A 72,089-nucleotide genomic window follows, 5' to 3' on the forward strand; every position below is an offset into this window, starting at 1 on the left:
ATAATAATGAATAAAGTAACATGGAAATGTGGTAGCTTAAATCATTCTTATAAGATACAAAATAATTGCATTTTTTATTCCTTTTATTTGCATGTTTTTTCCCCCCTCCTTGTAGCTGTTCCTTGCTTCAAGAATAGCTACAACTCAGGACAAATAACATTAGGTCATGGGGACAGTTTTTACCCAGTTAAGCCATATGGTTTGTGTTCTGTGTCCTGGTTTGCTGGGAGTGCAGTTTCTTGGGTCTTCTGCTCCTCAGCATGGCTTCTCACCATGACTTTGCCATTGTGTATCCCAGTTTCTTTGGCTCCCGACTGGTCCTTCCTGTACTTCCAAAGTCTTCAGGCCATGATCTTGTAGATTCAGGGTTCAACAGATCCCTTTTTAGGGCTCTGTGCTTGGTCCTTATTCATCCTGGCTGGAAAATTCTTTTGGAAGGTCCAGTGTTTTTTCCAAAGATATCTCACATCTACGGCCTGGACTGATTATTGTCCTGTTCTATTTTTTCAAATGGATCCTGGATTTCCCTTTGCATTAGGCTGGGAGGGGCCTTTCACAAAGCATGGCTGGGAGCTGTGATTTGGTGATAAAATCAGGATGTGTCTCAGGTACATGGTCACAGGAGCAGAGTGAAACTGCACTTTACATCCCCTTTGTGAAGGAGGTAGGACTTGATGCTTGTCAAAGCTCTTAATAGGTAAATGTAGTAATCTAAAGTATTTCTCTGTCTCTCTGCACAAATGAGAGACTTTTAATCTGTTGATTTTAAGCAGCTGTTCCAAGGTCCAACATAGAAGCTTAGCTAGTTTTCCTAATGCCTTTCCCCCACCTCTAGAATAATAATATTTTGCTTGTACTACCTTCCTCTTTCTTACTAACTTTTTCAAGTATTTCTTTCTCTGTAATTTGTCTTTCTTTTGGTCATATAAAGGGACAATTGCATCCATATAATATACAACCTGCACTTTAAAAGGTATTTTTATTATGCCGTCTCTGAAAGAATTCACTTATTCAAAAGTCTGTGTGTTTTCATGGCAACCTGGCAATTTTTTTTTATTTATTAAGCATAACAAAAGATTTAGTTATTTTGCATTCATTATTTAAAAGATTACTCATAGTCAGTTTAAGAATTAAAAAGTAAAAGCCACAGAACACAAATTTTTAGTTTGAGTCTTAAAAGCAGAAGTACAGTATTTGTCCAAAATTACATTACTTCTAAGGCAATGGTGACAAATATATTTTTATACTTGGAAAAATTAGTATGTCTTACATATACTCTGCAATGACTGGGTTAGTCTGGCATACGTTTTTCCAGAGCTGTTGAGGGATTTATTTAGCCCAATAGGATTTGTATTGATTTCTGTTTCACTTTTTTTTTTTTTTGGTGATCTTTATTCTTGGGTTTTTTTCTTATATTGATTCTGAAAGCTTTAGCCATTTGGGTTATTACAAATGTTGCTATATTTATGCTGTAATTCTACTACAGTAGAATTCAAGAAGTCAGACTTTCATGCACACACCCCCAACATAAAAAATGCACACAGACGAAACTAAACTTTCAACTGGTTTGCTGGAATCTGAAGTCTCTGAAAGGAGCTTACCATATTTTTTTTCCACAGGTATATTTTTTCAGGTGAAACAGGTACATTATTCTATAGTATTAATTGGTAGGTATTGGATGCTATTGCTTATTCCTCTTAGACCAAAATTTCAAATACATATTTCAGGTAAGCCAGTGAGTTCTGGTTTATGGTCTATCTTTAATCTATATGAACCAAAGAGCTGTATAAATATGAGACCATTTCAAAAGAAATTCAATTGTAAATAAAAGCAACTAGAAGTAGACAAACAAAGTTTAAAAAGAATGCTTTCCTTGTTGACTGCCAAATACACTTAACCTAACAAGAGGTTAGGTTCCTAACAAGCAAGTTCTCTTAAATTAATAAAATTATCAAGATAAATTCAGCCATTCTAGCAAATCCCAGATTTATGTTTCATCAATTAAACTCTGAATTAGCCCTGCTTTAGCTGACTGTAGATGTTTTGATATGTAACTATTATTTTGGATTTGATCAAAACCCACAAGCAGCAGTTGCCTAACTTTAAAAATCAGATGGTCCCATAGAAGTTTATGGGGCTAAGTTGTTTAAAATCAAGCAATCCTTAGAGGATCTCTTGGAGAAGAGGGGGAAAAAAAAAGTCTTATAAGGATGTCAGCTCCAATAACACTGGTTATTAAGAATGACAATTCCAACCACTTGGAATTATGCTAGCTAGCCCAGTGGATCAGAAGACTCTTTGATACCAGTCCTGCAGATCAAACCTTGCCAAACTTCAAACTGCAGCTGTGTCCCAAGAGCAAAAACTTTCTCCATCTAAGGCAGAATTTGGTCAGCTTCCAAAAGTGATTTATTCCTTCCCTTCTTAATAAAACATCTTCTGCAGCTTTATGTGTGACCGATTCTCACTGTAGCTTGGAGGGTTCAGGGTGTAGAAAAACCGGGGAAGAGCAATTATCCATCCCACACCCAGGCACGAAGTGTGGAGAAATATTTGCACATGCAGTAAGATATGATGAGACCATGGCCACAGAGTGGATTGAGGCAGAGCAGAGTGAATGCTCTTCCATGGTTTTACTGTAAGCAGCTGAATGATAAAGTCAGTTCCCACTGCAGGGCTGGGAGCTGTCGCTTCAGTTATATATCCTTTGTGCTGGAGTGAATAGGGATTCTGATTCAACCAGAATTCTGCACCAGTACTCTAGAAATGTAGACTTTTTATGTAGCATAAGCTTTTATATTTGCTTTCAAGTGCTGAAGATAGCACCCACTGTTTTGTGGGTTGTGGGAGAGGGAGAGGAGGGTTTTTTTGTGTGTGTTATCAGAAGGCAAGTGCTAAGTAACAGACTGGCTTACCACTACTGGAGGCACCTAGAGCTCAGTAGATTTGCAGACTTTTCTGGACTGTCAAGCTGTGCTGCTGGATCTGAGCTATTTCAGGGAGTTCATTACAGAAATGCATTGTTAAGGAATAAATGAAATGGTCACAGGTCCTGTTAGGAGTTATTGATGGTAATAGCGGTCTTCCTCTCAAATAAGACCATGTCACTACCTTTAAAAATAGGAGACCATTCATTTGAAAAATAGTACATAAAGAATAGAGCTAGTAATGTAGGAACTGAGCCTTGTGTGTAGTTACCAGGTGCTGTGATCCATGGGCCACAAAGATGAACCTACAGAGACAGGGACAGCTATTGAATGTGAAGATAAAACACAAACCTCCCCTCAGTTAAAAATAATCAAATTTTATTTTGGTGAAAAGTAAAGGCAGATACAAACTGTCAATTAATCAAACAGAAAATAGAAGCAAATCTGATAGAACTTGAGCAAAACGATTAAAAAATTCTCCGACTGGCTTCTATGACATTCCAGATTACATGCTACATACTATTCACTTCCCTGAAGACTTCTTTTGTGATAAATTCTGGAAAAGAGAATGGAATTGTATAAAATTAAATATTAAGAGTATAGTTTTGTGGTTTTTTTCCAGATAAAGTTTTTAAGCATTGACCTGTTTTGTTTTTTTTTTTTTCTGAAAAAAAATACCAAAAACCCAAAGTATAAGTAAGTCACATTACTTCAACAGAAACTTGAAACTGATTATGAGAGTGAGTAATGCAAATTTCTCAGGACTGTCATTCTGCTTGATGGTAGTGGCAGCTGTGTCTTCATACAGCTCAATTAGGGGCTCTAAAATGAACCTTTAAAACCTCTTTGTTTCCCAAAAGGGACTTCAAAATATTTTTTCTCTTTGTGTTGTGACACAGTCTGTATTGTGACAAAGAAATTTGAAGTTAGGATTGACATTTAGGGAAAAACATGTTTTAGTAAGTTTTTGTAAGGAATTTGTGAGTGGACAAAACAAAATTCTAGATGAAAGGATGTTATTATCGTCTTATTTCTCCATACTCCCATCTTCTATTTAACTGGCAGCTGGAGGCAAAGGTTAATTTAGCTCCTAAATTCACAATATTTTGCAGCTTTCAATAAACTAACGTTTATATAAGTCCCCTCAGCACATCTTTCTTGTGCTAAAAGCATATCTTTAATTCCTTTGTTGTACTTTCCTTTTCTGTAGAAAGAATTATATTCTACTATATTCCTGGACATTTGGAAATAAGATGAAACACATGAATATTGGAGTGTGTCTGCAACAAGAGCATGTTTAAGCATGTGCATAGTATAAAAAACTGCTTATCTAAAACCACTATTAGTCATCCTAACGGACACCTAAAAACTAAAATTATCAAACACTTAAAATATAGAAAATGGCATACCATTTGCAGAATTTCAATTTCAGTTCGAAGAGTCTCACAGAGGCTTTCCCAATTATCATCTCTGCATTTTTCCAATTCTTTCTTAAGTCTGTGTCCAAAAACAAATAAATGTTCAGGTCAGAGAACTGTTTCTGGGTAACTATTCTTTCAGCTTTGGTCCCAGTTCTCAATTTGACTTGTGTGAGAAAAGCCTCATTGATCTCTTTTCCTGGTCAGGGTTTAAGTTTGCTACTTAGACAAATTTCTGTACTTTGCTGTTTACATAAACTGTGAAAGATATATGGCCTCATTAGTCATCATTTTCCTTATTTAAACATGTGAATTGGAATGGTGAAACTTAGAAAGTACCATATGTTACTGTTCTTATCTTTGTTGGGTATCTTCTTGTAGCCTCTGCTGGAGACAGAATGCTGGATGAGGTGGGTGCTCTGCCTGCCCCTGTGCCAGCATTGCTCCATACCTTTCCACAGGCTCCACAGCTTTTGTTCCTCTTCTCTCCCCACTGCTCCCACTGTTCCTCAGCACTTACTGTTTCCCAATGCTCTCGGCCAGGAGTTATTCAACTTTTTTACAATAAGGATTTACTTTAATAGAGATATTCAAAAGATCCTGCTTAGTCCTGCTAAAAGGAGATACCTCAACTCTGCACATCAGTGACTGTAGTGGTTTAAATTAATACTTGGTAGGCCCAGAGAAATCTATGGCAGAACTTTCAGTAGTCTCATAAATACAAGGTGATGAGATTATACTGGGTCTTTTCATGGCTGTCAGAAGAAAAGCATAATGACAAAGATAAAGTTGTTTACCCTTAATACAGTTTCAGGAAACAATTTGAATGTTCTGGAACATGCAAACAGACTGAAAATATTCTGTTTGTCATTAAATAGCTAAACCAATGTATTAAAGCAGGACCTTGTTTCTTTTGAAGTTGAAACAGAAGGTAGCAACTCCTTTTGCTTTTATATGCTATAATAGGCAAAAAATTATTTGACCTTATTATAGAGTGCTGTACCTCTTTAGCTGTCCTAGTGCAAAGACAGTTGTTTTTCTACACAGAAAATGGCCTTATTAAAAGGTATATGTTTAAATAGAGAATATCCTAGTCACTGTGCAGCTTTAGAATAACAGACTAAGGCTGAACTGGAAATTAATTTTGTTGTTCCTGTGGAAAACACAAATATCTTACCATCAGTATGGAAAAAGGATAAGCTCTATGTGCTTGCATTATAAAGGGGCAAATGTCCCTTTTTCAGAAATATCTCTCATAATGCTTACAAAAAATGGACAAGGGAATTTTGAACTACGTTGCAAGACATGAATTTTTCACTGCACTATAGTACATGGTTAGTTTTCAGTCCATTTCATTGAGAGAAGTTCACCTCAAGGTCTAGGATCAGCCTGTGATCTTGATTAAATCTGCTTAACTTCGTTGCTTTGTCTCTGCATTTTTTTCTCTCTGTGTTTTCTGCTAGCGTGGTATCAGAACCTTAATTTGCTTGAGACAAACAAAAGCACTACTTTGTTTAATTTACTCTAGGAAAAGACAGAGTCTGTTGGTCTCAGTGAAAATGCTCTCCCATTGTGTTTCACACTTTAAAACTGATGCACAGCCTTTTTGCTATATCTTGGCTAAGAATGATACCAGTCCATGCTAGGTTTACTTTAGGGGTAGAACAAGGAGAAGATAAGCAGTAGGAGTTGCTTATTTGTGTCTTGGGATTGTGAATTAATTTCTGTTGATGTCGTGCTTTGAAACTAAAATTTTGTGTGTGAATTTTAAAATTTTATTTCAGATATTTTATAAAACTTTTAAATGTAGTGACAGCACAATTCCTTACATAGCATCAGGTAGTGGTGATACAAGACATTCATTCAAATGTGGTGTTTAATTCTTACATTAATCAATTGATTCTGCTTTCAGGTCTTCCTTCTTTCTTATTTAGAAGCTAGATAATTACAGTATGTGCCAGGAATATTATACTCACAAAACAAGAGCTGTCTGTTAGGTTACAGACTACAAAATTAATGCATTGGAGACGCCTGAGTTACTGAATAAATGATGAAGTTCTACCAGAAGGAATGTGAGACAATGGAACTATTAAAAAAAGAAATGTTTAACCTGAAAGCAGATTTAGTTTTTTCATTTTACATTTAAGATAAGCAGGATATTCATATTCATCTTTCCACTATCAGATTGAATGTGCAAACCAATTATTCATGAAGCTATACTGTCTAGATGGAAGGCAGGTTTTCTGTCACCTTTGAAAATGGAAAAAGATGTAACTTTTGCTAGAACAAGGATTAATTTGACAATTATACCCTTTTTAGGACTACGAAAAAAGGCAGATCTCTTAGGAAAAATAATCTGAAAAATTATATTACCATTTGGCTCCCCATGTCCTTTGGCTTTGTTTTATTTTTAGCATTTTGTTCTCCTTGCTGACAATAAAATATGGCTTTAAAATAAATCTATGCACTGGACTAACAGTGTCTTGGCAAGTTACAGTATCACAGGCTCTTATGAACAGCTGGAGCTGAAATGCCATATTTGCAATAGCAAAACCTAGTCTTAAATCATGTAGGTGGGACAACAGCATCTGCATTTTTGGATGCTATCTTGTCCTAGACTGAACTCTGCTATCAATGGCCCATTTTCCATTAGTCTTGGATGTTAGAAGTGACAGAGATGAAGAAGGAGATCACTGAAGATGATCGATTTTGCAGCTCTGAAATGAGCCCAGCTATTAAACGTCAATGGCATTTGTGGTTGATACACATTCTTCTTGAATTTCAGCTCTATATGCACATGGCAAAGAGGAAAAATAATTTGAAATCAATACATGCTGGTATTATAAATTGAACTATGAAGAAAATGATGTTATTTTCAAACAGGCCTCTCTGCAAATCATCCACAGATTCAACTTACTGGATCAAGACTTTAGTATCCAAAACTTGCATTCCAAGAACAACTTTAATTAAAGAGGTCCTGAAGGAGAAATCATTTTTGTAGAAGGTAGGGTTAATACGTAATTTTAGAGTGTGTTTTTTAATTATTTTTTTTTTCTAGTGAGGCTGAAAGACCCTACCTAATTGTTGGAGTTGCAGGAGAAGCAGACTATCTCTTAGTTATGTTTTGCTGACAGTAGTACAAATTTTTTTCTGTGTTCTCCTTTTTGTCTCGGCCTTGTTTATGACCACCAATTCATTCTTTAATCATAAATTTGAGGGAAAACATTGTGGTATTTTATAAAACAGAATTCCTTGACATTGATATTCAGGGCATAGAATTCATGGTACAAAATGAAATTCCTTAAGAGGTTATATATAACTTGAGAGTACATATCTTGTTATTCTGGGATTTCATCATGAACATCAGGTGATACATTTATCAGTGTTTTAAGACTTTACCGAGACTGAAGAAAAGTATTGAATACTTTAGTCTATTGTCTCAAGCTCAAGTAGAGGTAAGACACTGAGGTAATTCTCTGTCAGTTCAACACTGGGATTAAATTAATGTGTATGTTTCTACAGTGAGAGCAAGATTTTGGTGGTATTTACAATTTGCTGACACTACTAAACAGAATATGCTATTGACACAGTTGAAGAAGTCAATAAATTTCAGACTATTATCAATTGATTGAGGAAGAGGGAAAACAAGTCCTAAATGGAATTCAGTATCCCAAAATATAAAGTCAAGTATTTGAGTTACACAATTAAATAAAAAGTGGAGCAGAAGGATAATAAAATTAAGCAAGTAATCTAATACTAATAATAAAATCTAGCAAGAAGATGAAAGATGAACACAAAGAAGGTGCTAGACAACATAACAATGGAAATTAAATGTAAATTAAAATAAATTGATCTACCTTTGGTAAAATAAGAATTTTTCTGCTTTTGCTGTCCTGGATAAAATGTTAAATGTAAAATACATAGTTATCATTGATTAAAGCTTGCATTTTGTGAATGCTGTTAAGGCAACTATTGATAAGAACAGTTAGAGGTGTTGAAAAGTGTGGTGGTATTTTCCAAATACATGAAACATCACGAGACGTATTTAAGGAACATATAATAACATGTGAATAAACATGGAAAGTTAAGGGACACTAAATTAAACTGCACATCTAGGATAAGATTTCCTTTTGTGGACTATTTTTCCTTGGAGCTGTAAGAATTGGCTACATAGGAAAGAAAAAATACATAAGCATGTATGTGAGATGTGAAATGAAATGTCTTTCTAGGGGTCAATAAGATTCCTCTTGAAAGGCAGGGGAAGTAAATAGCGGTCTAATGGTTCTTCCAGGTCAATTATCTTGATTTTTCTATTGGACAGAGAAAATTAGATCTTAATCTGGGAATATTAATATGGTTACTCTATTGCTGAAATTAGTATCTCCATTATGTACTGCTTTCTTCATGTGTATAATATACTCAGAGATAAAAAGGATTTAGAATTGTTCTTCTTTCATTCTGCTTTATGGGCTCTCCATGCTCTGCTCATCTTCCACACTGAATGAATCTTTTTTGACAAGTAGGTGAGATATTTGTGCAAAGTATTCTTACACCCTTCTGGTATTTTTATGGAAATAACTCTTTCTTTTATCTTGTCCACAGCTATATTTTCTTTTGATATTTATATCTGTATTTTGTGCGCATAGCATGCACACACCTCTCTGCTTCCAGGTACCTTTTATTGAAGTCTCTAATTATGTACATGTAGATAAACTTACACTGTATATAATTCTATTCCTCCTCGTTTTAGTGATTCTTCTACAAGGTGTAGAGTTTAAGATAATTTTGTCTTGAAATACCTTCTATTCTAAAGTCATTAATTAAAACATTAAGCCAGACCGACTGTGACTGTTGTTACCCTCGAGTCCCAGAATTTTAAATTGCAGACCTATGACTGTTGTTACATTACTAATTTCTTTACTTACTTTTTAAAATATCTCTTCCCTAGGTTAACTGGTAGTTTTCCATGTGGGATAACATCAAATGCTTTATTAATGTATAGATAGATGGCACTGGAATTTTCTTTGTCTAACCTATCTGTTGTCTTATCAAAGAAAGGCATCATTAGTCAGATTTGATCTACTTTTTGTAAATCTATACTGCAATTCATAATGGAAAGCTATTTTAACATAATTCAACCTATAATAGCTCCACTAGGCACTGCTATTAAAAAGAAAAGCTCAAAAAATCAATGAGGAGATTGCCATTGAAAAAGTCATTTTGAACCACATATATTACTCCAGAGACTGATATTTTCTGATTATAAAATTTAACATCAAATTAAATTGTAAAAAAAGGTTTAACCCACCAGAAGCATGCACGGGGCTTAGGCAGTTTGTTGTTTGCATGAACAATTTGTTGAGCTCTAAGGAATATATTTCCTGTATAATTTGTATGAAAGAAAAAAATTGCCTTTTCCTTCCCCATTTTGATAATGGAGTTTGTTTTTTTCCTGGATTATGAAGAATAGGAAGGAATACTGTATTTTTTAGGATTAGACCCTTTTACAAAGCTGTGAACTATTTACAAAATAAGCAGATTTCATGCATTTCCTTTCTGCTACTTCTTTTCTGAAGTAGAAGAGAAATTCAGGTTCCAAAGAAACGTTTTATCCTTATTATACCTTTTAAATAGGTTGAAAAATATCTATTTTTGGGAAGAAATGCTCTGGTTTCAGTCTAAAGGAACCTAAACTAAAATCTTTTCTAGGCTGTTTTACTTAAGGCAATACAAAAATTTAAAATTAAAATGTGAAATATGATAAATAATTAATATAGTAATTACAATGAATATAACTGAAATGCCATAGCTAGGAATTTACTGGTATCAGTTAGTCTCTGTTTGACTCCTGCATTGTTCCACTTAAGTGATGTTACTTGCTACCTGCCAGGGAAATAGGACTCCAGAGAGCTGATGCCAAAGTTCTTTCCTGCTATTTTGTGCTTGAGGATGGCATTGGCAGAACAGATGATTAAAACAAGGCTTTTGATCTTAATTGCAGCTCTCTTTGGGGGGAAAAGGCAAAAAAATTACCCAAAACAATAACAACAACAACAAACAAAAAACCCCCAAACAAACAAACAAAAAACACCAAAAAAATCCCCACCAGAACCCCCCCCCACCCCTTTCTTAAAAATTTCTCAGAATTATGCACCTGTATCATGAGACTTGAATTTTTCAAGGTGCCTGCTAACTGCATCTGTGCTTAACATCTCAATTCTGGTTGGCTTTTTTCTGCCTCCAGTGTGTATCAGGGCAAGCCTCTATCAGCAGCCCCAACAGCTGCTGGAATTACTGGTGTGTGCTTCTCACGACCCTTTGCAATTCTTTGATGGATTTGAGAGAAATTTTATGAAACTGCAGACGTGGTATGGGGCATTTTTCTCAGATCAAAGATGAATTGCTGTAATTTGAATTAGCTGGCTACGCTCTTCAGCTGAAACGCAATTTAGTTTTAGATATATACTTAATTGCAATGAAGATTCTTGCCTTGCCAGCTACTTTTGATATTGATTTTTAAACTGGGACTAGGGATGTGATACAGTAACAGACTTGCAGGGTGATCTGGGAGCAACATATATCAGGTTATTGATGCTGACTGTCTCATGTTTGTTCTAAGGAAGCATCAAAATAAAATGTATTTTTGCCACTTAGAGTGGTGTGGTTTCCAGCTCTGTAAAAAATAAAATCAGATTTTGTGATTATTTCATAGAAAAAAGTATGTATTTCTGACCCACATCACGTGTGTCAAAATATTATCATCTTTATGTGTCATAAAAATTATTTCCAGTGAAAATTAGAATTCTATTATTGCAATAAACTCTGTATGAGGATAAAAAAAATGGATCTTGTTAGGCTAAAAAGGGTTATTTCTTAGACATAGAAGGTTCAATCACATGGATTTTAACATGACCAAAATTGACTGCTGTTAAGATACACTCATATACTTGTGTATATGAGAATCTTCAAGGATGAAAACTATGCAAGCTCAGAGATGCTCCTCATAATGCTTTTTCCTTAAATTCACTCTAAATCCTCTTATTTCAACTTCTGCTTTTTGCCTTTTGTTTTCTTACTGTGCAGCACTGTGCAGATCCTGGCTCTATCCTCTTGATGATACAGAGGTACCAGAAAGTGATCAGACACCTTCCAGGGGACTATTTTTTATATGCTGCACTATTTACAGTGTAATACTTTGAATCCCCTTTCATTCTCTTAATTCAATAACCCAAACCAAGAAGTGATGAGTAAGCTTTGCTAAATCGAGAAAAACTCAAACAACTGCTGGAGTTGTATGAGTCTGGTAAAGTTTGGGGTGGTTCTAAAGAGCCCAGCAGTGACATGGAGGAGGTAGACAAAGGAGGACTGTCTCCTTGGTTCCACTGAAAAGCAGAATCTATTAGTGCTGACATGGAAATACAGTAGCACAGCTCTGTTGCTTCTGGCATCTGAGTTAACTTTTCCAGGGCTATCTCTCTCTGTGAAGCATTGAGTTTTCTGATCAAAAGCAAGTGCAAGATAAAAATATGATTTAGGCAAATTTGTTCTAAATTTTTTTCCAGTATCTGAAATGAAAAAAAAGTTTCAATTTTAAGAAAATGTATTCAGTATATTACTAGACTTCAAGAAGGGCTTGCATTTTGTGATAGTGGTAATAGCATAGGAGCACTTTATATTTTGCACTACATGAAATTATCAAATAAAGTTAGCTTATCTTGACCATAAAAGGAAGCATTTCATGAAATAAGAAAATCTCATCATCCTTCTTGCTTTGGTTGTAAATGACACTTGGCAATTTAGCAGTTAATAGAATTTAGTGTGTTTTATCCAGTTTTCCACCCAGAGAAAACCAAAGTGCTGATCTGCAGAGCTGTGGGTTAATTTCACTGCGTAGAAAGTCACACACACACGGATTTGATTGATCCCCAGGATCTCAGTGGCAGAGCTGGGGATTAAAAATATGATAATGTTGACTACTTCTGTACCTTCCACGTAGGCAACCTATTACAGAAAACTAATTACACAAATTTGGGTATTCAGTAGCATCATGGCAGTAAACTATTCCAAGGGAAGTATGTTAGTTGGAAGGAAGCTGGCAGCCTCATGTATCACCAACCCCAATATATCATGATTGAATGAATAATGTAAAGAAGTGAATTATAACGTGCTGTCCTGGAGAATCGTTACTGTTATTATTATTTACACTGTGTCTTCTATGTATGTGTTGAATGCAAATTTTTTGCTACTGTATGCAGGATTGTGAGCTAATTAATTTTTATGCTGAGGGGATTTTGGCCATGTCTCAACACCATGCAAAAGTTGAAGAGAGTTAGTAATAGGGCTGATATATCATTTTCTTTCAAAAACTGATATTCAGCAAAATATGGGTCATTACCAAACCATCTTTCAGAAAAGTGCTCAGGGTTCTCTGCAAAGTTATAACTTTCCATTGAAAGTTTTCAGTTTTAAAAAAAATCCCCACGATATTTATTTATTTTTGTCAAAAGCTTAGGGATATATAGGAAAAAAACCCTGTGATGGCAATATAAGTTGTGTTTTCCTTAATTTCTGTTAGAGAATCTTTTGGGCTAGCTTCATAAGGAGGAGTTCCTTTGCACTGTCTATTAAATATTTCTAAATATTCATAGGCACTTTCATCTGGACCATCATAAAATAGGAAAAAGGCAGTCAGTTCTGTGAGATGAGGCTTTCAGCATTTAGAGATTTTTTAAAAAAAAATTACATTATTTTCTGTGAAGTGAAAACCTGATGTTTCACTTAAGAAATGAATTGTTACCACTTGGTTCCTGAGAAGAAATTTTCTCTGTTAAGGTCTTCTGTCTTGGTTAAGTCTTCAAAGTTTTGTTCAAAATGAGCTATGAACATTAGGAGGCAAGCTAGAAGTCGTAGCAGAGATCATAGAGAAAACAAATCTGCATTTAATAGCTCCAATACAGGTCCCAGGTGCCCAAGGAGGTTCCAGTGGTCACTCCAGTCCATTGCAATGGACTCTGCACAGCCAGGCAGCAGAGATCAGTTTAGCACTGGGTAGTTCATCACACTGTGCACCACCACTGTTTTCACAAGACCTCAGGAGCTGAACATCTACCCCAGCAGCAGCAGTTTGTTCTCCCCCTGTGTTTGACTGACATCTCTGCAAACACTTGCAGTTTTGGGTTCATTGGAGTATGTATGTGAGGGTGAAATGCTGTAATCAACAACAGAACTTCGGGTTGGCTAATAAACTCTGATTTCTTGTTCTTCTGATTTCAGGAGGAATATTGTACACAAAAGGAATATTGTACATGAAAGGTAAAATAGTCGTTGCTACCAGGACTAAACGGCAGTTATAATCCTGAAATTAAGTTAAGAATTAATTAACATGAGGGTTTTACCTTAAACATTCAGGATCAGTCTGAGGTTTTTCAGTCACTTGAAATTTTTCTGCTTCTAGATCTTTTGTCATTGTTTCAGCCTCCTTGATTACTTTCTCAAGGTCTAAACATGAAATCAGAATTGCCCTATAAATATATATTAATGATCCATATTCAAAGACCTTCTACATATTCTAAATTTATATTTTCTAATATTTCTTCATTGAACTCTTTGAAGGGTAAAGGCATCTAAATAAAGAAAATGAATTATTTTATTATTATTATTGTAATCACATATTGCAATCTAGAAAATTTTTCTCCTTTTCCCAAACAATTTAGGACCATATTTACTGCTTTTCTTAGCTCTTACTGTGATATGTTACTTAGATATTGGTTAAAAAAGGTACTAAAGTACTCATTTACATTATTTTAATTCAGATTTCAAAATATTCCCTATTCCTGTGATTGTCTTTGACACAGAAGATTTTGAGCAATACTTATGTTGATTTTAAGTTCTTTGAAACATTAAATTCTACATTTAAGTGTATGACTTGCCAGCAAAAACAAAACTTTCTTTCATATTTACAACTCATGATTCAGCAGAACTCTGGGCCTCGGTATCAATGATATTTCAACTGAATCTCATTGAAATCCATAATATTTGTTATAATCATGTTTAAAAATGATGTATTGCATATTGTAAAAATAAATTAAAATATTATTATTATGATTCATTTTGCTTGAGAAAAGAAAATTGGCAGAAAACACTTTTCAAAAGCATTTGTCAAGCCAGAAATAATTATCACAAGAAAGAGTTATCAGGCACACCTTTGAGCTCACTTTGGAGAGTAAATAAATTCTGCTTTAATTCATTCTTCTGCAGCTGGAGTGCATTTAACTGAACATTTTTATGTTCCATTGACTCAATTTCTAAGAAAAAATATGTTTTAAATTAAAATGCATTGCAGTTTTAGCATTAATGTTACAATCTTAAATATTCTTAACTACTTCTACCAATCTTCAGCTAGTCAAAAGAACCTTAAATATAAAACCAAAATAAACTAAAATAATTAATATATAATACAGTTCACAGGAAATTATATGTTATATAATGTATTCATAGCAATGAAATAAAATTATTTTTTTAACATTATTGAGCTGTTCAACATATTTTGTTGTCTGGGCATAAAAAGAATGTTTTGCTTTAGAGTCAATTCAGCTATAAAGAAAGGAAGATGACTGATTGAATAGGTGGAGAACAGACACCTCTCAGCAGGACAAAGGAAAAAAAAAAACAAAACCCTTCTTAGTATTTTTTGTGTTATATACTTGAACCTTACTATTAAGACAGCATCTGGAATTAATTGTGATTGTTTTTCTACCAACTGGAGGTCCTCACATAATTTCCTTGTTATGAATTGCTTAAACTTTTCACTTCAGAGTGTCAGTGTGCCCAGGAGTGTAGCAAACAAAAAGACAAACTGTGCCCCAAGAAAGGCACAATTGAAGGATGGAACTGAGATGACAACTGAATTTAGAGAAGAATTTCAGTCACCCTGCAGGTACTACTATATTTTAATTGCCCAGCTCTGCCTGAATATGTAAAAATTAAATGCTAAAGGTAGCACTTGACACCAAATACAGACTTTTCAGTTGTAGATTAGCACTGTAGCCACAGGAAACAAGAAAGGTGTTACCTAGTGCAAACTCCAGTGTACAGTCCTTTCTCAGCAACCTTACAGGAGATCTGGGGAATTGAAAGTGCTGTCACTTGACAGATCATGAGGCTGGAATGGACTTTAAGGGGTCACCTACTGCATTCTTCTCCTGAAGGCAGGATCAGCTGTACCCCTTGTTTCTGAAAAATGCTGGTTTAACTTTTTTTTTTTAAGGTGAAAAACCTTAATATGCACACTCCTAATTCCTATGGTAATGGAATACTCTAAGGCAGAGAGCTTCAGTTGTCCAAGTTTCTGTTCTTAGAAAGATTCCTAAGCTGACTTTCCCTTATTGTACTTTACACTTACTACTTTTTATTCAGTTCACTATAGGTATAGAGAATTTATTAATTTCCTTTCTACAGGATACTTAAACAATTTGAAGTCTGATAACTGTCTTTCATCAGTCTTTTCCTTAATAGTCTAAATAGTCACAAGCCTTTCATTTTCTTCCTTCTCATGTGCTCCAGAACTCTGATCACTCTCACTGGTCTTATGTAGATTCTCTCCAGCCGGTCAACGCTTTTTTTTTTTTTTTTTTTTTTTTTTTTTTTTTTTTTTTTTTTTTTAAGTTTAAGATCAAAATGAGATGTACAGCACTCCAACTCAGAGCTTAACTGCCCCAAATAAAGTGAGGAATTATTTTCATGTGTTAGAGGTCAGAATTCTGTTTGTGTCTCAGCGTGGTGCTGGCATTCTGATGTCGTTGACTCATGTTCAGCCTGTGGTCCATGACGACCCTGATTTCCTTGCAGAAGGACTGCACTGCAGTGTGACCCTGTGCTCTGAGAGCTCTCATAGTCTGTACCTTAACTGAAAATCAAGCTGCACTGTGGCACTAAAGGACCAAACCTACGGGACGTCTGTGTACACAATTCTTTTGAAGCTAAGGATATGTGCAGAGCTCAACCACAGGTGATTCTAAACCTAATTCAGGCACTGTGTATGACTGTGAGCTCTGTGCTGGCTGAATTAGACACTGGGAGCTGCCTCTTCAGCTTGGCTTCTTCTCACATCAGAAAGGTTGAAGAGGGTAGGAAACAGAAAAGCCTTGAATTATTCTTGGTGTGTCAGAAAACACTCTTTCAGTTCAGTGCTAAAAGGAAGCTCTGGACAGTGGGGAATGAAATGAAAATTCCTGGTTTGCAAAGTTATATTTCATTGATTTGTGTTAATCCAAGATAAACTGGTTTAATATAAGACTTACCATTTTTCAACATAGCTGCCTCATTCTCCAAGTAATTTATTTCAGTCTTGACTTTCTTTTTAATAAGAAGATCTCTATTACTTGTTAGTCCGTATTCATTGTTGAACTCTGTTACTTCTCTGGTAAAATTATCTTTCTCTTCAGTAATTTTTCTCTCTGCATCTGCCTGAAGAAAAGAAAGGGAAGACTGGATGTTTAGGTGAAAAAAATGAAAGTCTTTGTTAACTTAAGCAGACTGAGACACGCTGTTGCTTTTTATCTTTAAATTTGTGGCAGGAAAGTAAATAAATAAGCAAAAAATAAATGTAAAAGTAAAGTAAATATTTATTTTTCTATAAGAATAAGAAAGTAATCCACAGTTCTATCATTATGCCTGTTATTTTAATTTTTTTTTTCTGCAAAAATAAGTGTTTATTCTTGATAACAGAGCATTTAAAAATCACTACATTGTTATAGACTTGAACCAGCAGATTTTCAGGTCAACTCTCATACTGTAATTAGAAAATTCTGTTTAAAGTCACTAGAATAGTATGGCAGATTTGTTTTTCTTCTTTTTTTAAGCTTTTTATTTACCTAAATAAGTGTTGTTTAACCCTCCGCAGAATACAGACATACTTTAACTCCCTTTATAACTACCAGGAATGCTACTGTTGATAGAAAATCACAGTTAAATTTTCTGGGAGAAAAAGATATTCAAATGAGTATGACCATATTAAATTCCTTATGAGAATTCTTAATTGATTGCTAAATTAAATAAAATTAAATTACCCCTATATACAGGGGAAAAAAAAGAAAAGAAAACTTATATATCAAACTTCACACATATATTGGGAATCCTTTGGGTGATACAGAAATATGATTTAGTTAAAAAGATATCTGCCTAAACATTTAGGTTTAATACTAGTGATCTGTACTGAATGTTTAAAATCTAGCTCTGCTGATTTAAAAGGCAAATACATATGCAGAAAAGACTACATTTCTTCATATGAACAGATCCAAGAAGCCTCAACAAAGTAAGAGGAAGGCAATATTCAGGTTAGCATCTGAGAGAACTGGAAAACTTCTTGTAAGTAGCCACCTTTGAAGAGGTGGTGAGGTGTGTCTGGCATCAAAGAGATTGTGTGCCATGTCAGGATTGCTAAACTGTCCACATTTGCTAAAATGTGGTGTGAGCCTCCCTGGGGTTTTCCTTTGATCCTTTTCAATATTTTTGACTGTGGATGAGGCAATCCAATTTAAGGCGAGGCTTCCCTAGCTTACTTTTACAAAGGAAATAATCTGTCAGAATTGGAGTTCAGTCATACAACAGCAAACATTAGAAAATGAAGTCAAGAATCAGCTTGGTGATAAAAAATAGAATAAGCTTTGGCTATAAAATGCAGCATATACTACCTAAGATGGTGATTTAAATTAAATGTGAGAATTTATCCATGTTTACATTGTTACATATACTAAAATAAAAAACAAAAAAATTCCTGATTTAAAACATTAGTTTTTCTGGATTTTCAAATTTTAAAGATTATTTTTTCTGTGCAACAGAAAGGATCTGTGTGAATATCCCACTGGAAACATACCATGATGTTAAGAAGACTGGTTCTTTGGTTAATAAGTTCAGCTTTTTGTTTTTCTAAGCTGTTTTCACGTTTCTTCAGAATTTCCATATTGAACTGCTTTACAGACAGATGCTCAACCTTCCAAAAGGAAAAAAAATTACAAAGTAAGGTTATTGTACTCTAAAATTGTTCACAGGGGTCTTGGTTCAGTTTAAAAAAGCTGGCAGAACTGCTGGACTAACAAAAGCATAACAACTTTATTTTTTTTCCCCTCAGTAACCTTTCAGTATACTGCTAAGTTTCTGAAAAGTCTCCTTTCTTTGAAAGACTCATTTAGTGGTGCTCTGTCTAAAATGGCATTTTAAAATCAGCTAGGTTTAGGAGAAGTTTTTTCCAGGAAAAATACTGACCACATGGGATCCTTTACCAACACAATCCACCATCCTGCCTCTCATTGTGGAAAGCTCATCACGAAAAAATGAGACAATAATAGCAGAATGAAGTCAGGGGGACAGGGGTCCAGCATCCTGGTTTTGGCTGAATGGCTGTACATGTCATCCACTCTGCAATGCTACTATGGAATATGCAGAGGAGAGCAGGATACTTTCCTGAGCACAGTTTGAGGAATTTTTTAGCTGAGTAAGAGTAATGGGAATTAACCCACTGGTTATTGACAGTCTGATCATAAGTCCCCCAAGACCTAAACTTTGATTTTGCACACAGGTTTATTTAGAGTTTTATTAATTTTAACCATTAGTTTTTCTGATAGGAGGCTATGGTGCTCAACCACTGCATTTTCAAAATTTGCTGAAGACTTCTCATTTTTCTAGCACTTCTGCTGTTTCATCATCTAACCTAAGTGCAGATACATGGTGGGATAAACTATAACAATAACAAGTAGGAAACAGCCAAGTGTTGTAGAGGCTTAAAGGAGGAGAATCATTTATTTGATGGACTGTCATGTTCTCTTGACTCAGAGCAATGAATAGGGAAAGTAAAGTTAGATTTGCTCACAGACAGTAAAAGCACAGGGTAGGTATCAGGAATTAAATTGAGCAGTCAGGCTGATACAAGTGTTTGTGTGTGCAGAAGCAGAAAAGATCAATTAAGAGTTTACTACAGTGTAAAGAGTATTACAGTGGTAAAAACAAAAATATTTTAAAGTTAAATAATGCACATGGTTGTGGAGAGGGCACAGATGAAGTGCATCTGATCAAAATAGGTTAGTGGAATGAAATGCCCAAAGACTAGAATGTGAGAGTTGGAAAGGACTGAATTTTTTCCTCATCCCTGGTATGTACAGTGTGCTAAGAGTGCAAGTCATGCTTGGCTCAGAATTTATTTTACATATTAATTCAAAGAGAGCAGGTGTCTTACACCACTGTATTTGTAGTACTGTACATAACTAGTTTCAGTGTAGTTTCACCATCTGTAAGATGCCAAATTCAGCTATGCATTTGAAACCAAATTTTTTTAAGAAGTCATTGAGATATAAACAGCAAAATGCTGCGATTTGGATTCTAATTACATACTACCTGGTTTTACTGAAGAGAGGGAAAAATTGCATTGCCTAGGACTCTTTGATTGACCACAGGCAGTGTCTGAGAAAGAGATGTCAAAAAACTTCTGAACTCAGTCTGATCATCTTGGTCAGGCATCAGCTGCTGGGCATGCATGTGGTTGGATATGTGTGCTTATAAAGAACTGCAGCTATTTGGTGTGGGATAAATTGAACAGCATTAGCTGAACAGTGTTATTTAATATTATTTGAGTTACATGAATTATTGCAGACATATGTAAACCTAATTCCTGCAGTAAAAAATAAATTGCTTTAAATAATGTCAGTAACTATATAACCTTTAAACCTAAATACAGTCTGATTGAAATGCATTTTTCTATTCCACTACTTTTCTGTATCATTTCCTATCTATAAACGAATTGTCAGACTCGACCAGCAAGTAAAATGTATTTTTGTGGACATCAGTGAGAATATTATTAATACTGGTCAGTAAAGCACATAAAATTTAATTAGTAATAGTTCTTCAGCTCTTCCCATTAGTCATTTACAATAATGGCTCTACTCTCGGGACCTTCTGTACCTACCACATAAACCTTGATTATAAATCACAATGCATCAATAACAAATCAGTAGTATAAACATAAAATTGTGATGTTCGTAAATAAACTTATGAGTAAGACTACTGAGGACTTCTACTAACAAGCAACATCCAGATATAATCTGTGTTGGATAAATAAATTACTATTCTAAAGTACCTTTGGGCTCTGAGATTGTGGCATGCAAAAATGTGAGCATAACTGCCTACGTGATTATAGTCTCAAGTTGCAACCAGTAAATATTTGTAAATGAGTTCTGTTCTGATCCCTTCTCATCTATCTATCTATCTATCTATCTATCTATCTATCTATCTATCTATCTAATAGTCCTTTACAAAAGGCAGAAGAGACTGTTTTAGGAAGGAGGAAAGTCATCCCCCATTTATTTTCACAACTAGATGAGGCAATCTCCCAAAGGTTCTTGAAGTTGTTTATTTAAGTGATAGGATCCAACAGTTCTGACTTCAAAGGAGGCTCTCCATGCTTTCCTGTTGTGAACACGCATTCTGTCAGCACAGATACTTAAGAGCACAGGGGAGGGTATTTAGACTTAATTTTCAGACACAAGCAAATGGATTTTTAAATAATTTGTAACCGCAGGTGTTATTGGTGAAAAACTCTGCAAAACTGGTAGCTGGATCTGAAAATACATCTACAGTTTGATTAAATGGAAAGAGTAAAGGAAAAAAAATCACTAAATAGATTCAGAAACTTTCCTCTGTCTTTGGCCTCCCTAGAAAAACACTTAGGGATTGGTAAGCCTTAACTGTAAGCTCACAGAAAGATCTTCAGTCTGTGACTCAAGATCTTGTGAAATAAACACAGGGAATTTTTCCACATATTTTCTGTGAAAGGGCATCAATAAATGGCATTGGGGCAACCATGGGATGGCTTCTGTACCCTGGAGGAAAGTGTTGTAACAAGTTGCAGGGCTGTTGAAGCAGAATATCTCACACCTGGCCCCAAAAGTCAGCCTGCCCTGAACACAGCCAAGGACCAGCCCTAAGGGTGAGATACGTGGGAGAAAAGATGGTGACAGACACACTTTTAATACAGAAAGGCACAGTGCAGGTCTCCTCCAGGCTGTGCTACTCTGCAGGTGAAGCACGCTCCTCAAAAATGATTATGGATGTATTCCTGAAAGAATAGGTCTTATATTTGTAAACAATGTATTTCATTATTATATACACTATAAATATGCCTGCTCACCTTGGTTGCCAGGTTAATTTTTGCAGCGCTCAGCTCTTCTCTTATTTGGTTAATCTTTTCACAACTTCTATTTATGTTGCATTTAGCTGCAAGACAACGACAACCACCTGTAAGGGTGCTCAGTTTGCAAACGTTACAACCTTACAGAAATGTGTAGGTGGCAAGAACCAGCCATGCTGGCTCTGCCAAGGCTTCCCTGGCACGAGTCCCCTCAGGACTCATCCTCTGGGAATGGGGAAGCCCCTCAGGATGGCGCCATGGGGCTGACCTTGCTGGATGAAATTCCTCTTCTCCCTCGCCTGCTTCTCTGTGAATTCTATTTGCTGGAACAAAGCGTTGAGGTTCATTCCTGGTGCTGGTGGAGCCCGTGGGCTCTGTGGGCCGTGCTCCTGTGAGGGCTCCTGGAGGATCCCCACAGGATCCCCACAGCTCTGCCCTCAGGCCTCGGCCTCCCTGGGCTTGGGACAGGCCTGGGGACACGGCCGAGGGGACACCGGGACAGGGAGGGGGGTGAGAAACACGGCAGAAACAGCGGCGAGAGCAAAACTCGAGCAAAAACCTCAGGGGAAGGGTGGGTGACGGGCTAGGGGAGCCCACAGGAAAACAGGGAATGGAACGGGCACACGGGGAAGCAGCACAGGAGGAGCAGGAGACAGAAGGTATTTGGTGAGGAAAAAGCCAAATGACACTGAATTACATCAAACTTGGCATACCTGTCAAGCTGGCTCTGACTCAGGATCTGGGGAGTTTTAGTCAAACAGCTCTTACTTTTTAAATTCTCTAGGACCACGAGCTCCATACTGGTTTTATCATTCAGAAGCTGATTTTCTTTCTCTCTGGAGTGACCACCACCATTTCATCTGCTCAGATTTACTGATCTTTTGAAGACTGATGTCTAACCTGAGAAGTTAAGGAAATAGGCTGAGATCTGCTATCACACAGGAGAACATGGTGAAGTTGACTCTGTGGAGCTTACAGCGACCAGACTCAGTTTAGTTACATATCACCATGAGCATCAAATGGGCCGTGTTTGTGTTCCAGTTAGCCCCAGTAAGCAAAGATCACAACACGGCCCATTTTATGCTCTTCTGGAGCACAATTGTGTAAAAATTTACAACGCTATGAGCTCCTGCAAAGTTTTGTACATTTGTACTTTACTAGAAGTGTAAGCACCTGGTTGAAAATATAATTCACATTACAGGGTTTGCTTTCACATCTTGGGAAGGGTTGACTACGTTCCCTGTGGAGAGGCAACTATGTGAAGTTTGCCTATTTGCTTTGAGGCAGAAAAAGCCTGGAGAAATGAAACTCTATAGATTTCCAGCCTTTTTAACACTGAAAAATATTAGGATTATTGACAGTCCTGTGGTTGTTATAGTTTTCCTCAGACATACTGTCTGAGCATAGACTGCAGCAGCAAAGTTCAGAAATTAGAAAGTCTTTGACTATCAAAAACCGAAACAATATACATGAGAGTACAAATGTATCATTAATAAAAAGCTGCTCTAATTTAGCAGAATGAAACAGAATTCTAGAAAAATCTTATGTTTATAGCATTGACTGCTTAAAAAGCACCATGTTGCAGCTGGTAGTGTGTTAGAAAGTGATGGTTTTAAAAGGAGATTGCTCTAAGAAAGAAAATGTGTGTTCTGATGAAATTTACAGCCCTGAAACGAACACATTATGTTGCAGGAAATGCAATTATTTTTTTAAAATGACACAAAGTGCTACTGAGGGGGAAGAGTTCATAGAAGTGAATTTAGAAAATGTGTCAGAAGTGAGGCTTTCTACGCAAAGGCCAAAGGAAAAGCAGATGAGTCAAACGGGAACATTTGGTGATTGAGACAGTGATTTGTTACACAGGTCTGATGAGTCAAAAAGTCATTTTACAAAATTCAAGAAAATGAACTGCTCTATCAGTGGATCAAGGAGAAAATAAAATGAAAAGCTTTCTTTGAAGTTTTTGAGACTTGACTGCTTTTGTGTTTGAAGCTGAGAAGGCTGCTGTAGGCTGGGATAGAGTTCAGTCTCACTTATTAAAGGAATTACTGTTTTATGGAGGGTGCTTCAGTGCCTCTAATTATGGCAAAGGAGCTGTTCTCCCCAGAAAGAGGAGTCTGACTCCAACTGTACTTCTCACTGTCTGAGAATGACCATTCAGCACGATTTTAAAAGTTCTCTAAGAGTTTCCTTCAGAAAAAAAATTTAATGGGACAAGTATTTGACACTAAGCTTCACAGCTTTTGATTCCTGCAACTATTTGGCGTGTGTTTGATTTTTATACGGTCAATTACTCACAATAAAAACTCAGGATTATGTAAATTTAACCAAGCATGTGAAATATATGCCAGTGGTTTCAGAACCAGAATCAAATCTATCAGAACAAAGGTGTGCAGTTGCTGGCTCCCATGGAAAGGGATGAGTTCCTGAATATTTCAGGATAAAAGTAAAACATGCATCGCCTTTGCTCGACTCCAAATTCTGCAAAACCTAAGATCTTTGGTAGAACACTAGCTGCTAGAAAGGTGACTTTAATTTTATTCTGTTAGTCATATCAGTACATCCTAATCTTAATCTATATCTGTATCTTAATCACTGTGCTGTAATCAGGTAATGTCTTTTTAGTGTTCTTCAAAATTACTAATTGCCCTTTGTAATCAGGCTGCTGTGCTAATAGTAAAGTTTCTTCTACAAGTTTCTTCTCTAGTTTGTGTCGGAAAAAGAAAAGAAAGATTTTGCTTGTAATTTCAAGACACTATAAAAATTTATTACTGTAACTTATTAATAAATCTTATACACGAAGATTGTTTCATAAATTGTTTTTCTAAAAGCCAAAAAATAGAGGCAAAAGTAAAAAAGTTGCAGGGTAAAACTTAGATGATGCAATATGGTCTTCACCTTAAGAAAAGCATGATAAGAGCTAGAAATTGTGAGATTATAGTTACAAATAAATTTTGTCTTTTGGTTTGAAGCACTGTTAGTATTATTTTTTCCATATACAAACCACACTGCTTACTTTTGAACAGTTTTATTTATAGCAAACCTTCTTACTAAACTACATCTCTCTGGTCTTCCTTTGCTCTTGGTGGTCTTTGTATTTGACAACTGGTTTTGGACTAACTTTTTTCTACCTCACATGAAAGAATAAAACCAAATTGTTCTGTGGCATAATTTCAGAGCTGCCATTTTCCATTCAGTGCTGAAATGCTATTTCCTGTACAGGAAATAGCCTATATATGTGTGTGTGTATGTATGTTAAAAACAAAAATATACGTGAGAATGCTCTAACCACTTGGAATGTAACGCTGAGCAGCAGTTATATTGGAGACAAACCACAAACAGTGAGAAACCCAGTAATTATTTGTCATAAATAAGCATTAAGAAATCACACTTATTAAAAACTAATTTTATAATGCCACTTCTAAACAGCAAGGCTTTACCTCTACTATTAAACTTTGTTAAAATTGTCAAAATTCAACAAGCAGTGTAACTTGGTGACATCAAAGTGTTTTCAATGTAAATCAAGAACATTTTTTGTGCTGGTTCTCCTGTTCTCACTGGTCACTTTACCTCAACTACTTCTGAAAACCTAGAGCAGGACAACAGAGAAGGGAAACATTTAAATTCAGCATTAACCTATAATTTATGGCCTATCTCAAATTTCCTGAGGAAATGTGGCTAAGAACAGTCTAGTTTTTATCTCTGGAGCAGTGAGAGCAAACTGCTGACCCACAGGCTGGAAGCTCTCCATTTCTAGTAGAGTGCTCAGCAAGGCAGTCATGAATGGACACCCTGTTTCCTCCTTGTAACAGGAGGGAAACAGACTACAAAATTCACGTAATAAAATATAAAATAATGGGAAATAGAGAAATACATCCCTGGAAAATTATATGGAAATGAGTATCATGGGAAATGTGAATGTTTCTTTTTTTGCCAAATCCTTTTTTGTTTTTTTCAGGTGAAATAACTGTGAGTTAGTGAAAAGCTCTGTGTATTTATTAAAAAATATTAAGCTGTAACTTTGTACTCCCCCATTACATGTCTGGCTGCAGTGGAGAATTAGTGATACCCTTTTCCACTTTGGTAGGAATGTAAACAACTTCACAACAGATGTTCTTTATAAGGACAAGGCCTGCTATTTGCATTGTGATATCTGTTTGAGTCTAATATCCAAGATTTTGTTTAATTCCATCTGGAAAGGCTTCACTGCATCCCTTTAGCTTACTAAAACAAAGACTATTCTTTCATGGGTTTAAATCTAAGTTTTCTATTTTCTTTGGGCTGAGAACACACCACCTGCTTTCTTTGCTGATTGGTAACTCTGCTGTTATACAGGTATCTGCATTGCTCCTCTGCAGTGGTTTAGAGTCTTAAATACATTTCAGTTGTTTTACTGGGTCAGAGACTCTATCCTAAAACTTGTATACTCTGCTATTCTGTATTATTTGGATAAGCAACAGATGAGGCTCTCATTTTGAAACATATATCAGAGCTCTTATTTATTCTTGGTATAAGGGTAGTAACTTGTCTAATGAAGAAAAAATTTTTCAGATCTAGAGTGCGTATCACAGTACAAAACACAGCCTTGGATTTGCATTTTCATAGTAAATTTTCTTAATTATTTATATAGGAAACTGTAGTTTGCTTTACATCAATACTGGTTACCCCTAAGTTGGCACCCTATGAAAGCTACAACAGGAATAGTAAATAAATACTTTTGATGCTGTAATTGTCTGTATCTTCCATAAATACAAAATCTCTTATAAAAGAGATTATTTTTGTCATTTGCTAGGAGCAGAAATGTAAATAAATTATCCATTATGTTGTAACATCCTATAAGATGGGTGGTAGCATTAAAACCTTTTGAAAAAAAAGGGCTGTTAAAGAAATACTTTGAGGACTGGGATTTTCATGCAATAAAGTAATCTTGGATTGGAATACATTCAACAGTCTGTTGAAAAGACTTCATTTTAATTGATTAATTATGGTATGTTTCCTGTAAGCATATAATGCCAGTATGCCACATTATGCCAGCTTACCTTTTTTTGTCATGTTAATTTTACCTTCATCATAGAGAAACATTAATAATTACCAAAGGTGAAAGTAATTATTTTACAGTTAGTTAATCAAAGAATTTTTTTTTTTCCATTTCAGTCAGTTCTCGGAAGTTCATACATCATCCTGCTAAATTATCAGGTGAGCAGCTGTCATTATTTCTTCTAATATATTTCAGATTTTTTTAAAAAATTGTTCTTAAAGCTCTATTTCTACTTGATGCTGCACTTGCAGGAAAAAGAGTATGTGCAGATGACTGAAATGAAATGGTTTTACTGTCTTTATTCATAACAGGACTGTTATTTAGTGCTAGGTTAGGTAACTTTTATTCTTCCACTGAATGCATTAAAGCCAAATTAGTTTCTTGCACAATAAGAATAACTCTCATGTGAAACCAGGACTTGTCCATTACACTTTTAGGCTTCTCTGCTAATAGTTTTCATAAGATGTATTTTGTGGTTCCATCTGTGTTCCTTCTTTAACACATGACAGCTTCCTCAGACATTCAGAAGTGTTGGGTACACGGCCATGGGCTGAACTAGGCAGCAGCAGAAATGATTCCACATTCCATGCAAATGCCCAGACCCAGGAAGTCTGAGGAAGGGCTGTCTCAGTTTGATTAAAACCTAGACCCTACATCTGCAAACTTGCTGCATTGAAACTGTATGGTCTCATAAAATCTCTTATCAAAATAGAGCCATATAGTATTCTTAGTGACAAACTGTTTTCTAAGAAAGTTTCAATTCTAATAATTTATTTTGAAAAAAAAAAAAGAAGCTGTTGTCCCTATTCCCTCAAAATATCTGAATAATTTTCAGAATACTTCTTTCCTTGAGGATATTGTGGAAAAGGTATGTTCTACCTGCAGGTTTTACAAGCTGCTTTATAAAATCCAATCTTGTAACTATATCTCTGTAAAACTGGACCCTCTTCTTTCTGCACAGCCCTTGAAGGCAGAGGTACATATTTAATAAAGACTTAACAATGATAAATAACCTTACATAAACTTTACTGCCTATTGATCCTGGTGTTATGCTGGAATTTTGTCTTTTTAAAGGTGACATAAAAAAAGAGAACCTAGAGTTAGGTTTCTATCCCTTCCATATTCCTTCCCATTGATGCTTCTGGAAGATTAGCTACCTTTAATCCTGAAATTTTAAAAGGCTTCATGGCACACATCTGCATACATCTGCCAGGACTCAGAGCATAGGCAGGATAATAAAAGCATTCCATTCAAGTAGAGTAGAAAGTCACAGCTTCAGTAAGCATGTATTATCAATTGTGCCACATTCATAAATTAATAATTCGAATTGTATTACAGTCACTTCTTTCCAGAAGCATTAAATATGACTATTCACAGATTGTGTGAAAAGTATATAAATAATTCTGCTGGGCTCGTCTTTGTACAGCTTGTCTTTTGAGAAAGAAGATAACAGAAGGAAAGTGAATTAGAATAAGTGGCAAAAATGTTACTCCTTTTAAAATAATTACTTTTTTCTCATTTTGAAAAATAAATCAGAATTTTAAAATAATCTGCACTAAGTTCTTTGAATACAAAGTAAATATTCATAGTTGAGACAGCAGAGTTTATAAAAGTCAATAACACACAGTGCTTTCATATGTGTTTTCATGCATGTTTTGGCCTACTCCTTTTCCTTTTAAAATATGTATCATATTGAGGCTACTGCTGATGGTGTTTTTAACCCTGCTCTTCCACTGCTAAAATAAATAAATGTATCTTAAATGCCAGTTTCAGAGCAATTGTTGTTGGTTGTGAATGCTTTTAGATATTCCAGCACTGCAAAAAAAGAAAAATAAAATAAAAATAAGGTGCTTAAGGGACACAGAACAATGATATTTTCCCCAAATGAGCTATCAGCTAAACAGAGCCTATTTACTTCCGAAAAACTGAGAGGGTTAAACAATATCCATTGCAGGGCACTGGAAGAATGCTGATTTGCACTGAATGCATTTGTAGGGATTTTATGTGTATCTGTTCAATTCATGGCTATCTCAATTCAACTAAGACTACAAATATTATTCCCTGTATTCATGAAAAGGAAAAGATGTGTTCAAATAAAATGCAGGTGTGATGGTTTGACTTCAGCACCAAGCAAGGTCTTAAGAGTAGATTTAGAATAAAAAAAGTTATCAAGAACCTAGAAGTAAATGGAAAGTGGGAAAAACTACACCATGATTATATCAAGGAAGGATTGTATCAGACTAACTTAATATCTTTATTTGATAAGATAATTGTCCCAGAGAAGAGTAATGCAGTAGACCTAATCTACCTGGATCGAAATAAGGCATGATATTGTCTGCTGTAGGAAGTTACTGAGGGTGGAAAAGATGAGCTTTAATGCAAGCACTGAAGGTGGAAGAGGAACTGAGTAAAGGGATATATTAATATGGGCTTCTGTTGAAAATGAAAATATCAAAATGAAAGTAATTTTCTAGCAGAATTCCTCTAGGACTGATCTTGGCGATTTTGGTGATTAAAATAGTATTTTTGAATTTGGTAAGGGAAGGAGAATGGGCATGGCATTAAGAGATGACACAAAATTGGAATGACTAGCGTATCAGAAAAAAATAAATTACCTCATGGACTGACAAAATGGAAATCTAATAGTACAGAAACTAGAGGGAGGTGTTTGGGAATTAATATTATGCTCTTTTAGAATAACCTGGTGTTCTTGATAATTGGTGTCAATAGGGAGGGGAAGAGGTTTAATGCATTAATCAGCTGTGGTGTGACCATGAGCCATCACTGTGTAATGGCCATGCAGCAGTTTCAGGGTATATTGGATGAAGAATCTTCAGTGAAGATTGTTAACAAAGTGTTAATTCTGCTTTACAAGGCACTGGTAAGACAACTCTCAGAATATTGTTTACAGTTCTCATGACCCACATCGATGCACAGCAGGTGCAGAGTGGGCTGCTTAGAGGAAAGGAGTACCTGTTTTCGCAGCTGAGATGAAAATAGCTTATCTGGCAAAACAAAGCCTGGAAGCGCATATGGTTTTCTTTATAAGTATGTGTGGGGGTAGATGTGAGGGTAGGAGACTTTTATGTTAAAGGATAACACTATTTCAAGATCAGATACTTACAAACAATTATGAATAAATGAGAAATTTAAAAGAAGGTTCTTGGCAGTCTGTGCAAAGCTCTGGAACTGCTTACAGACAAGGTCACGGAGGCAGGGACCTGAACCACTTCCAGATGGAAATTTATAAATTAATAAAGGGTATGTGTGACATGATGAAGAGATCATGTGTCAGAATATAAAGTTTGGGATATAAAGCTTTGTATACCTACTGACATTGCCAGGAAAGCTTAATTGGAAACTTGTTTGTGTACTTTCTTTATACAGTCCCTAAAAAGAAATGTTTCCAACTGGTCCACATGCCAGCCCTTCTACTCCACATTCCCCAGGTCTTTTATGTTCCTTTATGGTGCAAAGTACAGAAGGGATTGCCCTTTCTTAAATGGTAAGATTAGAAACAGGCAAAAATGGTGCAATTTTTTAGGAAGTCAGGTGTTAACTAGATTCAACCTACCTATATGCTCAGGGTTAAACTGATCACCTGATTGAGATTTGGAAGTATTCTTCTCCAAATCATAGTGGTTGGGGCTGTGGAGGGTATTGTATTCCTTTCTAACATAAACTGCCTAAAAAGGCATATGAGCTTTTTTCTTTGTGAAGCACCTGTTCTTGCAGACTGCTAAGATGTGACTGATAAGAAATCTCATGACTTTAATATCTTCTACTGTCCTCCTGTGTTTTTCAAACTTATTCTCCTGAGGTATGAGAGGGTATGACTGTAATCTAGGAAATTATTTCAGTGCACAGCATGCTTGATCAATGCTTGCTTTTTCACATTTTTTATGAGTTTGCTCCAAATAAGAAAATTTTACTTTTGTTGAGGTAGCGTGAAACTGAATACGAGGCTGTTAAGGATACTTCACAAGTATTGGTAAGTTTGAAAATGAAAAGATTGATAATTTTTGTGAGCCAGAAATTCCTGAGAATTTACAGAAGGAAAAGTCCTTTAATTGGTGATTCTAGCTCAAAGAATCCAGAAAGGATTTTAAAAGAAATCAAACTCTGTTAACCCAAACTTTAAGGGCTCTAATATCTTAGGTATTACACTAATACACTTACAGACGCCTTATCTTATTAAATGACTGAGATTCTTCAAACTTTATAAAATCCACTTGCATGCTGTTTTTCTTCCTGTTTTGGTTGACAACTGCTTCCTGGAAAGAACTTTATTTCATATTGTCACATTTATCCCATTAAATGTGTAGGGGGCCTATGGCAATTAGGCTCCTAACTCACCTGTCATAGTTAAGTGAATACAATCAAATGGGGTGTAAATGTACTGTGTTTATAATATGTAATTCTAAAGATTACTTTTTATACAAATATGGCTCCTCAAACTGTAGGCCACAGGACATAATTGTATAAAAAAATCTACTAAGTAATTCAGTGAGAATTATTAACATCTATGCTTGTAGTGGTGGGGTTGACATCTTTCTTGCTACTAATAAAAAACAAGAATCTTGGTTTATCTCCATATGGCTTCTTGGATTCTGAATAAATGTACTTTGAAATAATGCAGTTTACTTTTCATAACTTCTACAGTGGTGTCAGTTCTGAGATGAGGTTTATCTTTTGCAATCTGAGAAGTTGAAGAGGGATATTTTTTGCTTTTTTTTCTTTTTTAAAGCAGGGGTTACTAAATGACAGTGTAATCTACTGCTACTCAGTCTGTCCCTCTCCTTATATTTCTTGTCAAAGAAAATAGCAGATTCATAAATCAGGTCAAATCAAGCCTATATCTGTTTTTTGTGTCTTGTTTTGATAAATCATCTTTCAAAACAAATTATTAAAATCTTATAAAGGTATTATAAATATCACTATTATATATAAATCTTCACTGAAAGTTATCTTTCAGTGAAGAAATGGCCTGAGACATCTATAGAAAATTCATGTCTCTAAACCTGCCAATCTTCCAAAATCTCTTGTGCAATTTTCTGTGAATTAAGCAAAGGCTTAGTTGTCTGGTAGTGATGCAAACAGCAAAATCATCAAATTAGTTTTCCTTTGTTCATCGTACTGTTGTCTCTGAGGAGTCCAGAGTTACAAGCCATGGAACCTTGCAAAAAATATCTGGCTCTTGCCTGGAATACAGAACTTTCCAAATTCAAACCCTTCATGGACAGAACGGTTTCTCCCATGCTTCTCAGTCCCTTTTGAGTACCATCTGGAGCAGAAGTAAAATAAAGCTGAACTCATTTAATTATCATCTTTGATACATAAATCCAGTTGAAATTAGCTCCTCCTCCCTGCAATAAATTGTGTGATTAAATTTAAGATGAAAACTTTTGTTGAGTCATTGTTGTGGTTTAACCCCAGCCAGCAACTAAGCACCACACAGCTGCTTCCTCAGTCCTCCTGTCCCAGTGGGACGAGAGAATTGGAAAGGTAAAAAAGTAAGAAAAGTGTGGGTCGAGAAAAGAAGAGTTTAATAACTAAAATCAGAATAATGAGTTGGAATGAAAAGGAAAATAACAAAAAGGGAGAAATAACACCCCCAAAAAAACAAGTGATGCAAATGAAAAACAATTGCTTGCCACAGACAGAATGCTGCCCAGTCTGCTCCGAGCAGCAGTCCCCAGCCAGCTATTCCCCAAATTTATACGCTGGCCATGATGAGCCATGGTACAGAATATCCCTGTGGTCAGCTGGGGTGTGCTGTCCTTGCTCTGACCCCTTCCAGCTTCTTGTCCACCCCCATCCTCCTTGCTGATGGGGTGGAGAAAAAAACTCCTTGTATGGTGTAAGCACTGCTCAGCAACAAACATCAGTGTGTTATAAATGTTATTCTCATCCTAAATTCAAACTCAGCACCGTAACAGCTACTAATTCTACATGGCCAAAACCAGGATGGTCATTTTAAGTTGGCTTAAGTTTTGGTCAGAAACACAGGATTTTTGAAGGCAATTTCATTTTAAGCATATTAGATACCATAATACTCCTCTCCTACATGCCCCAGCCTCTTTATTGTTCTTGTCTAAGTTATTGTCATCAAACATTTATTCTCCTTTTATTGCACAGGAAAACTGTGCTACAAACATCAGTGCTTTCAAGCCTTGATTTCCTGATATCAAAGAAATCCTGCTGTAAGCAGACACCAGCCTCTGTTGGCAGGAAGTCACCTAGCTGTGTGTGATTTTACTGTGTGCTGTACTGGTGTCCCACATCACCTCAGATGGAGCAGCAAAGTGTTAGGTCACCTCCCTTTCAAGATCACTGCTCGAAACCTGAGTAGAGCTGAATTTATAAGTCCACCCACAAGATGGAAAGCAAACTCTGTCAAACTCCAAGGAGTCAGTACCATATTTCACTGCTCATTGTAATTAGCAAGAGACTGGGTTTCTCTGCAAAAGTGCTGTGTGGGGACCTTGAAATATGATAAGAATATGGTGATTTGGGTTGAAGAAGAGAATATCCCATGGGATAAAAGGAGTTTAATTTTTTTTAACTTCTAGCAAAGATCTAAACCTCAATTTTAAATTAATATTGACTGGGCAGTCAGTACATTTTCAGCTTTTCTTCAATACAGTGTCTCTGTGCCAGAGCGAGCTATTTTAAATGTCTGAAAAATGTCTGAAAAAGTATTGTTTAATGCCTGCAAGCACTGTCAGAAATCAATGATTTTGAAACTTGTGCTATTTTTACTTTAGGGTTGGCATATCACTTTAATTCAGTCTGTTTACAGTAGATTAAAAGTGCGTATGGACAAGTGTCACAAAGCACATAAACATGTTGAATAATATTCTTTTAAATTAAAGAAAGAATACTATTTTGATATTAACTGGATCTTTATTGAAGTTCTGCAAAAAAAAGGGAAAATTCAAAAATCAAGGAAATAGCATTGTTTTGGTGATGACATGGAACTTGCAGATAGTGACAACTATTAGCTTAATTTTTTTTCCATATTGAAAATATTTTAAGAATTAGAAGAATTTAAGAGAAAATAAAAAACAAATAAACCCCAACTCTGACTTGCTCCAGTCAAAAAGATTATAATATAATCAAATTCAGAAACCATTATATTAATCTCAATTGCTTTGTATTTTTTTTTTTTTTGCAATTCTGTGAACATCATGCTTACATTTCATACTGGCAAGGTGCCATCATTGTACATGTTTAAACAAGTTTGCATTATTTTGTTATAAATAGTGTTCTACTGGATAATTAAACAAGTCAGAAACGTGGAGGGGTCACACTGTGAGAGTATAGGTAATTTGTTATAGCTTTAAATTTACTATAAAGTATTTACATTTTATCTTAACATTTTGTCCGCAAACAGTTTTTTCTTCTTCCATAAATTAATAACTCAGAGATTCCTATGAAAAAGAGTTCATCAGAAACTTAGTTTCCTTACTTGGGGCCAGATTCCTGGTCTTTTTGCCTTTTATAAAGTCAGTTATGCAGCTCAACTGCTCATGTCGACAGCCATTGCCGAGTTCAGAAATGGCCTTTAGAAATGTTTCTCAGGGATGGATTTGGTGTGGAGGAAATGGCAATTCCACATCCATATCCCTCACAAAGGGACAGACAGAGCATGGAGTCCTTCACCTGTGGTTACTTCTACTGCTGAGTTAGGGTACACTTTACTCTGGTATATTCAGATTACAGTTACATGTAAATGACTTTCAGGATCAAGTTTAAAAGTCTGCATTGTTGTTTTTCACATGAATTATGCCTGCCATTGAAAGTGCAGGACAGATTCAGACATGCAAAAAGCTTCCTTTTCTGGTGTTACCAGCAGGTAACTCCATCCATCTAAAACAAGTTCTGTGGATTCAACTGGGCATCCCAGGATTAAAGCAGGGAAACTTCCTGAACAGACAGAGCTGTAGTTGATGCAATGAATGTTCACAGAAAAGGAAGAAACTGCAAATACCATCAGTTGGGACTCTGGCTTTCAGAGTGGCCTGTCATGTTCACTGCTCTGCTGTGTGTACTGCTCCCTCAGAATTCTGCAGCAGGAACAGAGAAGCCAAGTAATGGGATTATGGGGTTATTTCAATAGAATAAACAGGTCTTAGTTTTCAACACTGTTTCCATCTGATAAGCAATTAGATTAAAGGAGAATTATCTCATCATACGGTCCTTTCTAAACTATATATTTTTAAAAAAGCATGTGTTAATTAAGGAGACGTTGCTGATTCAAGGAATATTGATTTTTCATCACATACTTATTGAATACCTTTTATGACTAAACCTCTGACTTCAAATTCTGATCTGTTTTTAAATCTTTTTCTGAAGTTTTTGCAGCTATTCTTAAAATTATGTAAACAAACCAACAAATACCTTTCCCCAACCACCCCAAATAAAAAAAAAAAATCCACCACAAACCAAACAAAAAAAGCAATTTATAAAAACACACAACCCCTCCTTAAATTCCAACAAGGCATAAAACCCTCCCTTCCCCACAGGAAAAACTACAAAACAAACAATAAACCCCCCAATATTGCTGTACCTTCCCTACAGATACTGTGACATGCAGCTGAATAGAGCTGAGAATAGTCAGTTTTGGTTTCTCAGTAAAATTCTCAAGGCATTCACAGCACTAGTTTCTTCCACTTCCATTTTTCCTTGATATCCTTTCACCTCCAATATAAATATCTTGTGACTTTTTGTCCCCAAAATTTCTTACCTCAGAGGAAGACTGATGAAACAGAGATTGCAGAAATTAACAATAACAGAGTCACTAACCTTTTGAGAAACTTCCAAAAAAAATTACAATTTTGGTGATACCATCAGGAGAAAAATTTATTTCACTCGTCAGGGCTATTCTAGCAAATGTACAGAAAATATGGCTTTGAAAATCTTTGATGATAATTTTGCCTTTGGTCACTAAATTCTAAAATTACTTTAACCTCCATACATCTTTTTTGACTTCCCTACACAGGGCAGGTGTCAGAGCAGATTTGGTCCCACAATTCAGAAGAAGATATGTACAGTAAGTGAAAGCAAAATGTTCCTCTCCGATTTAATATGCTTTGCTCTGTGTGTATGTAGCATGAACAGTGAAAGCTGAATACCCATCATTAGAGCTGTGCATGTTTGAACAGAAAATCTCACCACCTTTACACACCCTTCTATACACAGAATTTTCATCACTTTTAATTAAAAATGGGAGGGAAATGAATCTATGTGTAAGTGAAACAGTATGCAAATACAAGATACCATTCTCATTCTAACATGGATTTTCTCAGATCAAGAATCTGATTTCAACTGTCTGAAATGCTCATGCGGTTATGTTTTTAAAGCAGTGTGGATGGTATATTCTTACAACAATAGACAATTAAAATATGTAATTTCCTACCTCTAGCTTTTCTGTAAAAATGATGAGGTTCATGATTGTAAATATATTTTATGTAGTATAAGGTATCGTTTCCTGTCCTGTAGTTCAGGATCAAATGGATTACAGAAGACCAGGCTGCTGGTAATCACTGAAATTTTAAAGACAAAAGGAAGGTTGCAAGTTATCAAACCAAACTGTGGTCTTGTTTGAATCACATTGGTTGTAAATGCCCAGGGTATGCTAAAGATTGATGCTGCTGGCCTATTTCACAGAATCAGACCGAATATTCTGAGTTGGAAGGGAGGGAGCATCACTGAGTCAGCTCTTAAATGAATGGTCCATATGGAGATCAAACCCACAACCCTGGTCTTACAAGCACCGTCCTCTGACCAGCTGATCTGGAAGCTGGAGTTACAAATGATGCTGTTGTAGCATCTGAATTGTATTGCTCTGCATTCGCTGGGCACCTGAATTACTACTGCTTAATAGATGATATTTCGTTTTCTGGTCACCTTTTATACTTTTGCTTAACTGCTCCCCATCGAGTCTTAGTGCTGCTGGATCCTTTTGTGCCATGGAATTCTCACCTTGTTTTCCGTGGAGGCAGGAATCCCTTCCCACGTTAGCCTGCGCTGTCCCTACCAGCGGCTAGAGGGCGGTGTCACCCCATTTTTAAAGCACAATCCCTAAATCAGGGATTGGCCTCTCCTAACAACATTTTTCTTACCACTTTGGGCAAGTATCAGAGTCTATGCCTCTGTATCACTACTTAAAGTTAAACGGAATCATTTTTATAAGATATAGACCTTTACGGGTAACTGCAGTTCCATCAGCATTTTCTTGTTTTAGTAACCACTATGTTGTGTTTCTTAAGGACAAACTCTGACTTGCATTGTTCTCTTCTGGTGTTTCTGTATCTATTCTGCTGAATTTTGTAGCTTTATTTTTTCTTCCTTTTTTTTTTTTTTTTTTTTATTTCCTCCTTCCAGGTGGCTTGATAGTATATCAGCATAACCTCTGCTGAAGACAGGGACACAAGAGTCTAGGAAAAACTTCCTGGCCAAGAAGAGCTGTGGGAATTCACCACCAGGTCGGATTAAAGCACAGGGAGAGGGGGTAGGGGTGGCAGATGTGAAACGGTAAGTTTCTTTTCTTACACTTTTGCATCAATTAAGTCACTTAGTAATCTGGATTGCACCTCCACATATTTTTTATTTGATTGCTGTTTGAATGCTCATTGCTTACTTTGCTTTTGTTTTATGTTTTTTCTGATACTTACTGAAAGCTCTAAACCCAAATAAATGACAGGTTCAGTAAAAACTCAATCTTGCTTTTGTGCTGCAAAAGCCCATTCAAGGCTTCATAAGCCCCTCAAAATTGATTTTTGGAGCGCTGTTATTTAATCTGCCCTTTACAAAACTTTAATGCCTTGAGCAAATCCTTCTTGCCTTATTCCCACCAAAAGGTACTTTGACTTCATGGTAAGCAGATAAATGTAAGACAAAAAATGCAGTTCAGACTGTTCCCCCAGTCCCTAGTAATTCTCTAACTTCTCTATTCTCCCTTTCTCATTATTGAAGAAAGCCTCCTGTGTAAACACTACTTTTTGTGCTCCCATGGCACACAGACTTTTTCCCATCACTTTCTTGCTCTCCCCCACCTGCTAGATCTGACTCATTAATTCAGCTTTAGCTTTGCTTCACCTCTTCACTCTCCTAAGAATTGTATCTAAAGTTCATGGCACTGCTCTTATTCTCAGCATACTTTCTTTTCACATACCTAGCGGCACTGCAGATAATACAGTGTAATGTTCCCTGGGCTCAATGGCTCCAACTTCAATATTTTCTTGCAGAGTTCAGTCTTTAAAAGGAGGTCTGTGGCAGAGGTGGGAAAGGGAATCTGCAGGCTAACCCTGGGCCAGGCATTGGATTAATTCAGCCTCCTTGTCAGCTCAGGGTACATTGTCATCTGAGCTGCTGCCAGCCAGACCAACCCAACGCAGTGCTCCAGCCTTGGCAAGTAGAACTGGCTACAAAACAATATCCACTACCTACTACCTCTGAGAGAGGCACCTCTGCATGTGGCACTTCCAAAGAGTTCGCTGTCATTAGTTTACGTGCAGAGGAGGCAGAAGGACATCAGTAGGACTGAATGCAGCGAAGTTCTGAATTTGCTCACAGTGTATGCCTGGCCTCAAGGGGCAGGTGGCCTGGATGGACACAGGCTGCTGTCACTTGGTGCTGTTGCTGCATTCTGAGCATTTGGGCCCAGGCTGCAAAGTGAGAGGAAGCTTAAAGCTTCCCAGTGCTAGGGGTTACACTTACCCCAACCTGCTTGGAAAGAAAAGGGGTTTGAAGCACTAATTTTACTCAAGTTTTAGTATCGAATAACACCACTATCCACATTACTTTGTCTTTTCTTTGTGAAAAGTTTCCAATGAAAGAAAACCAGCTGTTGTATAACAGCTTCCAACTAGAAGGAAACCAGTAACTACAACTACATAAAGACTGAAATACTGGCAATTAGTGCTGGCAGCAAGTAGCTTGAAGTAGTTGGTTCTGCCTTCCACATTATCTATACTGCAAAGGCCTTTAAACAATAATCCAGTGGTGATTGTATTGTCATCCTTCCTGCAATGAATTATTTGTCCTTGCCAGCTGCACCTTATATTTGTTATATTAATTGTTCTGAAACTTTTTAGAAAACTTGACCAACAGAATATTCAAAAAAGCTTAAATATCTTTAAAATATTTGCATTAAATATTTCTTTGTGGCTTATTCTTTAATTTTTCTTTTATATGTAGAGACTAGTGAGTTGGCTGATTGACAGATACAAATTGTAAGGCAGACCTTGCTTTGACTGAAGTCAACAGCAAAACATTAAATGACTTCATTTTACCCCAGGGCAAGTAAAAGACAGCTGGAAAACACCATGTAAAGATGCAAAGGATTATGACTCCAGGGACAGAGTGGCTTATGGGGTTTTGTCTGCAACAGAAAATTATAAATAATTCCATCTATGAAAGAGAAAAAGGGGGGAAAAGGTAATTTCTACTATGGAAAAATATCCTTGTGGTTCATAAGGAGCTGTCTCCCATCTACTGTCCTGGTAAAGAGTGTGCAGCAGCTGGATATTCTGAGCAACTGCATGTAGCATGGACTTTCTTCTTGAGTCTTGACTTCCAAACATGGTTACATTTTAAACTTTTCAATTAAAACCTTTTAACCTTTTTTCACTTTGGGTGGTAGTTTTCCAGAGATGAGTCAAAATACTGGCAAGAGGAGTGTTTAGATAGTATTCAGATTTTTTGGTTGCATGTTTTCCAGCTGTTTTATTATTTCTGAACTGTCAGTGACATTTTATTCAACTTTTAACACTTAAACTGTAACAGTAAGCTCCCCACAAAAACTGTGTTTTATAGCAGCAAAAGTAGTTATTAATGTAGAAATTGACAACGTGTTAATTTTTAAAATGCCAAATAACTTGTGTGTATGTTTGTGTGTATGTTTGTGTGTATGTTTGTGTCTATGTATGTGTGTATGTATGTGTGTATGTATTCAGGACATTAATGCATGAAAGGTTTTGTAAAAAGAGGCCTGGATTTCAGTCTGATTTTCAGCTGCTATCCTCTGCTGTGAATGTTGTAGCTATTCTTGACTTAGGCTTCTAGATGACAGGAAAATTATGCTACCTTTGTGTTAGATACACAGATAACTTCTATACAGAGCTTATCGTGTGCCATAATGATGTCAAAATTACCAGAGAAGAAGTAATCATCTGTCTATATCCCCAGCTCAATTTCTATTGAAGTGTTTGCAAGACCAACTTGTTTCATTAAATACCAGCTATTTGAAAAGCTGAAGATGTCTTGAATCGTCAATGCTATCACCAACTTAGCACCTTCTAATTATCCCGAAACACTCCAGAAATCTGGTCATTGTCTTTGTTCCTCCAATTACATCCTTGTACGTGCAGCAGATAATAGACTTCGTGACCTTATAACAGTATATGCTTCTTCACATTAAACAACCAAACCACAAAACTTATGACTTAATCAGTTTGAAATTGATATCGCTATTGCAATTTTACAGAGAGAACCAATACTTCACACAGTTTTTTTCAGACTCTGTTGGATTTTTGTGTATTTTTGTTGTGGGTCATGGGTGTTGGGGTTCTTTTTCTGGTAGAAATGCAAATCCATCTGTTAAGAAAAAGTGGCAAGGAGGGGAAAATAAACCCTAACAGCAAAGCAAACAAAAAAAAGCCCTTTCCATTTGGGTTCTATGAATGTTGTACTCTCCGTATATCCTGGCATATGCTAAGCTTTTAAATAAGTGTTTTGAAGTACCTTACAACAGTTTAGCTCCATCTGCCATCCAGTTTTTGCTATAAAAGTGGCCAGCCTGATCATCTCCCATCTCATGAGGCAACTCAAACTCCTTTAGGCAAAATTTATTGCAAGGAGAAGCAAATTCCTCGAGTCAAATGGGCCAAATAGCTTGTTGACAAAACTCCCAAGGAACATATATGCTTACTTCTTTTAAAAATAGAAAAAGAAAATAAACCAAAAGCAACACATTTGGTTGCAACCAGAACATAAAAACACCTGAATCAAATTTTCCGCATATGAAAATCAGGAAATCTGGAAGCTGATGCTATTTTAGGATAATTGCATTTTGTTGGGTTTCGGGGGAGTGGTACATAGTAGCAACTGTGGGAAAACCACTAAATAGTTCTCTGTTTGAACCATCTGTCACGAATACGGGACATATGTTCGCTTTGTTTATTCAGGAGCCGAGAAGAAGCCGATGCACTGCGCTCGGCCCCGGCCGAGGGCTGGACCGCCCCGCGCACTGCAGGGATGCGGGGCCCGCCCGCCCCGCGGAGGCTGCGGGGAAGGACGGGCGGCGCTCCCGCCGCCCTGGGGCCGCTGCGGGACGCTCCGGGCTTCCCCCCCCCGGGGCGGCGGGGCCGGCAGGGGGAGGCGGCGGCCGCCGAGCCCCGCGGAGGGCGGGCGGGGAGCGGGGCAGACCCGCGGGGCCGCCGCCTCTCCCCGGCTCGCCCGGTGCCGGCGGCGCCCGCTCGGATCCGCTCCCGCCGAGCGCCGGGGCCGCTCTCGGGGCCGCGGGGGCCCCGCTCCGCTCCGCGGAACCGGAGCGGCCGCGCCTCCCGCCCGTCCCAATTTTCCCTGGCAAACTTTGGCTGCCGGCAGCGCCGCACGCGCGGCCACCCCCGCTCCGCGCGGCCCCGCGCACCGCCCCGGCCCCGGCGCTTCAATAAAGTTGCGGTCGGGAGGGTGGGAGAGGAGAATTGCCCCGGAGGGTGTCAGGAAGCCGCGACCCGGGGCTATCAGGGGGCTGGCAGCGGCTGGCCCCGGCTGCGCGGCCGGGGGCGGGCGGGCGCTGCGGGTCTCCTGTGTGCACCCCCTCCCGCCCCCCGTGCGCTCTCGGTCCCTCCCTGGGAACTGGCGCTGCCCACCCAAGGAGGCGACCGGCGCTCCTGCCCCGCTGCCGCTCGCTCACTCACACGCATCACACAGACACACACACACAGACACACACACACAGACACACACACACCCGTGCGTGCGCCTCTCGCTCCCGCACTGGAGTCGGTGCTTGTGCCTGCAGGTTGCTCAGACCTGAAATCTAAGGGAAAAGCTCAGCGTTTGCGTCGCTGCTCCTGCCGCCAGTGGTGGTAGCGGTGAAGAGGAGAGGGGGTTGTGGGGTTTTTTTGCTTGGTGGCTTTTTATTTTTTTTTCTGTGAATTCAATGGATCTGAACTTGGAGCCTTTAGACCTCGGCGATATTGGAATATCTACATGCTGATCATCATTGTTGTGACACATCAAGTCGTTTGGGGAAACCATCCGAAGACAGCAAGATGTTTCTCGTTCTCTTGTACTTCGCTTTGCCCTTAGTAGGTAAGTTGCTGGTGCCTGATTTCGGTCTGCACATCGCTTCATAAAGCAAAGCATAGGGTTTATGAGACCGGGAGGTTGATGGTTGTCAGTCTATTGTTTAGGCAGAACACTGAAGTTTCCAGTAGTTTTTATAGCTCTGCCTCACATCAGTTAGCCCGGTCTACGTTCAAAGCTCTGTAGGTTACCGACATCGGTACTTGCCTGTCTAGCCTCTTGTTAATTTGGGTTCTCGCAAGTTACAGGGAAACTTTTAATTTAAATAAAATAAGGCTGCCTGAGGAGGGTGGGGGATGATAAGACCAGCTGAAGGATTACATCTTCACCTGAACCTGGCAGCATGCCCGACTGGTAGTGGTTTGCAACCAAACTGGTTTCCTTTCCACAGCAGAGGTTTGCGTTTCCATTCGCATGTGTCTGAGGGAGCATGACGGGGGCACGATGGAGATGAAAGAGTTAATACAATTTGCTTTGTTCTCCTGCAAAAGCATCATACGTGGAGAGAAGTGGGGAGGGGGAGAAGTAATAAATTCTACCTTTATACATATAGAATAAACAAAAAATGTATACAGCCTTTAAAAAGTGGCTGACGCAAAGACAGGTTAATATCAATCCGTGAGGATTCTTATCTCTCCGAGCGGGTTGTTCCTGGATGTGAGTGAAATTACAGCAAAGCTCTTGTGGAAAGTGAGGCTGAATATTTAACCCCTCAGTTAAACCCTGGAATGGAAATCTGATTTGTTTCACCAAAGAGGATCTATGGAATAACAAACGCTTGTTTTGTCAGACACATTAACCCCTCTGGGTGTTCTTTCCTTTTTGTGTTTCCTCAAAAATCGTCCATCAGGGTTAAAAAATACCGTTTCCTTGGACTCCCCAAAAGTGGATCTAAGCCCATGGAAACCATGTGCGCTTTTTCCTAAGGTGTAGCATGAAGCCCGGAGGTTTGCAAGGTGCTGCCCCTGGGGCTCGCTGCCTGCGCTGCCCAGGTGCTGCTCTGGGCTCGGGTGGAACCCGCCCTGCTCGCTCCGAGAGCGCGTGTTGGTTTGTGTCTCCTCTCCATAGATGTACTTTTGTCTGCAGAAGTGAGCGGGCTGCCTGGAGGGGAGCGCCTGGACTGCGTGAAAGCCAGCGATCAGTGTCTGAAGGAGCAGAGCTGTAGTACTAAATTCAGGACACTGAGGCAGTGTGTAGCCGGCAAAGAGAGCAACTTCAGCCGGGCCACGGGCCTGGAGGCGAAGGACGAATGCAGAAGCGCCATGGAAGCTCTCAAGCAGAAATCGCTGTACAATTGTCGCTGCAAGAGGGGCATGAAGAAGGAGAAGAACTGCCTGCGCATTTACTGGAGCATGTACCAGAGCTTGCAGGGTACGTGGCGAAGCGCAGATCCCCCAGCGCCGGGTGCGCGTTTGCGGCTGCCCCTGAGCCGGGCTGTGCCCCTGAGCCGGGCTGTGCCCCTGAGCCGGGCTGTGCCCCTGAGCCGGGCTCTGAGCCCGCAGCTCTCCTGTGCCCCTGAGCCGGGCTGTGCCCCTGGGCCAGGCTCTGAGCCCGCAGCTCTCCTGTGCCCCTGAGCCGGGCTGTGCCCCTGGGCCAGGCTCTGAGCCCGCAGCTCTCCTGTGCCCCTGAGCCGGGCTCTGAGCCCGCAGCTCTCCTGTGCCCCTGAGCCGGGCTCTGAGCCGGGCTCTGACCCTGAGCCGGGCTCTGAGCCCGCAGCTCTCCTGTGCCCCTGAGCCGGGCTCTGAGCCGGGCTCTGAGCCCGCAGCTCTCCTGTGTCCCTGAGCCGGGCTCTGAGCCCGCAGCTCTCCTGTGTCCCTGAGCCGGGCTCTGAGCCCGCAGCTCTCCTGTGTCCCTGAGCCGGGCTCTGAGCCCGCAGCTCTCCTGTGTCCCTGAGCCGGGCTCTGAGCCCGCAGCTCTCCTGTGTCCCTGAGCCGGGCTCTGAGCCCGCAGCTCTCCTGTGTCCCTGAGCCGGGCTCTGAGCCCGCAGCTCTCCTGTGTCCCTGAGCCGGGCTCTGAGCCCGCAGCTCTCCTGTGTCCCTGAGCCGGGCTCTGAGCCCGCAGCTCTCCTGTGCCCGCCCCCGGCACAGCTGCGGCTCCGCTCCTGCGCTGGGAAATCCACAGCGAGAGTCTCCTCCCGGCCACCCAGCTGACCTTTCTAAACCACAGTCAAAGACAGGGGCACCAGCACGTGAAAGAGCCGCAGAAACAGTCATTTGGATACATTTTCCTAAATAATAGTAAAACCCCTTAATTAGGACTCACCCAACAAGACCACAGGACACTGAAACTAGTTTCTTAGCCTTTTTGCTGAAAGTTAAGTGTAATATGAAAGGAAGATTGTTTAAAGTAAAAGTTTATTTTCTCCTTTCCTGTGTTTACTAGCAGTACTCCCTGAGCATGCTGAGGCAGAAAGAACCCCAAAGTTTAGGGTTCCTACGGCACGTAGATGTGTCAGTTCGAAGAGACATGACAGTGATTGACTCAGGACTCCTCTGTTATTCCTAAGGCAGATTTCTCTCAGTCTACTGAGGACAGTCCGGTCCTCATATGAGAGACATCATTTTTAGTCCTGTTTTGCTGTGGCCTTGGAGTTGAAGGTGCAATCTCGCTCCAGTGTGCTACCCATATAATTTTTTTTTTCTTAGCGTTGCTTTAGCAGAAAGGGAATTTCGGTTAACTTAGCCATATGTTTTTATGAGTCCATATGTGTTTTTTTTTCTAACTGTAATAATGGCATTTTCTGCATCATAAAAAGTTTCTCTTCCAATAGCAGCTTATTAGTAATGTTTCATACCAAAGATACTAGTTTTTGGCTGTTGGCCGAGCTTGTGTAAAAAACAGCTCTGCTGTTATGGTGAATGAAGAGGAACATCCTTGCTACAGCTTCTCTGCTGCTGGCACGAGGTGGGACAGTCCCTGTGATGTCAGAGGCTGTCTCTGCAAATTATGACCTTACCCAAGGAGGAACGAGAGAGGAGATCTAGTGACAGGGATAAACAAATAGCTTCTTTCAGGTGTTCTGATACATAATTCTTTGAGAAGAAGTAGCCACATAAACTTTTTAAAGGGACTAAAGGGCTCAACATGTTATGAAGTAAAAGTAAACAAAAAATTCTTATCCCAAATTCTTGTGTAAAAGAAAAAAAAACAAATATTTTTTATCCTTAGGAAATGACTTGCTTGAAGATTCCCCTTATGAGCCAGTTAACAGCAGACTATCAGACATATTCAGACTAGCACCAATTGTATCAGGTAAGCAGACTTAAAATTCTTTAACTGACATGTGATTTTGTAATTGAATTATGGAACTTTCAAGCAGTACTCATAAATACAAAGAAATGAGAATGGCTTTCTGGATTTAGGAAGCTCATGATACAGTTGCACAAAAGAAAAGACTAATTGGTTTTGTAGTGAAAGAATGCTTGGCAGAATGGCAATTTGTATTCTTTTGGAGTCATTCTTGACAATAAATGCTAAATTTTCCTGTAGGTGGCAATCTGATTCCCTTCGTTGCCAATTTACAAATCAGTTCCTTTTTGGGAATTTGGTCAGTGCAAGTTACCTCCTGTTGACATTACAGGAGATCAGAAGATACATCTTTCAAATGTTTGCATAAGGGAATGCTTTATAGTTTCATACAGTTTTTTAAGAAAAGAAAATTCAGAATTAAATTTTGTCTTTTCTGGAACTGCTGCCCTTTTAAAGACCCTATTCACAACTTCCTCCTTTTTTCTATTTTCTTCTTGTAGCTGCCTTTCAGAACTTTCCTGTGGTATTTTTAATATGTTGCATGGGTATTAAACAATGATGTTGGTTCTTTATCAGCCTAAGTTATACTCACTGGGTGTCATATTGATCAAAAATGTGATTTTTTTTTTTTTGGACATTCACTGGGGTTACAGATTGGAATTTAATTTCTCTTTAGGACCTTCAGGAAGTCTTTTTTGAGAATGCAGTCTGTACTTTGGATTTTTATTTGTTTAACTACGTAAAACAAATCAAATGTGAACAGTACAGAGTGTAAGTTGGAGAGTGCTGAAGCTCTACTTACCTGACATGCTGTGGATAAGCATTAGAAGATGGCTCTTTAAAAGAAAGAAAGGGGAAAAAGACAATAAAGACCAGATAGAGTGGCTTGACCAATTTTCAGATGTACTTACACTTTTTAGGACTCAAAGTCCCATTAAGAGCCAGGGGGACTTAGGTTGTTAAGTATTTAATGGTACAGATTTTCAAAGGCATATAGACACATCAAATGTAGATAACTGCCCATTGGGATTTTCAGAAAGGACTAAGTGATTTAAATAAGCGTTAGATGCCCAGGCAGTTTTGAAAATTTTAAGTGCTTAATGCACCTTTAGGTATCTTAATGCCTTTGAAAATCGTCCCTTTAGTCAGTTTTTAATATATGACTTCAGATCTTTATCCCATACATCTTTTGAAAGCATTGTCCTACTTGGTGAGCAAGCCTGTTGGAGAAATGGTAAAGAGCAAAGATAAATCTCTGAAGAATCTTTATTTCTTTTATTTTTTATTACTTAAAACTCCAGCTTAATATAAAACCAAGACAAAATCAATGCAGAGGAGTTCCAGGCTGTTTTCTTAAAGTTTATGATCAGCCTGCCTGGGGACAAATTCTAACCTACATCAGCAATTTTGTGATCTCCAGAGAAATACCCTATCTGCATTCTGTATTTCTGGGGTTTTTTTGTTTATTTTTTATTTTTTATATTTTCTTTTTTATTTTTTTTTTAGATTCTCCATTTACTTGTAGAATAATTACCTTAACAATGTCATTTTCATGCACCTATTCAGAGCAACAATAAAGTAAGATCTAGTTGCCAGCCCGGTGATGTCTATCCCTACCACAGTTAGAACTCATCCCGTGTTACCAGAGCACCCCAAATTGCCACTCCCTTGGTCAGAAGCTTCAGGTTTATAAAGATGTGAGGCCCAGAATTCACAGTGAGCAACAAACAAACGTTGTCATCCAGTGGAAAAAACACCAGTATTTGAAAGTATAGTCAGCTGAAAGAAAAAAATTAGCAAAAGCATTTTTCTTATTGTCATGGTTACTATTGCATGTTATGTTCTTTAAAGCTCCTCAGTCTTACAGGTTTTTTTTGCAGAGCTCTGAAAATGTAGCAGAACTTGGTAAAATTTGATTAAAACAAACAAACAGAACAATCCCTGTACAAGTAGCAGTTGGCAGGGGTTTCACAACTGGTGTTCTGCTAATGTGGACATTGTGTTTATAGATGTTGCTGCAGTGTTCACTCCCAGTAAAGTTACTTGTGTGTAATTAAAAGCAGCAATGAACCCTTTCCTATCACAAAGCCCATTCTGTGGGACTGTATGACTTGGTATGTATCAAGTGTAATGCCTTTGCCACTTTTTGTATTTATTTTTTGTGGTAGTGTAGAAAATCACAGTAGTTTTCTTTTGTGGTATGTAAAAGGGGAGATCATTGTCTGAGATGACTGTTTTGTGTCAGATAAGTCTTTTGCAGTGTACATAAGCCTGACAAATGAAGGACAGTTTTTAAAACCGGTTAAAGTTGATGTAATTCTATCCTGATAGATGTTCAAAATTGCTTCCCCTATGGAGACAGGATGTCACATTCTCTTTAATTCAACCATCAATATGTTGATTTAGAACAAAAATCAGGAATATATTGCTAAACCTGTTACTAAGTTTTGAGTTTTCCCAGTTTAAAGAATCGGCATATCTTGTTTTTTGTTTTGGGTATATCTAGGTTTGAAAATTTTTTATAACTAGTATGTAAGATGTGGTACTTCTGCCTCAGGGGTGTGAATTTCTTCCTGTTAAGCAGCTCTTCAAGTTGCTGAAGACTTGTTTGTTTTGGAGGGTAACAGATTTGGGTTAGTTATTATGATGTGAAGACTTTCCTTAAGCAGACATTTTTGCTTGAACCTTTAGAACTTTTGAAAGGTGAAAACATTTTAAGGCCATTGACTTCTGTCACAGCAACAGTAAATGCAAAATCTGTTAATTTGATTTCAGAAATGAGTTTCACACTACATTAAGGAGAGATGCATGAATTAGTAACTTCTTAAAGCTATCTGTGGCTTTTTACTACCTGGAGAATGGTTTGCCTCTTTTTGTATTGTAGTTGACATTGAGCTTTGCAACTTGAAGTTATGTTATTATTTTGGTATTAACTGATACAGTATAGTGGTCGTCTTGGGCACCTTGCAAGAAAATATCTTGCAGAAAAAATTTAGCTGCACATACCCATAGAAATACTTAACAAAGTAATGTTTCTGAAGTGTCTCATTCATTTCAACAGAAAAGGGTGAGCCACTTCATCTGAATAAAATGCCTTAAGCCATGTCTGTGAAGTGGTGTAGATAGAATACTCAGTGTTAAAAAGAGTTGGCTATTTAGATCAATGCATTTAGTGTGACAAAATCCTTTCCTCCCATGGATTCACTTCTAAGTTGCCTAGTTATTCATAGGCTTATTATCCCATTGTTAAGCTTTGTGAATCTTCTTTCTTCTACATCCATTATATTAAGAAATAATCTTAAAAGAACAGGCTACACAAATCAGGACATTTGTTAAAACATAGAGGGTTTGCTGTTAGTCTGTGGAGATATGGTTGGTTACATGCTGCTTAGTTAGGCATTGTTTCAAGTTGCTAAAGCACAGGCCTGGTAGAAGTTAATTATTTTGCCATTATTTCTTAGTGTAATAAAGTGTTTTTGCAAAGTGCCTTTTGTATCATTAAAAAATCAGAGAAATTATTGTATAATTGTCTCATATGATTGAATGTCAAAGGGAGCGTTCCCTGATTCTGCTGTTCTTATGGGAGAATGAGATCTGATCTAAAAACTCTGGGAATCTTTTGTGGTAGAAGGTATATGGAAGCTTATATTTAGAAAAAGGTGTATTTTATATTTATTATAGTAAACTTTTAAGTTAAAACCAAGAATTCAGTAGACAGCACAGCACATTGGGTAGTTAGTGGAGTGTATCATTCCATGTTAGAGCACAGCACATGAGGTTACCAGCTTTGATTTGCCCACTGAATGAGCTGTAAGTGCAAACAGAAACAGTTATGGTCAGTAAGGTGGCTTTTTATTGTATGTAAAAAGATGAGACTAAAAAGTCAGCAGTGCTGGAACTCAGGAGTGAGTGTGTGTGTGCTGATGGCTGTTACACTTTCTGTAGGATTCATGAGGATGGCTCTGGGATCTAGGATCCTCTAGGATCTCTCCCTTGCTCAGAAGGAGAATAGGTTGATCAGTAGTTTTCCTACCTTCCTTTGAGTTTTTCTAAGTCTTGTAAGCATCTTGTATAATTTATTCATAAATAACTGGGTTGATTATGAAGAAAGAATTAATCCAGTGTGCAAAACACTTACTTGAGGATGTGATAGACTTTTATAAGGTAGTAATTCCCTCTCCCCAGTATAAAATCTGCTTTGTGTATTGATGGCACTTATTTTTCCCCCTCCCCATTATATTCTTCTCATGGACAGGGTAGAGACATCACTGAGGATGAGCTGCTGGTGTTTCTTTGGAAAAGTTGCCATCAGCAAAGGTGGGGGAGGAAGGTTGAGGGGTTTTCAGTTTGAATTCCCAGGATTCAGAGATGCAGAGCTTCCTTGTCCGTGTGCTTCTCCTCATACTTCCTTCCTCATCCTTCCTGCTATTCTGTAGAATTAGGAACCTGTGTCATAGTGAATTAATTTCCCCAAAACTTTCCTAACCCCCAAAATTCCTTTAATCAAGAATGGAATGTTTCTCTATTCATTTTTGTTATTCTCTGATGTAAGAGCTGTGTTCTGTGTAATGAGTTCCTGACACTTAATTATTTACTTCTCTTTTCTCACCTCTTAAGTGACTTTTCATTTGTTGAATCCATGTATGGACTATTTTAGACTGTTTATCAAAAAGATAAGTTAAAAGATCTCTCCTAGCCAAGAGATTCACTGCTTTTTCCTTTTGGGGTTTGTGGCATGTCATTTAGTGGCTTCTCCCATGAATTAATACTGTATGACATCTCCAATTCCTGTTGCCTGAGGCCTGTAATCCTGTTTCTGTTCCTAAATCTACATGTATTTCAAATGCCACATATTTTTCTAATTTAACACTGTCTTTTTATGAAATTTCTGTAAGATTGTTTGAGATGCCACTTTTCTACAAAGGCAGTTTAATTTTAAAAAACATTAAAAATGTTGATTTCTGTCTACTCTTTGCAATGCTTTTATTAGCTCTTACTCCCATATCATTGCTGCTTAGTCAAAAAAGCTGAAGTAGTTCATGTTAGTTACCTTGTACGTACACCTGAGTTCATAAGCAATATACCAGTTCTTTTTAGGTTAAAAGGAGTCTTGCAGTCAGATTCTGTTCCCACTAAAGTAGACATAACATACCAAAATCTTCTTATTTCCTCTTGTTCTTATTTCTTCTTCTCCTCATTTCTTCTTTTTCCTGTTGTAATTTTACTTTTTTTTTTTTTTTTTTTTTTTTTTTGCTTAGTTCTGGTTTTCTGATGTGAGGTCAAGCTTTTTGATAAGAGAAAAGTAAAAATGTTTAGCCTACATTGGATTGTCACATGTAAAACTATATTTTTTCTTTATAAGGTAATACATTAAAATAATAGCCCTTGAACCAATATTTAGAACTGGTTTTACACAAATCCAGGCTAACTATCTTTGCCCAGTGAGAATTTTTGTCCTGTTAGAAGAAGACAAACAGACAGACAAACCAGGCACCTATTTTAGATGCTTTTAACAAAATGAAAATAGTTCGACAAAAATAAATCTAAGCATGTACAATGTTTGTTCTTTAGCATTTTTGAGTGCAGATTTTATTTGCAGAGACAACTAGGCTGGGTTCCAAGCAGATAACAAGTTATCGAGGGTGCAGAGATACCAGTTACTGATTTCCACTTCTGCGTTTTTATAATCAGATTGGACTTCACACAAAAAAAAATCACTTTGGTAGCTGTTGGCTTGCAGGAGCTCTTTGAATATCCTGTTTTCTGCATTTCTTGAAGGTAGATCTGATTATGAGAGGGGAATTAAGTGCCATGCTGGGGTAACTGATTGACTGGCCTATAAAGGCAGTGCCTACACACTTTACCTCCAGTGGGCCTTGAAAATAGGAATATGTAAATACTCTCAGTTTAGTCCTTGTTGCTTTCCTTGGTAAGATTATTGGAACCTATTTGAAAAGCTGAAGATAAAACAGACAATAAGGTCTTTGTTCCTCAGGTATTTAAAATGCACAGCTTTGTGCAAATGTTATGTTTCTGCTTGTCCCAGTAGTCTAGGCAGGCTTTGTCAGCCTGTTTCAACGTGGGACATAAGATGAAATCCATTCCATGGAAGGAGGAAGTACCTGATGATGCAACACAAAGCATTTACGTATGAATATTCAGCTTCTTCTTTAATGCCAAGAGTAGTAAGAGAATAGTTAAAAGTCTTGAAGGAAATGCAGAGTTGGGCAGTATTTTCCTGAAGCCTAAAAGGGAAGTGTTGGGACATAGCTGGTTGAAAAAGCATGACCATTTGGTAATAAAGTAGCTACTTTATTACCAAAAATAATGTATGCAGTGGACCACATCTTTTCTAGAGTAACATCCTTGGAAAATGGAACTGGCATCCCTTAATCTGTGTCTTTGCAGGAAAGCTTCAATTATGGTGTGGTGTGTCAGACATTAAATGAACAAATATATAATATCCATTTGTGCAGCAAACCGTGTATTCTTGTTTCCCATTACAGGGCAGCTTTATGGTTTGCTGAGTTTCTTTGAAAGAGGAGCAAAGGACAGAGGAACTGGCAGTGGTGTTGGTAGGATTACCAGGTCACTGAGGAGGGAAGCAGAATCAGGTTTTCTGTTGGGAGAGGCAGCACCATTCCAGGGATGTGGTGAGCAGGAACACGCATGGGCTTCTGGGGACCCCAGACATGCAGAACTGGCTGGGTTCCCTGTTTTGCCAGATGTCTGCAGACTGCTGTGTCTCAGATGAGTGGTGGGACACACTGAGCCTGCTGATGGAGGAACTGGAGGCGTGCTGAGAGCGAGCAAAAGCTGCTTGGTTCATGTGGTGAGCACACTGCTGTCACTGGTTCAGTGGTAAAGGTGCTGTGAGGGCTGTGCAGAAGAGAGGACTGCATTGAGTAGGCAGATTTCTATGGCAGCCTTCCTTGCAGGGCTTCCAAAATGCCTTCTGTGAGAGCAGTTTTCCCTGGTGCAACCAAAAGAACAGCATCCTGCAGATTTCTGTCTCTTGACAGCACAGCAAGGTGCAGTTTATGGCAGGCTTTCTACATGCTGGCTCATTACATTTTAAGATATTTTTAAACTTTTTGTTGTTGTTGTTGTTGTTGTTTTGTAATAACCCTATTTATATTTGACTCTCAGGAATATCTTTCACAGTCTTGGAGAAGCCAGTGCTAGCTGTCAGGAGGTGACAGAATGTTAAAAATGCTACGAGTAAAATACTTGTGTGTGATGAAATAATGATTTCTGGATTGCAAGGCAGATACTTATTTCTGATCTAACATTTCTTATTTTAAGATGCACATTATATTGTTTTAACCTTGGAAAGGAATGTGTTTACAGCTTTGATTTTTAGAAATGTGACTGGTTTTGTTTACGAAATGTAATTCTGTAATTTATATTAGTTTTGGTAGATTGGATTATTTCTTACATTTTCCATGGATGAAACTAATGCAGCAGTAATGCTGTCGGTATAGTTAGAGCATTACCACAGTTATTTTTGGAACAGTTCTTTAGTTACTATGATGCTTTGACAGTTTTTCTAAGTGTCAGGCTATTGTCCTGTACAATCTGCACTCAGCTTGAAATTTAACATGAGAGAGGCATGACACAAAGTGTAATGGCATAGAGATAGCTCTTGCTGCATAGAAAGTTGCAGAAATGATGAGACTTGAAGGTATCAAACAATTTGAGTAGAAACCCATAAATAAAGATGAATTTCTGCATTCAATGGTTATGTGATTTTATGACTTTCTGGTGTCCATAAAATGCATCTTCCCATTAATGTTTTGTCATGCAGCTGATGAGGTTCAGAAGTATTAAAAACTTCCATGCTCTTCCTTTTAAATTCTGCACCCTAAATTCAGTACTAAAGCTCAGTTTAGCAAACCCAGAAATGGCTGTTTCCTTGTTCCTCCTCCACTGGAGACAGCACAAGGATTCTTCCTGCTCCCCAGTCCCACAGCCTCCATCCCATTGCAGGTGTTTTTTGGGTTTAGCCCTGGCAGTCAGTCAGGCTCATGTTAAGCACTGCTGATCCCCTGAGCTGAGAATCCCAGCTCATTCCTGCCTTGATGTACCTTTTCCATATACTGCCTTCCCCTCTTTGACTGTTGACTTTCTTCTCTCTGTGTATCTCCCACACCAAATCCCTTCCAGCTGCAGGGTTCCAGGGGTATTTTCTCTGTTACTGCATCATGGAGTGGCTCTGTCTTCCAGTTCTGCCACTCCTCAGAAATCTGGCTGCACTTTTTCCCATTCCTTTTTTGACATGCTTATCTTCACTCTCCTCTCTGATGTCTTTGTTTTCCACCCTGCTCTCCTGTTCTTCATTTCCCCAATGCTTCCCTGTCCTCCCTCATCCAGGACCTCTGGTGAAGCAACACCTTCTGTGTTGCTGCAAATTTGTGTTAAACTAGGCTTTTCTCAGCATTCTCCAAATCATTCTCTCATCCTCTCTGTAAAGTGTTTGAGACACGGTTTGTTTGATAAAAGGAATTGTTCCTGAGTGGTGGAAGTGACAGAGCCTTATTTCCTACCAGAGTCCTCCATCTCCTGGAGGATCCCCTCCATCCTGTCTCCTCTCCACGTGTTCCTTTGTCCCTTCCCTGGTCCTTAGTTCCATCCCACATCTCAGCTCTGCAGGGCAGCAGGTGCTGCAGGTGGCTGGGTGTTACACCTGTGCTGAAGGACCGTGGGTCCCCTCTCCCCCTTGGAATGGCTCAGAGCTAGAGGCACGCCTGCCTTGTCAGGTCTACTTCGGTCTAAAACTGTGGCTTTTCATAAAATTTGTAAGAACTTCATATTCTTTCCTTGGTCATATTTGTTCAAATATGTCCTATGGGTTAAGAAATCACTGGGAGCTGCAGGGTGTGGAGAAGATAAGAGACTGATATTTAATTTACTTATATTTCCTTGAAAAATTATGATTTAAAAAAGCAAATACAGTTCCTGTCATATCCATAAGCATTAGACTGTGACATATCTCATCTTATTCTGGTCTCATAAAACATCTAGTGTGTCGTGCAAGTGATATAAATAAACATGCAGTGGACTTGAAACGTACAGGCAATTAAGTACAGTTGATGGCTGGTGGTTGTGTGAGATAATTGAGCATCTCAGGATTCTTGAAATGGGAAATAACTCATCGTTTAGGTTAGTTGGCATGCAGATTATTTATTCAGGTTTAGAAATGAAACAGGAAAGAAAGGAGCCATCCAAAAGCTGTTATATATGAACATATATATTGCATTTGACTATTTGGATGACACCACATTGTGTTTACAAATGACACTGCACTTTGTAGAGCCATCTTTTCCAGATGGAATATTTTTAGGATTAATGATTAAGTTTTGCTGATGTTTGTTGTTGTAAGACTATAAACAAAGTTAAATAAGGCAACACTAGCATTTGGTAGTAGTTCCAAAGAATTCTTGCCTCTTGCAAATAGAGTGGAATGTATTCTCCACAACAGTGGCTTTGCATTAATGAATGCTTAAGCAACAGATTAAAATGTCTGTATCAAAAAATAGATTGGGATTATATAATAACACAAGTCTAGGATATTAATAACAGTGAAGATGATTTTATTGAGCAGATTAGGTGCAATTAAATCTCAACTGCAAAATATTTAAATACAAGACCCGATCAAAACCCAGTCCCTGCAGCTTGCTTTCCTTCACACCTGCTGGATCAGTGCCTGACAGCAAAGTAAATTATAATTTTTATTGTTGTTCATTTTCTATTGCCACAGGAATGTACATCATGTTATCCATTAGGCCCCAGACAGACATGTGTTTTCTCCACATACACAGTTATGAAACAAGACATGATTGAAGACAGCAAGGTGTCAACTGTATTTGAAATTCTATTAGAAATTGATGAATTTGCTTGTCAGATTTCTTTAAAGGATTGCATGGGTAAGAACTGCCTATAGTGTTCTTGGAAAAAGAAGTCATGAAAATTATGGTTTTAAAATCAACCCATATAGACTGAGGAATGGTGTCAGTTCTTTCTCTTGTAATCTATTTCTTAATTTTAGTCTCCTAACAGTGAAATAGAGACACAAACTTGCAGTGGTTGATAACACTCATGACCTGATGAAGTAAACTGATTTGATCCTCTGAGAGGTCAAACTGTGTGTGTTTCTAAGCAAACATTCCCCAAGGCTGCTGATGTGTGAGATGTCTCTTCCCCTTGCCAAACATCCCACCTTTGTAACAGAAAATTAAAGAGGACTTGCAAAGAAATGTGTATTAGTGTATAAGTCCTATCTAGAAATTGCTGTGAGAACTGTTGAACACAGGGTTTCATGATGTGTTTAGATGTTTTGTTTAAATTTTTGCACATTTTAAAAATACCTAGAGAGCTCTTTTTGGGTTGGGTAGAAAGTAAATTTATTAACTCTGGCTGTGTTAATATTTAGGGAGAAAGGCATACAGTGTTTTCAAATTTGGTAAATAAAGAACTATTTGAGTCAGACTTGGGGCTGCATTTAGTCTTTTAATAAGTTTCTGCTGTATATCTAAAAATACCTTATCTGCATGCCCTTGACCTTTCTCTAAGAGCTGTGGGAAAATTCAGAAGCATAAATGAGAATAAATTTAGAATTATCCTGTTTGAAGAAGAATGGTACCACATGCCTTAGCTCTGTGCAGACTGGAGTTGTCAGTCCTACATGGCCAGTCTGCCAGGGCAGAGCAGAGAGGGAACCCTGCTGCTGGAGACAGGCTTGGGTAGCCCTGGAAAAGAGAAAATAGTTCATTTTTCATTCTCTGCTCAGTCCTTCCCCTCCTTGCAGGAGGTGACAACTACAAAAAAAATTTCTGTAGCTCAGTTCTCTATCCCTAAGCATTTCCCTTTCTCCCCAGCTTGTTGTGTATAGTTCCCCTTGCAGCTCTGGAAGTCTCTGCCTTGGGCTGTGTTTGAACTGGTGACTCAAAGGTGAGGTTGTCAATGTATTAAGGACATCCTTAATGGCATAACCACAAGTGCTGAATAACTGTGATCCTTGAGCTTTATGTTTTTATTTATTTATTAAAAATGTGTTGGTATTTGGGTATACCAGACATCACAGGGATATTTCTGAAAGCAGGTGGCTTTCTGTGACACCACTGCAGGCAGCCACTCTGCACTGCTCTTACCTGCCTTAAATCACTCAACAGGGCAGAGAATGGGTGCACTTGTGGAGCTGTCATTTTTAGGGCTTAGGTACTGCATTGCTGGGCAATGATTACACAGTCTGATAGTAGCTTTCATTTATGCTAATTGCAAGTAAGCTTATAAACCCCTCAGATTATTAAAAAGAGAGTTATCTCCTTCCTGTTGTGTTAAGGATTTAAATGTTGCAAACTTTTGGTCCTGCCTTAAAGAGGGAAATGTTACCAAAAGAATCTTCTCAATATCAATACTTTGTCAGGCTAAGAAAACAGGAAACCTTATTCTATTTTGTCTTTCAAAGTTGTGTTTGTAGCATTGCAACTATATATACTGATTTTAATAATTATTTTTAGTTACCTCCGTGTTTTAAATCCTACATAGGCATAATGAAATTAAAATCATACTTAAAAGACAGTCAATAAGTGAATGTAGCTAGGACACTAACAGGAAGCAGAAATAATTGACCTCAAATGGCAGTGTTTTCTCCAGAGCTGTTTCTAGAAAGATCTTCAGGAAAAAAAACCAAATCACAGATATCTGTAATGCAGGCACTATGTAATATCCAGTGTAGACTGTGAGAGAAATGTAATTTACAAGTTAGAGAATGAATTATTCTGTTGTAAAAAGAATAAAATAGAACCAATAGTTAGCTCCCCTTGAGCAGTGATGCCTCCGAATTGAAGGACTGCTTTGTAAGAGTCAATATTCTGGCTTGTAGAATACTCAAAGTGACTAGTTCCTGTCTTTAGCCAGCCTGAGAAATACAATAAGCAATTCTGGACCTGGACTTTGGTAACAAGGGCTGCTGCCCACTGCAGATGTCAGAATGGGAGATGTGCAAAGTGCTTGTAACAGATAGATGGCCCCTCTGTCTCCTGAGCAGGTTGTTTTTCTTGTGTGGCAAAGTGTTGCCAATAGATTAGGGTGACAATTCATAATGTTCCCAAGCACAAATGCTCCATGTTGAACAAGATCAGACTGTCAAGGAGCATGTCAGAGAGAATTAAGGTTTAGCACTTATCCTTCCTCGTGCCTTTCAAAATTTTGAAGGTATTTCTAGTATTTGAAAAATGTTCTAACTCAGAAAATCTTGGTATTTCAGAGTATTAATTTACAAATCAGCTTTTCCCCAGATTGCAGCTGAGTGCAGTGGTCTAATTCTGGGTAATGACTTTCTGTTGTGTGAAATGACCCAGTAGCAGCAAAGTATTTTAATAAAATTCTAGAAATTACTGTGCATATTTGCAATGATTTATTATACTACATCAGGAAAGCTAGAAAGGTGTTTTAATGGTGTTAACTTCTCAGATGTGTATTATTAAGGTGCAATAAATGTATTATTTTGTTGATTTTTAAAGAGTGGTAAAAGTATTAAAATACATCTCTAAATCACTCTACAGCTACTTAGAGACAAGGTTTTGGCTAGCTGCCCAAAGTGCTGTGCAGTGAGTATTTGAGAGGAAGAAAAGGTTTCTTTGAGGTATTTTTACCACTGGGGGACTCCTGCTGTTCACATTTTTTCTCTATGGTTTGCAGCATCTCTGATTTGTCTGAAATGATTGAGTTCACCTGAAAGGTGGGGGGTGTGCTGGTATTTGCTACGGAAGGTAATGCTCATTTTAATTGTCAAATGAATGTTTATCCATTTCACGTTGTGACAGTCAGGTTGTTTCTCTTTGCATCCTGCACCAGCATGAGAAGCTGTGAGGTTTGCAGAGGAGATGGCTGAGTTCTTTCTCTTGACTGTTTTATCCTTAGTTGTTTTAAGACTTGAGTGAATATGTGCTGACAGGACTCCAGTTTTCTCATATGAAATGTAAAAGCAGAGCTAATGTATATTTGGCAGACACAACCACTTGGAGGTCAGGAAACTTTAGATTTTAACTTTTTTTCTCCTGTACAGTTCCTTTCTGACACTGGCTTGAAATTGAATTCAAACACTCCTTTTCCAGGATGTGCATCACAGAATCTGCTAAGTTATAAGGGACCCACAGGGATCATTGAGTCCAACTCCTGACCCTGCACAGGACAACCCCAAGAGCCCCCACCGTGTGCCCAAGAGTGTTGTACAAATGATTCTTGCTCTGTCATGCTTGGTGCTGTGACCCCTGCCCTGGGAACCTGTTCCAGTGCCCAACCACCCTCTGGGGCAACAATCTTTTTCTAATATCCAACCTAAACCTCCCCTGACACAACTTCAGGCCATTCCCATGAACCAATGACCCTGAGATTAGTTCAGCTGGTCAGAGCATGGTGTTAACAGCACCCAAGGATGTGGGTTTGATCTCTCTATGGGTCACTCACTTAAGAATCAGAATTGATGCTCTTGGGTCCCTTCCAACTCAGAATATTCTGTGAAATGCTGTACCAGTGCTTTACCGATGTAGTTAAAATCTGACTAATGCATGCATGACAGGGAAAGTTAAGGTAGAAACAAATCTCTAATTCTGGGCCTCACTGACTGGAAAGTTTCTTTTCATAAGTCATTCAACAGCACGTTTATTGAAAGAATAGTTAGGAGGCTCATTTGTGTAAACTTCCAGACGTTTCCCCAGAAATAGCTCTTTTCCATTGGAAAAAATGCAGTTATCCTGATTTCCTGACTGTACTTTGGGTTGGTTGTTCTGTGAAACTGCATTTTAATTCCTGTTAGGAATTTTCAAAACCTTCACTGGTGGTAGTTCGTACTGTGCAGGAGATGTGGGAACATTTCTGATCACAAAGCAGTGTGCAATTGTGAAGAGCCAAGCCTTTCTGTTTGTAACTCAACGTGGTGCCCTTAAACCATAGGATTTTAGGTCAGATGTATTTAAAGGCACCACCATCATAAGGCCGAATATTCTCAAAACAGTGTGTTACTCTTTTAACCTATATCACAGTTTATTTCCTGCTCCCAATTCTTCTGTCTGTATCTGTTGCCTCACAGTGAAATCAGCTCAAGGACCTGAGTTGGTAAGAAATGAGGATTGCACAAATTCCATCTCACATCTGGCATTCAGACGCCATTTATTTTATTAGAGTTAATAAAGTGAATTGTACTTCAGATAGACCATGCATTTAATAAAACAAACATGGAGGAACCAAGTTGGATTTGCTTCATAAGGAAAATCTGTCTTTTGTTGTTTAGAAAACGTATCCTGTGATGGCTGTCATACAGCATTAATTTTTATCCTGTACTTAGAATTTAAATACCTGCATTTTTGGGCAGTTTCTTTTCTGCACCCGTGACAACTGAATGTTGAATAATCAATTGAAATATAATTTTAGAGAAGTAACATCTGGAATGAGGCAGACAAGTAGAAGGGAAGAAGACAACATCTTGCGTGCGAATGAAACTAAAATGTGTCAGACTCTAAACTGGCGTGCTTCAGGTAGTGTAAAATACATCTTTAAACAGAAAATGCTCTGTTTGCTTTCACTCTCATTTCATGTGTATCAAAAGCTGCTCCACTGAGTACCAAAACTTCAAATCTGGCAACATATTCCTGAAGGAGGATGTGCAGTATCTCTGTGTGGTGTCGGAGAGAAGGAAATGACAAGTTTGCTTTCTCACGTGGGAGAATTCCACAAACTCTGGAATTATGTTATATTCTTATACAATCACTCCTGATGTGCAAAGGAATATAAATGGTTTTGTTTTTTGTCAACTCATTGTCAGTTGGCTGCTAATGGGAAACTTGGAGATACATTATAGAGAAATCAGATTATACCAACACCAGTCAAATTGTAGCAGCTATTTTGCAAGCTATATAATAGCTCTTAAGCTTACTTGGCAGAGGGAAAAAAGTGATGTTTGCATGTTAAAACCTGTTTATTTCATCAGGTCACATTGTTATTTGAAGAATGTATTTTCTGGTAATTAAGTAGTGTGCCAATTACTTCTTTTAATTACAGATTATATTTTATTTGTGAGGATAGTATCAGCCACTGTGAAATTGGCTTCTCATTGTTTTTCTGTTCATGTATGGTGGAATACTGGAGCAAAATATATTTTATATTATTTTGCTGCTTCATCTGGAAAGAATTTGTTTTAAGCTGGAGAACCCATATGCATAGCATTAAATTATGACAAATATGTTTTATAGTTAACTGCAGTAGTGTTTTCTCTTGCTTTTAGTCACAGGATGCCATTTACATTCTATTATCAGGGTCTCATTATGAGCACTGTAGGCCCTCTGCTACCATTGAGTCTCCAGTTGTTTTCCATCAGAGCTGAATCCAAATCAGCTTCACTGGATCCGATTTTTAGACCCTCCTTGGGCAAATTTTTTGCTAGGATCGCATGGAGCTTTCCCAAGAAAAATGTAGAATATAACCACTCTCAGCAGTGATGCAGCTTAGTTTATTCTAGGTTGAAAACACCTTGTCTGTGTGACCTTGAGATGTTTTCATTAATTGCATCTTTTGGAATTCTGTATTTGTGTTGTGCCTGCTTTATTCACACATAAAAAGAGACAGAGCTATTACCTTCCCTCTTAAATTGTGTGTGAGGAAAGAGGATTGTGTTTGCCTTCTGTGATACATATCTAAGCTCTGAAGCATTTAAAGAAATACTTTTTCAGTCTTTGGTCTAATTCCAAATGTTATTTTTCATTAGTCATGAAAAATATGGATTAAAAGCTCTCAGAGTTTTTATATAGGCTTTTATACAGTAGTCTGATGCCTCTGACAGGTAATCTTAGGAGATACCTTCCATAAAACAGGACTTGTTCTTGATAATTATTCTCACATCATGACTACTGTCTCTTTGCTTTGAGCAACCTGATAAGGAGACTACATCATGCAGAGGCAAGAAAATTCCTTCCAAGCAGAGGAGATTTTCCATGTGAGCAGCTCTTGAACTTAAAAGCTCTGTAGTTATTTAAAATGCGTAGGATGCTCCATGCTCTCTCTTTCACTGATAAGAGCTCATCTGATACTCACATGTGTGTGCCACCTCTCCACACTTCACTGCAATATTTGTCTCATATTGGTCAAATCTCAAAGACCCTTTTAGACACAAAACAGGTTTTCATGGAGCACTTTAGTGTCCTGTTTGTGATGCTCATCATGCATCTTGTGTGTATTTTAAGCACTGCTGTGATCATGGTCTGACTCTTAAAATTGGTATTCATTTCAGGAGAGCAAGCAAGCTTTAGACAATTATGGTATAAAATCTATATGCCTTTCTCTGTCAGGGACAAATAGAACTGAGACCTTATATGAAATTCATTCATAAAGGTGATGCCTGGATTTTACAGAGCAGAATTGGTAGCCTTATGTTTTTCACCTAGACTTCATGCTACAGATGGAGGGGATTATTTATGTGGAAAACTCAAGTTTATAGCTCAGCAGTCAGATAACAGATGTATTTTCCTTCATTACCAGAACCTCAGAAACATCTTGTCCTGTTTGTAAAACCACGTAGTTTATGAAAGTTAGAAGTCTCTGAAATAGAACAAGCTGCTCACATTTGTAAAGTAAGCAGCTGCTAGATCCAGAGCTGATGCTCTGGGAGAGCAGTATTCCCATCTTTGTTTAATTGATAGTGTTGGCACTTTTCATGCCACCACTCTGAAAATACTGTGGCTTAGAAGTCATTCTTGCCTGGCTTTATGCTGGCACACACCCAAAGGAAAATTAAGACAGCTCTCCTATGGCGGCTTCTGTTCAAGATGCTTTAGTCAGCTGAAGTACAATATTATTTTTGATATGCTAAGGCAAATTTGAGTGTATTTATCTCAAATATGCTTTTTAGGTACCTCAAATTTCTGGTTTATAAATGCTATTTGTAATATATTTCTCTCTGATACTGCTCATTCTTGTAATTACAAAACCTGCCTTCATAATTGAAAAATATGTTGTATAAAACTGATTATTTTTCAATGTTTGATTTAAATTACAAAGTTTAAATCAAACATAGAAAAATTATCAAAGTCAATAAGGCTTCTTTGCCCAGCTTTGGAAAAAAATTATGCTGTATAAATACCCTGTGCACCAATATTTAAAAGGCTGTGTATTATCTGAGAAAACTCATGCAGAGAATCAACAGCTCTAGCACAGGAATTGACCAGCATAGTACTGCAAACAAGGGACCTTTTGTACCTCTACAAGTGCAGAACAGCATGAATTTTACAACTGCTGAGTGTACTCCTAAATTAATTACCATTAAGAGTCTAAATAAAATAATTCTCTGTTAAAAAATGTGTTGGAAAAAAGTTTACTGGTCTATAGCATCTTATTATTATTGTTTATTAGACTCTAATTGTAACTGTAGTCAGAAGTCAGACTCGAATCACAAGCTGTAGGGATAAATGCATCTTTTCAGTAGGGCTAATTAATTTGACTAGAGCAAAGTGGTAATGCAGCTATCTGAAACATGAGCCACTCAATGTATATTTGAACTGTGTAGACACACCTATGATGCCAAGGCCTTATATTTAATAAATGGGCTGAGAGCAATTAAATTTAGCCACTTAGAGGATCTAATTGAAAAGAAGCACCATGGTTGTTTAAGAATTGTTTAGAGCAGCGTGCGCAGCACTGTTTCAGTGTGTATATTTGCTGTGGATGCCACAGTTTATTGTGTATGCAGACTGGGAATTGCCCTCTGGCACTGGGCACGTGCTTCCAGTGATCAGCCCATTGACTAAGGAGAGGTGCCACAGGTAGAATAAGGATTCTTCATGGAGCCCTGATCTGAGTGGATGAATTGTGGGGAGGAGGTGCTGTCAGTGTTTCCTCTGTAGCTCACAGACTGCAGTGATCCTGCACCAGCTCTGGCTCTCACTGCACAGTCCCCAACACCTGTGGTAATGTCCAGGCTTGACACAGATCAAACTTCCCAAGCGTACACAGTGTTCTTTCTCTGAGGTACTGACAATTGCATTTCCTTTTGCCACTGACTTTTAATTATTATTATATTTTTTGCCAATACTCTTGAGCTTTCAAGTATTCCACATTGTTTCAAAGGAGGTTTGCTTCCATATTTAGCTAAATAAAACGCATCAGTAGTGTGCTCAATGCTTATTAACTCTGTGTAATCACTGCTATAGACTGTATCAGATTTATGGTACTCACAAACCCTTCTACTTTCAAAGATCTTCACAGTTGTTATCTGGTGACTTCCAGAGCTGTCTTTGTTTATAACCAAAAAAAAAACTTTAGAAATTATTTTGTAGGCTTTTGCTTTCTCATCTCAACTTTTGGAGAAGCTCCGTTTCTCTCCAGCATTTATTTTGCTTGCAGTGTAGTTGAGCACATTGTCTCATGCCTTTCCACGTAAAGCCATGAAATGCAACTGTTGTGAACAAATTGAGCATGTTATAGTTTCTAGGATTAGGAAGACATACTGCTTTCAGGAATAAAGAACAGCTTTTAAAGGTTTGTAAAGTGGTCATTTTTACAATTTACCTCTTTCTGCATTAAACAAAAATGTTTTCAAGTTTTTTTTAAAAAAAGTTTGTGTTATTTTTGAAAGACTTTAACTAAAAAAGTCTTTCTTTTGCATAGACTGGAAAACAGATAAAATAAAGGAAGGGAACATGCGTAATGTGCATTCCTTTTCTTTCCTTCTGTTTTGTTTCCAGGGCCAGCACAATTTGTGTTTCAAGGCTTATGAGAATCGCATTAAAATGCCCAAGGGACTTGACTGACCACATTATGAGTTTAATGCCATTATTACTGTTAATAACAAATCCTTAAGTTTCCAGTTTTAGAAAGAGAATCTCTTCCAGGATGTAAACATCTAAGAATGGGAAAGAAAAAGGCAGGGAAAACTACTGCATCTTAACTGATGGCTGAGGTGCCAGTGGTTGGGGCAGATGGGGGACAAAGGGGTTTCTTAGTATTTAGGTTTAGCTGCTGCTGCTGTCTTTCATATTTCCTTGCTCAGGAAGATCTGTGACAGTGTATGTGTGATAAACTAAGCTGGTCTCATTACACATTGTGGGGATCATCTTCCCACAGACTTGCTGAAACCATCTGTACCTAGTAGTAGCACTGGGCAGAGAATTTATTAAAAAAAAATTTAACTACTCACTGGTTCTACTAAACTTCCTAAAGTGACCATCAATTTGTATTTCCTTGCTCTGTGAAATCTTTGATATGGTGCCTCATCCAAATTAAGTTTTGTGGGTTTTTATTGTCTTTTGAAACCTTCCACCACCATTTCATGCAGCTGTCTGAGTTTTAGACCTGTTGCTGTACAGCAGGACTATATCACCTGCATCCACTTAGAAATGCTTGGATATCTGATGTATAAACTGATTCTCCCACTAAATATGTGTGTGTTTGGTAAAATACTGAGATTTTTTCGGAAGGAAATGTGATAGATAATTATAAAGTCATTTTCAACGCTGTTACCATTTTCACAGTAAAACTTCTTGGATATTGATTAGGGCCAGAGCATGACAAAAAGGACTCAATACTAGGAACTAAATCATTGTCTAAGCTTTTATTGCATTTTACACCCAGAGATTCTGATTATGCAATATGTTGGTGCCAATTTAGTATAGTAATGATTGTTGTCCTCTAGATGCATTTTTAAAATAAGGTGTTGAAATAAATGCCGAGTAAGACAGTATGTGTAGTTGCCTTGCCATCCTATTTGATTTCAGAGCTAACTTGCTGCAGACACTAACTAGGACCTATGGAATAATTCATGTATTCTCCATAGGGAATATATAGATGTGATTTAATTACCAGCTGTCTTGTAAACACAGCTGAAAGAAAATTAGAAAAAAAAAAACATCTGTGAAGTTTAGCAACTTGAATCCATTGTTGGTTTGAGACATATCAGTTGTGCTGCAGAAGTATTTCCCTCTGGCCTGTGGTTTTGGAGAAAGAAATGGAATATCTGTTTTAAAGAACAGGGTGCTTAAGGAAGATGGTCTTATTATAAATGCATATTTGTATTGGTTTGGCTTTTTTGCATGTGTTTTTATCTTCATAGAGGATATCACATTGTTTATCATTTAATGAAACACTGTTTTTCAGTGACATGACTTTGGGAAAGATCTCAGTCACAATACATGCCTTTTTGGAGACAATTTTTAGGCCATGGAAGTGTGCTGCATCTGTTATACATGTGAAATTTGCACTGGTTCTTGAGAGTGTTTGGCTCTTCTGGAGAGCTGCATTTACAGAAACTCTTTTCATGACGGAAACTGTAAACTATTGCCTTTCTGTCTGATCTGCAGCTGCTTCACATCTTCTTTGTTGGGTATTCCTTTGATGCAGTTTCAACCATGATCAAATTTGTTGGTGACACAAAACCAGATGGGTCAAGAATGGACATCTGGCTGGGCCAGAAATGCAATGACCTTGAGAGATTAGAGGAATAGAGGCCATGGGGAGCAAAGGAAGATTAACTGTTCATAAATACAGAGTTCTGTAGGGCAAGGGTGAAGAACAGTGAAGGAGGAATATTGGTAGCTTTAAAGGAAACTCACTTTCCAGATTTTTGTCTCAGTGCTGCCCTAACATGTCTTTTTATAAAAAACAATCAGTTTGGGCTTCACAGTCCTAAAATAGCACAGATGGAATGAGGCAGAGCTAATGCACAAAATGCAAAACTTTTGAGGATACTGCTGTAATGCAAGTAATTTACATTTCAGCTCTCAAACAGGTGACCTTGCCAGAGTATTTGGGAAGAAAAGTAATCTGTATTGCTTTGCTAGACTCAGATAAGTCATCAGTAGCTGCTAGAGGGATGGAGTTTAACATATTTTTATAGCCCAGAGAGTTTAATAATACTTGAATTCCTTATGCCTGGATTGCATGTATTGTAATTAAAAAGTAATTCAATTTCAGAAATTCTAAATAGATATAAATTGTGGTATACTCATACTTCTAATAATAATATGCCTGGTTCTCAATTTGGCTTATAGTTTATGAACAGAAAAGAGCATTAATTTAAAACCACCACCACTAAATAGGGCTGTCTTGTAAATTTTGTATGATCGAAAATGATGGAAGTCTTCCATAAAAGTTGTAAACGTATTACTAGTTCACTGCTATTTTTATTACTCTGTTTTTACATATATATAATCTGTTAAAAGATCAAAGCTATAAAGCATTGCCACAAAAAGCAATCCATTCAATGTAAGCAAATGTAGGTGGAATTTCTTTTTGGTCATATAAACGTTTTCTCCATGATTCTTTGAAAACACAGCTAGCATTTATAGCTCTTGAAATGGAGAATCATACTATAAAGGTTTGAAGAAGGAAAAGATGAAACTATGTATGTATTGTATATTGCATTGTGTTGAAAACGGGAAGTGATCTGGGTCTGATATTCAGAAACTTGTGAATTGCAAGGGATGCCAGCAAAATGTCTAGAAAATGAGTCCTGACAGCACTGGGATGAGATAATGGAAAACATCTTCAATTGTACAGGATACTTGGGGACAGAATAGATGCCAAAGCAAAGCAAACGGCAGGTAGAGGCTTGTTCCTAATCATAAAAATTGCAAGTAGTTCAAAAGTAAAAATAAAGGTAACTCTGTTAACAATATGTATCAAAACACATGATAATTCAGCAGGGAAAAAATAGAACAGCACTGTCATAATTGGTTTCCTTGAGGCAGAACAAAGGGAGACCTGAATACCCAGAGGAAGAATCACAGAATGGTTGGACTTTAAAGCTCATTTTCTTCCAACCCCTTGCAATGGGCAGGGACACTTTCCACTATCCCAGGTTGCTTAGAGCCCCATCCAGCCTTGCCTTGAACAATTCCAGGGATGAGGCAGCCACAGCATCTCTGGACAACCTGTGCCAGGGCCTCCCATCCTTAAAGTAAAGGATTTCTTCCTAATATCCCATCTGAACCTGCCGTCTGTCAGTTTGAAGCCATTCCCTCTTGTGCTGTCACTACATGGCCTTGTAAGAAGTCCAAACTTTGCTTCACTGTGTTCTTGTGAAGAAATCACACTGCTCCTGTGGTTGAATACCCTCAGAAAAGGCTTTAAATGCTGGGGACAGTGCTTTGCCAGTAGTTAGGCTGTAAGATAATACTGAGTACTGATACTCTTTTCTTTTGCATTGATCAACATTGAGACATCCAACTTCATCCTTTCTTCATTCAGACAGATTTTGTGTAAAAAGAAAAGCACATAAAAATTTCTGTGATTTCTCCCAAATAAAATGTGAAAAGGAATAAGGTTACTTAATGATTTATTTTTGTACAGATGACACTTCCTGAGCAATATTTTAAATTGTACTTAGGCGTTCTTTGAAGGCTGGCAGAGCTTTGTCTCCCCACTGTAGGATGCAGTGGGGACAAGAGATTCTTCTCCTGGGCTGCCAGTTGCAGCAAAGCTGGGATGTGTTTTGTAACACACTTTGTATATGGGAAGAGCTCATTCTGACTTGGTGGAGTGATGTATTCAGTAATTCAGCACAAAGAGCTTCTCAGTCTCTCTCCCTCTCTCCCCTTCCCGTTGTGTGTGTGTATATATTTATACATCCACTTCATCTATATCCATCTACAGATCTATAAACAGCTACCACAGGCAACCATGCGTTGTAAGTAGAGCAGGGTGCAGGCACTGGGGTGTGACAGGCAAGGCCCTTTGCCTGGAGCACATCTGTCTGAGCTGACCAGCCCTGCAGCCACATTGCATGGTTTGCTGCCTCTCAGGCAGTAGGAGAGGACAGGGTAGGCAGGAATCAGGTGTCTGCATCAGGTATAAAACCTGCTAATCACTTTTTTTGAGATAGTGTTAAGTATTGTAATCACCCATGCCCCTGTGTGAAATTACTTCTCCCCCTTGTTCACAGCCCCTTATCTCTCATCCCTAAATTACATCACCAAGGAACTCCACTACAACTGATTTCTGTCAGGAATCCCATAAAATCATAGTGTAATGAACTGCAAAAGGGTGATCTTTCCTCTGTTGTGTCATCTGGTATTATTTCCCTCTGAACCTTGTTTTCTAAAATGAACTGAAAACATGGTTGTCTTTTGGGGTTCATATTTTTGTTTTATTTTGTTTCTAAATGTGTCCTGTTCAATAATCTTTCTTCAGAATGATTGTGTGGGTGGAAAAATATTTGAACAGACCTATTAAGAAAAGATGAAGACGCTTGATCAGTTGCCTAAAATGTTTATAATGTCTAGATTTTCTATCCTATCTTCTTAATTAGTTTTGAGAACTACACCAATTTGCACACTGAGGTTGTCTGGATATTAGAAAGCAACCAAGTGTAAAATAAGCATTAGGCTGATGCTCTTATGTTATTATTTTAGAAATACCTTTTGGTTTGTTCTAAGAAAAGTGGTTTGCTTGGTCTTTTTTATCTGAAGTTACAGCTTTTATAACTCTGCACTCTGTGAGAGTTCTAGTTCACTCATCCTAAGTGAACTAACCACATTAATATTCTAATGAGTGTAGCTTATTTTGGAAGATGGATTATCACCCTATTTTGTACCTTTTTCATTGATTTTCCACATTGCAGTTAAATAATAAGCCAGTTTTGGGGAACTTCTGAAATAGGTTTTAATGTGTATTGTGTTTAACTTTATACATTTGAGCAATGTGATCCTCTTTTCTCCAGATCCTGTACAGAAGCAGTACAAGCATTCATTCTGATATAGCTTTTAAACATAAGAAATGGTTCCATTCATGCTAAATCAGGTTTTGGCTTTTGTGTGGAGACAATCAATAAAGTGATATGATTCTCCTTTTGTTGCACACTGTTAGCATTAGACACTCACCCAGGGATACAGCTTAATGCTTGCTTACTTGGCAAATGTGATTAAACTCTGACTTAGATAAAAGGAGAATGAAAATAACTGTGTGGTACAGGCAACAAAACATGGCATGAAGTACACGTATCCTGTAAAAAAGTATGTGGAGCTGTGCAATTTGTGCAAACTCAAAATAGGACAATTATTGGAAATTGTTAAGCGCAGGGGGAAAGCTTGCTCTGGGATTCACATCAGTTTGGAGAAAGCAGAAAGTTTTCTTCCCTGGTCTGTTTTATATACCCCTCTTTACAGAGTAGAAGTTTGAGTCTTGCTTGGTTGCAGTATGGAAGGAGATACTCCTTCAGCAAGGAAGTCTCCTAGTTCATCTGATCAAACTCATCTGACACACAAATGAACTGGCTTCATGTTCATGTCAGCAGAGCTCTTTCCCTTTCCACTCCAGCTTCTTGGATAGTGTGGCTTAAGACAGAGAGTTTAGTATCCAAATGTACAACTCAATTTACTGGAATCTTTTTAAAATTGAAGAGGAGCCTTTTCTCTTTGACCAAATTGGTTGAAATCACCCGTGTCTTCTCTCTGAGCTGCACTGTGAGGATTCATGTATAGGAGAGAGAACACCAGATCTAGGCTGGATTTTTTAAACACTGCAGTTGGACAGAGGAGATGTAGTTCATTGAGAGCTGCATCTCTGTTCCCAAACATGAATGACCTCTGAGATTTTGTCATGGTAATTCTCAGTTTTCTTAGATAAACAGTTTGCAGTGTTTGAGTATTCTCTTGATCATTACAGAAATTAGTGGATCTTGGATGGGAGTGAAAATTCATTACCAGAGGCAGAATGTGAAGGTGCGAGGGTGAAAGTTCTTGCAGAAAATGGAAATTATTATACATCCTGAAAAGAGACAGATGATATGAAAAACTTGTAAACTTATGCAGACAAAATCTATCTGAAACAGACAAAGGAAAATTAAAAGAAAACAGATAATAATAAAAAAAAACAACAAAAACAAACCCAGAAAAACCCCACAAAACCTAAAAAATCCTGTAACTGTGTTGTATACAGCTGTCTGTACTTCACTGGACATATATAAAGATAGAATTATTGAAACAACTCCTCTACAACAACTTGAGAAAGAGTCCAGCAATGGATATTTTGTCTTCAAAAGATGCATATCCCTAGGCCTAGAATTCATGTTCCATACAGAGTTACCTATGATTGTTTGCTGCTAAAGTCATCAAATTTCACATTGCTAGCATTTATTTTAGAGAAAACTGTTTTCAGAAGCTTTATTCAACATGCAAAAAGCTTGTGCTCATACTTTCATACTGTTTTCTTTCTTGGAGACTAGTAGCTTTATTGATACAATAATGGATCTTTGGACAAATGAATCCAGATTTATTAGTTTCATTGATATTATTATTGCATGAGAACATAGGAGAAAATTTTATGGACTGGAGTTATTTCAGTGCCCACTTAAAGGGAGATCCTGAGAGAAAAGCTGTGCTTTGGATTATTGTTGTCTAAGACTCCTTCTCTTATTTGGGCACAATTAGCATTTTGGGATATACTTGTAAATATGGGGATACTTTTATAAAAACAGAAATCTACTTTTGTAGCAGGAATGGTGATTGTTCCTCTGATAATTTTAAAGGTATTTTGGGGTTTTGAGGAATGGGCCATGTCAATCTACAGCATCACCTTGATTTACACAGGAGATTGAGACAACCTTTAGTGCTCACAGAGCAGATGAGGCAGCATCTCCCAGAGATGGAAGGTGCACTTGGCCATTAAGAAGCAAATGGGCCCTGTGGACAAATTTATCTCCTTGGCTGTTTTGCCCTCTGGCAGTGTTTGCTAAGCCAGATGCATAGATATAAGCAGCCAGATGCAGGGATATAAATTAATGTATTTTAATTTATATCCCTGCAAACTGATTATAAAATCTATGCAGTAAAGTCCACACTCCATCCTTGGAAGTTTCAAAACATTTGGATGAGCCCTGAGCCACTTGGTTTGATACTGCAGCTGATCCTGCCTTTAGTAGTGCTTTGTATCCAGACCTCAAGGGTCCTTCCAAGCTGAGTTACTCTATGATTTTTATGAACAGACAATCAACAGCATTTGAAAATATGGGTATACAGCATTTGTTAAATAAGGCAAAACTGCTTTTCCTAAATGGTATCTGGGTGTAATATACAGATCTCATTAAGCTGCAATATGGCTTCACTCTGCGTATGAATAACAGATTATAATAGAAGGCCAGTTCTTCATGGCTGAAAATCATTGCAAGTCCTGCCATCCGCAGAGTGGAGGTTCAGAATTCTCGTTCACAATTCATGAGTCATAGTCTCTGCTGCCTTCTGCTTTATGGAGTCACTGTCCCTGTGTACAATTGGCAGAAAACATTTTATCAAATCTGATTGGGCTGGAGTGTTTTCCATTGTGCCTTCCAAGGACATTGTGGGCAAGAGGCATAGAGAAGGATGGTTCGTGGTTCTCTCCTTCCCACTGATCTGCTCCTTTCAGAGACCCCTCGAAGAAGGGAATGTGCTGTGGCGGCAAGGACTGATCCACCAAACAAGTGGTGAAGATTGCAGATCTGAGACATCCCTTTCTGACATCCTTTTAAGATTAATAAATGAAATACCAGATTTTGGGAATGGATAGCTATAGGCATGTTGATGTTTTCCCAAAGATTTGGGAAGCTGGTACATTAATTAGATTAATTAAATAGTGAATGCACTCTTCATTTATATGACTATCAAGATGAAGTTCATAAGAGTCTGTTTATTTACACAGTTGTCTGTCTGTTTCTTGAAAGTCAGGATGTATCAGTGATTGCTGGGGGCATATGGAAGGGGAAAGAAGGTTCTTACTGTTAGTAGTCTGTACATTATTCATTTCCAGAGGCTATCTAGTAACTTTTTTTACTGGCAGAGACTTTCTGTGTAATGTATGTAACCTAACATCCTGTCAGTTGCATTAGAGGTTGAACAAACAAAACTGAAAAGAGAATGAGGCTTGTTTCTTAATGAAATATCTGTTGTGGAAATGCATATCTATTGGGACTATTTCTAATTGGCTTGAGCCATCTAGACAGCTTT

At 37.9% G+C, this 72,089-nt stretch overlaps 2 protein-coding genes across 2 annotated transcripts in view; one reads left to right on the forward strand and one right to left on the reverse strand.

Moving 5' to 3' along the window:
• Positions 1 to 3,450: 3,450 nt before the first annotated feature.
• On the reverse strand, positions 3,451 to 21,868 carry CCDC172 (coiled-coil domain containing 172). Its single transcript, XM_062496869.1, has 8 exons — positions 21,790 to 21,868; positions 21,522 to 21,607; positions 18,219 to 18,335; positions 16,645 to 16,810; positions 14,548 to 14,649; positions 13,741 to 13,843; positions 4,337 to 4,424; positions 3,451 to 3,483 (listed from the first exon to the last, which is right to left on the reverse strand). Exons 1-8 carry the CDS (start codon positions 21,866 to 21,868, stop codon positions 3,451 to 3,453), a joined length of 774 nt encoding a protein of 257 aa, XP_062352853.1.
• Positions 21,869 to 36,992: 15,124 nt separating this feature from the next.
• The window catches only part of GFRA1 (GDNF family receptor alpha 1), a 136,678-nt gene continuing 101,581 nt past the window's right edge, over positions 36,993 to 72,089 (forward strand). The window contains exons 1-5 of the mRNA XM_062496275.1: positions 36,993 to 37,049; position 41,626; positions 41,813 to 41,883; positions 42,946 to 43,248; positions 45,046 to 45,129. Of these exons, the coding sequence (XP_062352259.1) occupies positions 41,844 to 41,883; positions 42,946 to 43,248; positions 45,046 to 45,129 (427 nt within the window). The 5' untranslated portion in view covers positions 36,993 to 37,049; position 41,626; positions 41,813 to 41,843. The remainder of the gene's footprint in view (positions 37,050 to 41,625; positions 41,627 to 41,812; positions 41,884 to 42,945; positions 43,249 to 45,045; positions 45,130 to 72,089) is intronic.

The sequence above is a fragment of the Cinclus cinclus genome, chromosome 7 (genome assembly GCF_963662255.1).
Source record: "Cinclus cinclus chromosome 7, bCinCin1.1, whole genome shotgun sequence".
NCBI lineage: Eukaryota > Metazoa > Chordata > Aves > Passeriformes > Cinclidae > Cinclus > Cinclus cinclus.

Coding starts and splice junctions, on each gene's coding strand:
- CCDC172 (XM_062496869.1), bottom strand. CDS start 21,868: ATGAACCTCAACGCTTTGTTCCAGCAAATAGAATTCACAGAGAAGCAG. Junction 18,336..21,521: donor AAATTAACCTGGCAACCAAG/GTGAGCAGGCAT, acceptor TCCTTTTGGAAG/GTTGAGCATCTGTCTGTAAA. Junction 13,844..14,547: donor TCTCCAAAGTGAGCTCAAAG/GTGTGCCTGATA, acceptor TTTCATGTTTAG/ACCTTGAGAAAGTAATCAAG.